This window comes from Amblyomma americanum, chromosome 1, assembly GCF_052857255.1.
Source record: "Amblyomma americanum isolate KBUSLIRL-KWMA chromosome 1, ASM5285725v1, whole genome shotgun sequence".
NCBI classification, from domain to species: domain Eukaryota; kingdom Metazoa; phylum Arthropoda; class Arachnida; order Ixodida; family Ixodidae; genus Amblyomma; species Amblyomma americanum.
The window spans coordinates 135825957-135886904 of NC_135497.1; the positions used below are offsets into that span (position 1 = coordinate 135825957).

The window sequence follows — 60948 nt, forward strand, 5'->3', positions numbered from 1 at the left end:
AGGAAAAACGCCAAGGCGCCCGTGCGCTGTGCGATGTCAGTGCACATTAAAGATCCCCAGGTGGGCGAAATTATTCCGGAGACCTCCACTACGGCACCTCTTCCTTCATTTCTTTCACTCCCTACTTTATCCCTTCCCTTATGGCGCGGTTCAGGTGTCCAACGTTATATTAGACAGATACTGCGCCATTTCCTTTCCCCAAAAACCAATTAAATTAAAAAAGAAAAAGATATGACGCCTGTCTCACATTGCGCCATTTGCTTTCCCCAAAAACCAATTTCTTTTTCAATTTGGCTTTCTGAAATTATCTGCAGGGTTTGCGCGTCGTTTTGCACTGGATTTGGTTCCATATCTACGCATACAACGAGCAATAATACAGTTGTAAATACCACCAAAGCTATATTTAATATATACTGTCTTGTGGGAGCACCTTCAATGTCGTTTCGATGAAAGCAAGATCTTTAACAAATAAAAAAATTCCCAGTACTGTGTGTGTGTCAGTATGGCTATGGAAACCGCCAGTCGCTCGACCACAAACGTAGCCAGGGAGATGCAGCTTTTCGCTTTCGAACAGGGTTAACCGGAGGTAAACCATTAGCAATTTTTTGGTGCGCCGGCGCTCCGCGTGTCTGACGTGTCGTGATGTCACTTTGTCACTTCAGCAAGCCGCCAATGGCGTAGGAGCGACGCGACGAAGCGGATGGGGCTGTATACTCATTTCACGTTTGGCGTGGCATCGCTCCGCGCCGCACCGTTACACCATTAATTCCCCTTGATTCACTATTAAATCACCATTAATTTACATTAATTAACCTTAATTAACGCTTCGAACTTTTCACTAATCATTAATTAATTGACTGGATTTCGATTAACTGCGCATTTTCCCTCATTTCATCTCAGTATTCATTTCGGCCGGGTATTCAAATTCGGCGCCACGCGTTGGCTCCGGCCACACTTCCGGCGTTTTCGAATTTGGCGCTACTTTCTCAGCCCACTTTTTGGACATTTTTGGCTCTAATTAATTAACTATTCATCCGATTTCGAAAATGATTGTTTTCGCAGCATCCTCACATCATCCTCTTTCGATTACAACCAGTTGCTCGACGCTACCTCTTCTGAGTTCCCTACAACTGCTGCGGTCACCTTTTTGCGGACACGACCTTGTCAGCATAAAATAAAGTAGGATACAAATAAAAAAAAACAGCAGTTATTCACACTCGGCCACGATCGGCGGCGTACTATATTACTCCGCTAGCAGTCACAAAAGTAAACGAAACCAGCTTTTTAATGTTTCACTTTATTAAACAAGTCAGGTATCGAAATTCTAAACCTCATAAACTTTTTCTCGTGATTAGCTTCTTGTTTAGGTGACAAGAGAAGTTTTAACAACGGACGAATTTTTTGTCGTGGAGGAATTCTGTGCGCCGGTCCTAAATGTGGGCGGTGCTTCACTGCAGACTTAACTTGTATCCGACTCGCTTTAATAAGCCGCTAAATATAATATAGGTGACGTTTCACCAGTTAGCGTGTGTTGAAAGTTTATAATTAGCCACATTCTACACATAGCAAATGAGTAAATGTACTATCAGCAAAAACTGAAATGTGAACAAAAACCAGTAAAAATAATACAGGTGACGTTTCACCAGTTAGCGTGTGTTGCGAGTTTTTAATTAGCCACAATCTACACATAGCAAATGAGTAAATGTACTGTCAGCAAAAAATGAAATGTGAACAAAGTGACCTGAAATGCCAACAAAAAAAAATTAACAGACAGAGGATAGTCGGTAATGCGACGTTTGAGCACAGCTCTTCACACGCCGCCTACCCGCTGGCAGGTGGCGTGTTAAGCTGCTGGCAACCCTTCGGACTCGCGTTACCTCAAATCATCTGATATGTCACAGCCATAGTCTGGCCGCTGAAACTGAATTAGTACAAGTTTGCCGTATGATAACCAGAGTATCATCCAGAAGATACGGCATGAAGGAAGGCGACACGCTAAAGCTGGTGAACAGCCTAGTCATCAGCAGAAAAACTTACTCACTTCCATATCACAGCATGCTGAAAAGTGAAGAAAATCAGGCAGATGTCCTAATCAAAGGAGCCTACAAGACAGCTTTGGGCTTACCCAGAAACATTTCGAACGACAAGCTGGCAGACCTGGAGCTGCACAACACGTTCGACGAGTTAAGCTGGGCACAAGTCATGTCACAGATACAAAGGCTAAGGAACTCGGCAACAGGGAGGGCCCTCCTAAGAAGGCTGAACTATAAGGGGGTCCTGGACATAGAGGATAGATCGGCGAACATCCCAGACGAAATACGTCGAACCTACCAGGTTAGCCCTATACCCAGAAATATTGATCTAAATCTACACGCAGCAAGAAGACAGGCAAGGGCTGAATATGTAGAGGCGAAATTAGCCACACAAGATCAGGTAGTCTACACTGACGCCACTCTGTACCCGTGGACTCGTAGCCAAAGCATCAAGAAAATGGTATCGGTTGTCACAACAAAGGAGGGTGGCCTCCTCAGCGGCGCATCCACGAGAGGTGGGACGATAACTGAGGCAGGGGAGATCGCCGTAGCTCTCGCGGCAGCCGAGGATTATCGTACCCACAAATCTCTCACAATCATAACAGATTCCCAAGAAGCGTGCAGACGCTACATGGTAGGAATAATCAATAAGAAAGCACTAAGAATTCTCTTGAAAACACAGCGAACCAACGAAAAGATCCAACATAGGATCTACTGGGTACCAGGACACGCCGGAGTCGAAGGCAATATGAAGGCGGACAAGCTAGCTCGCGAGCTTACTATCCGAGCTGGTGCGCCAAACGCCTCGGACGGCCCGGAGATAACGGTAGAGCTCACGCACGCAGCTATCCTCAACCTCATCAAACGCAGAAGACGCAAATATCCCCAGCCACATCCTCTGCTAACACAATATGAAGCGACATGTTGGAGAAGACTCCAAACAGGAGCCGTCCACAACCTTCACATTCTACATAAGATGTATCCGGAGCAGTATAGGGATACATTTCCGTGGTGCGGGGCAACCCCCACGCTGTATCATATCACATGGGAATGCATACACAATGTAGCTTTTCGAGGTAACAAAGAGCCAAATGCGGAGCAGTGGGAGGACAGGCTAACCAGAAGCCAGCTCAAGGTCCAAAGAGACCTAGTGAGCCACGCATGCCGGATGGCCAGGGACAGTGGTGCCTTGGACTAGGGGCGCCAACCACGCTCAGCCTGGAAGACATCGGCAATCTTCGGGCAAGCAGCAAGACTCCTTTATTAGAGCAATGAAGTTTATTCATTCACTCATAAGAAAAAATCAATTATTAATTACTTAGCTGGCATAGGTAAATTCGAAGTCATGACACATGTACATTATTGTCGCGTTTACGTAACAAGAAAAGTTTTAACAACAGACTACTTTTTTGTGGTGGAGAAATACCGTGCGGCGGTCCTGAATGTGGGCGGAGCTTCACTGCAGACCATTGTATCAGACTATACAAACTCTGGCTCAGTTGGGTGAGAGATACACGCATCAAGATGTGATGTTCATGTAACAGAACATTCAGACCAAAGGACTAACTGAAAATAAACTGATAAAGTAGCAGTCAATACAAGAGCCAAAACATTTCAGAGAACACATGTGGCAAACCAACTTTATTACACACAAAAAAGCGCCAAAAAGTAATATGACTGGGCACCTCCTTTAATGAGTACTCGCAGCATTGAGGGGCTCCCAGAACTTTGGCAGAGTCAGACGTCCGCATGACCTGGCTTGGACGGTGCAGCCCAATAGGCACAAGGGGGCACGCGCTTGACTGCGCGATGTCGCGTTGCCGGTGGTACCAACACCGCCTCATTCGGAACTGCAGGCCATGCATGGTGATGGCAACGTAAGCTTGAGGCTCTGGCTTCTGCGGCGGCGACGGCTTCCTTGGCGGTATCTCAAGGACGTCAAAAGAACCGGAGGGGCTTGGCAGCGTCTGCGGTGACGGCGTCTGCGGTGTCTGCGGTGGCGTTGTCTTCGGCGGTGCAAGCTCAGCTCTTCCACCTTCTGCTCCAGGCGGGAAACCTGGTCGCGCATACGCTGCAGCTCTCTGTCAAGGGTATCCAGGACCGGAGAAAGCGCCTGCGGCGCAACCAGCTCTTGCACCCTGTAGGCCAACTGCGCTTGGAGATTCAGGCCCAGGTCGCAGATCGCCGCATCCAAGATGCGACGCACGCCGTCCGGCAGCCGGCGCACGAAGGTATCGCGGAGAAGAGTTTCGTTACTGGCTTGCGGACAGTCAGATAGAAGATGACGCAGCTTATTCAGCAGGCTGCTTGGAGCGCGACCGCACTGACCCTCGAGGTTCAGGAGCTCCTGCTGGCGATGCTGCTCCACCGAAGGGGCCTGCCGAATAAGACGCAGCTTTAGAGCTTTCAGGGCCTGCTGCTTGCTGGCTGCAAGACGATATCACGAACCTCGGGCACCACGTCAAACGGTAGGCGTGTTAATACTTGTTGAAACATAATTTCGGGCGAAAAGCCCTTCAATGCTACAGCAAACCACAATTATGGATCTGCGCACCAAAATGGTGGCAACAACACCATTTTTAGACGCTACCCCGTTCTGGCAAGGGACGCGCTGAATCTTCTCGAGCGTCTGCCCTGTGCACGTCCATTATGGCGTCTGAAAGTGTTCCACGTCAGCGTGGCAGGCTCTAATGATGATGATACTTCCTGTGGAGCAGGCCTTCGGAACTCGTGAAATTGATGGCGCTGAACGAAATGCAAGCGCCATGGGCGATGAATGTACATATGAATTCAGACGCGCATTTTCTACCTTCCTATCAAGAATGCTAAATAGCTATCATTTCATTGTTGATTAGCGAAGTCGCGAATCTTGGCCGATCTCCTAGCGTGGGTGGGTACGTTCCAAATGATGACTGGCAACCTGCCGTGGTGGCTCAGTGGTTAGGGCGCTCGGCTACTTATCCGGTGTACCCGGGTTCGAAACCGACCGCGGCGGCCGCATTTCGATGGAGGCGAAACGCTAAGGCGCCCGAGTTCTGTGCGATGTCAGTGTACGTTAAAGATCCCCACGTGGTTGAAATTATTCCGGAACCCCCCACTATATGGCACCTCTTCCTTTCTTCTCTAATGGTGTCTTCTGCTGAGCCGCACTGCCTCCATGCCGGTGCTCATAGGAACTGGCGTCAAATACTACACGAGTGGCGCGTCCACTTGCACCTCAGCCGAACGTGCGAACCATTCGCAGAGTGCCGTTGCTCTTTCTGCCCTCTGTTCACCGTGGCCTCCGAGACCCCTAAAAATCTCAGAGGCCATTCTTACGAGCGGCTGACGCCAATGACTGCAGTCAGCAATTTGTATAGTTAGAAACAACCTCTTAAATAACAGCGCGCAGGACCGGCGATCATAGAAACTGTGCGAAATGCGGGAACCACGAGCATGCTCGTGAAATACTGCGATTGCGCTTGTGCAGGTTTGTCAGACACCACACCACGGCGTTACGCTTGCCGGTTTCGATGCATGCGCTTTAGAGCAGCTAGAGTAAAAATAATAATTGGTTTTGGGGGGGAAAGGAAATGGCGCAGTATCTGTCTCATATATCGTTGGACACCTGAACCGCGCCGTAAGGGAAGGGATAAAGGAGGGAGTGAAAGAAGAAAGGAAGAGAGAGGTGCCGTAGTGGAGGGGCTAAGATCAAAGTGTAGAGTAAAAATGAAAATTGGTTTTTGGGGAAAGGAAATGGCGCAGTATCTGTCTCACATCTCGGCGGACACCTGAACCGCGCCGTATAAGGCAAGGGATAAAGGAGGGACTGAGAGAAGAAAGAGGGGCCGTAGTGGAGGCCTCCGGAATAATTTCGACCACCTGGAGGATCTTTAATGTGCACTGACATAGCACATCACGGGCGCCTTGGAGTTTCGCCTCCATCGAAACGCGGCCGCCGCGGCCGGGTTCGAACCGAAAATATCTGCCGACGATTCTCTATCCAATTTCAGCTCCCCACATTGTCACTTTATTGATATATATTTTAACCTATGCTCCCGTTGACAAAAATTACTGTCATAAAGTGCACGCATGCCGAATGAACCGTACCCGCCATTCGCTGCACTAAAAACATTGACAAACTTTTAATTTTCTCATAAGGAAAAGGCACATGGCTCGCCTGCCGGTGTCTGCGTGATTTCAGCGCGAATAAATGCATTGCAGCCGCTACAATATTCAACATATCTTTAGAAATTTGGAGGACGCTTAAGCTTCGCCTTTAAAAGCAGTACGCGACAGCGTGTTGCAGCATTGCCAAGGAATCCACGGAACGCCATCGTCCTTCGGTGCGACCCCTTGCCCGGACAATTTAAGTAAAGTAAACATATCTTGGTGGATACCCGAATCGCGCCGTAAGGCAAGGAAAATGAAAATAAATTTTTTAAGGAAAGGAAATGACGCCTGTCTCACAATTCTCGCTGGACACCCGTACCCAGCCGTAAGGGAAGGAAAATCATCTCCCTTACGGGAGGCCGGGTAAGCGGACGCACTTCACATGCGCTCCGCAAACTTTGTCCTTTACGACCAGATTTACTCATCCCAGCCGTCTGAAGCTAGTGTCATCAGCCTCCGCTTCTTGTCAGGAACCTGCCGATACCAACCTTTCCCGATTTGGACCACCACATTAAGAGGCAAGTCCATATCTTTTCATCACCCCGCTGCGCTGAGGCTAAGCCTCGAGACGCAGCAGCCGCCGATACCGAACGGGTAACGAGGACGACTCCCTCGCCCGAGGTCTCACTTTCCGGGCCGGAGTTGGACCTCCTCCACCATCCCAGGAGCGTCTGCTTACGTTCAAAGGTATTCTTAACTACTACTGAGATACCCGGCGCGTTTACGCACCGCCGGCTCCCTCCCTAACCTTAACTCAGGCCTCCCACTGGCGCCGACTCCAGACCCGAACTGCTCCCTACCCTACTCTCCTTCATGCCCGCTACCCCGATCAATTCTTTTCTTCTTGTAAGCTCTGCGGGAAACCGGGAGTCTTCCTTCATGTCCTTCCCACACCCTCCATCCCCCACCACGGCGGAGTCATACTGGGAGACTCTCCTGGCCAGCTCCGCTGCTGCTGACCTGCGCCGGATAATTACCGACGCCCTGAAGCGGATAGCCCTCTAAAGAGCTTTGCCCTGTAAGGGCAGCACCCTAAGGGTTGCCTCGTGCCATGTTAAGGGGTTTTCCACCCTCTGCGAGTGTACCAACGAGAACATCCTTTTGAAGACGTTTTGCCATGATGCACCTTGAAGCGTAGTGCGGGATGAGGACATTTGTACCATTTGAGGACACCCTCAGGAGGCTGGGTGTTGTCTGCGCACCCCAACGCCGACCACATGAGGCGGGTGATTCGCTGTTCATAGCCAGAACCTCTGCATTGGCCAGAAGGCTTCACCAGCTTTTTTTGCCCTTCGAGCTCACCAACGTCGTCTCTTTGCTGTTTCGACAACAATCGATCACTTGCATTCATGCTAGCGACAATGTCGAAAGGGCGTACGTCAGCTTGACACCTTGGTGTTACATTCCAGACCGCCTTAAAGTTTTTATTAAAGGCCGATCATCCACGCCAACACGTAGCCGAACATGCGCGTGAAATCACCGCTCAGTCTATATCTCCACAAAATGCACGCGCCCACATGAATGTTTAACCTGGCCTTTCTCCCGCTCGTGCCCCGATGCGCGTGCTCTGTGCACGAGCGGTTGCCTGCTCCTGGCATTCCACGGAGGAGTACGTCGCTTTAGAAGCCAACTGCGTCAAATGTAACCTGCGATGAACGCGTCGAGCTGCTCGACAGGTCTTCCGTGCCGCCGGAGTAAAGCGCTCGTCATGCCAGTCTCCAGGCGCGTCATGTTTGGCGTAAAATACTGCAGTAGGGAAGTGGTCGAGCAACCCCGCATCCGACGTCGCCGCGGCTGCTGCTGCGGCGGCGACGGCGGCAATCGTCCTCTGCTAGGAGAGTCGCTGCCTCAGCCTCAGCAGACGTTAACCATGGAGGCAGTAAATTTGACGTACGTTGTCTCCGAGCATAAAGATTTACAGGTATTTCAGTATAATCACTGCTATTTCCTTTTCAGACGTAAAGTGGCCTGTGATCTCGCTAGCTTCGCAGTTTCTAAGTTAGGCGATTTGAGTTTCCGCAATCGCACTGGTTTCACTGATGTAATGTAAACATCGAGACTTTAGGGTCATGGGCTAAATAGCCGTCGTCAGTTCAAACCTCAGAGATAGCACTAGCTCACAAAATCAGCGATAACATAGCTGAAAACGCTGTGACAAATTAGAAGTCCGACAAGCCGTGCTACAAGTTGGCGAGCAGCTGTGATGTGCTGTCCTTTTTCCCCAGGCTACTGCGATGGCCCTGGACTCGGACGGGCAGTATGCGGTTTTAGCAGGGTGAGTAGCGGCCACTGTCATATTCAAACTCTGTATAAACGGCACTGTAGTATTTAAGCCACTCATCGGAATATTGTGTTAATACAGACGACGTTTTTCTCGCAACGGTATGCAACTGTCAAGTGGTTGAATTCTCCTAAGGTGAATTTCAGACAAAAGTATGATTACAATAAACAACCATAAGAGTGCAGCAGTACTACGGCCACAAAGGAAAGCTGCACAGCTCTCTCAAATCTTTGAGTTTAAAAATTCGACCTTGACTCGGATTCTCATTATCATTTGCTTCTTTGACTTGCTAATTGAGTAAAGGTCCACGTTTTTCTTCGTGCCGGAAATGAACGCATTGCGTAATCGTGCAGTTTGACCTTTAGGTAAGATATTTTTTCTCCTAATTATTTGTTGATACATAGGGGCGAGTGTCTTGTAGATATGAAGTATGAATCACATGGGCCATAAATAGGTGGCAACAAGGCTATGCTATGTGCATGCTGTTGCTACACACCGCGTACATGCGTACTTTAGTAAATACTTGAAGGAGTGCATTGCTCAAGGTGGCCTGTGCTCCTTGTAGGTAGTTGTGTGGTTTAAGCTTTTGAATGCTTTTTCTTTGGCATGTGTAGGCGCCGATATATTGCTCTTGTGAATTTGGACTCCCCTGACACTACCGTCAAGAAAAGTGTGCGCCAGAGCAAGTTTGAAGTGAGCACTGCAGAATGGAATCCACACCTCGCAGACACATTCCTGCTAGCTGTGAGTAGCTGTTCCAGTGCAAAGGCTTTTAGCTAGGTGACTGAAGCTTAGATGCACATGAGATAGAGAACGCCGGCTTGATCCTGTATTTTATATTGTCTTTGTTGTTGATTATGGCAGTTATGGGTATTGTCGGGTACAGAGGTCTAATTGCCCTGCTGATCATAACTTTGATCAAAACTGTGTATAATGGAACCTTGTTAATTCGAACTTCTCGTCTGTTCAAACTGACACTTTGTCCTCTCAGTGTCACATGCGTTAAAGGGGCTCTGAAACGGGCTCTCAATAAAGGTTCAGTATTCCTGGAATGTTAAAGGACACCGCTTCACGAATATCCCCCAGCAAGAATTTTTTAATGTGTTTTGTAGAAGCTGAGTTATCTGTAGTCAAAATGGAATTTCAGCGTCTTTGTGCCTTTCGCTCTCCTCTGGTCACTTTTTGCACGCTCAAAGGTCAACTCATCTCCACAGGCCCCACAGCCAACATGCATGGGAAATTCACAGGTGGTGGAGCTTCCTGACCCACCAAAGTAACGCTGCTGACTGGCCACGGCCACAGTAACTCCATGATACCTGAAAGAATCTAACCAATAGCCATCTCTGAACAGAATTACGCAGGTGCATGTGAAGAAAGCAGGGCATGAGCATGAAAACGTCACCGAAAGGACTCCCCAACTTTCGAGGACGATTGCGGTTCTCTCCTGCGTGTAGAAGTGTATTACTTAGCTCAGGTGTTCATGACAAGAGAATGTAATGATTGAGTGAGTTTATGTACTCTTCTCAGAAGGTATTTCAGAGCCCCTTTAAGGGAATTTAAACTGTGTTGAATTTGAACAAATTTTTGGTCTTCGAGTCTGAAGTACCAAAATTCACCTGTATTGCAATATAGATTGCATATTGCATTATGTCATGCGTTTATTTCAGTAAGGGTTTGCTAGGGCTAGAACTCAATCTTTATTATTACATACAGCCTTACAAAGATAATACAATGAATTTTCTTTCACTCTAAGCTTTTTAAATCCTTGACTAATATCTGCCTGCTGAGCCAAGCTGTACTCTAACACCATGGTGTCAAATCAGTATCATGTTGCAAGGTGACAACTTTTTGAGCTGGGCAGATAAGTTCACATATATATATATATATATAAGTTATGAAGACTGACCCTAAACTTTTATTTGGCCTGTTTTCTTAGTGCAGTCTGGGGTAAATGCCACCAAAAATGAGGATGCTACTAGTTACTGATAAATGGAACTCGCATATAATATTGAAGTGTTCAGCAGGCATTAGTTTATTATTGAGTGAAGTTATGAATGGGTAAAGTAGGCAAATGAGCCCTAATTTTACATTTTCTCCAGAGTGTTGTAATGCATGTCATATGTATGGCAACTCCAGTGCTTACGAGCCTTTATGAACACACACAGACCCTACTAACAAGCTGACAGCACCTGCTAACAAGCTACACATCGTGCTTCTCTTACAAAATTCTAACGTTTTGCTCTGCTTCTCAACTTCAATGTGCTTAGAAAACATTAGGGACAGTTGGTACAGTTGATTGGTTGGCACCATTCTGTGTCATCGATAAGGATGTATTATTGTTATTCACATATAGGTGGTTAAAGTAAACAATTGCAGGTCATTTCCATTATTTGCAACTGATATTAGGCTTACTTGTGTCTTATGATCTAAACAAGGCAGTGAAAGTAGAGACATTATTGTTACTGAAAGACATGAACAGTTTTTCTTTGTTTTTTTTTTTTGCTACTGAGAATAAAAATTCTTGTTCTATCTTTGCAGTGCAATCAAAATGTGGAGATTTTTACTTGGTGCAATGGTGAGCTTCTGTCAAAGCAAACCATCTCAAAAGCTCATACAAGAGCTATTAGGTAAGCATTCATTGTAGGTCTGGAATGAATACTTTCTTATTGTGCTTTCAGTTACTGATGCTGATGCTACACATGCATAAGCAGAGTATATAAACAGGAAAAGTATGTTAAGTGGGCTCAGTCCTTGCATGCTTTTGTGACCCCTTCAACTTTTGTCTCCCTTCAAGAAACCTTGGCACACGTTTGGCCCACAATTACTGAATTTCAAAGGATTCTTCAGGCTGTACCGGCATCAATGCAGGGATAAATATAGGATTTGGCTCATGCAGTTAAAAGTTATTATTTAAATTGAAGCAAGTGGTAACTGCATATTTTCAGCAGCATTCCCTTGATAATTTCCCTTGACCTGTGATAACACTGGCTGCAAACCAATCATTGCAACACTTCTTATTTACATAGCAGAATTTTGCTTGCCATGCTGGGGTTTGCCAGGGCAGCTTGCAGCAATACTTTCTGAACATGTTCTTTTGGCATAAGATGTACCATTGGAGTAGCGCATTAGGCACAAATCGGAGTGGGGTCCCCTGGTCTCGTTGTATTGTCCTCTGGGTGCACTAGAAGTTGGGAGCTGTTTCTCCCTCCCATTTCCCGTTTGGTTCATGATGTCTTTCAACTGATTTTCTCTGTTGTGTTCACACTCTCTGTAGTCACATTGAAATATAAAGATGATTTCTATGAAATGAGGTGCCAGAATAGCTTTGTAAGGTAATTCAAAGACTGGTAGTGTTTCAATTCAATTCAAGGTTTATTTGGTTCTTCGTACAGTACAAAAGGGCAAAAGAACTGTTTAGACCCTTAGCCAACGGCTAGTAAATGGGTCCATGTCAGACGTGTAATTAGACAGGCATCATATATATGTAAGGATACAAACCAAATATTCAAAATGTAAGAGGTAGAGGTACATAGGTATTCACAACGGATAATATTGCTTACATGAGTACAGTAAAGTATAGCACTATGTATACATGGGAAATACACCTTATAACAAAACACTTATCCAGGATGTTATAGTTTTTAAACATCAGAACTCAAGGAAATAAAATGTTTCCTCACTAGTGTGAAAAAATTGTGTGGAGTTTTCACTTCCAATGGTAAGCTATTCCATATTTTCCTCTATTTGAAGAGTCTCGCATAAGTAGGAAAGAATGAGCCAGGTTCGTGCACTTAGTTAACACAAGGTCTCACTGTGAAAGTTTGAAGCGAAGTGAAAGGCAATGCCTCGAGCATAATTTGTAGTTTAATTTTTTGCCCAGAACTTTCTTTTTAGCTTTCTAACTGAGGTTTATTATCAGTTGAAGTGTAAAAAAATTGGGTTCATTTGCAGTGTATGAAAGAATTGTGCACAAACTGCATACCCAACCAGTCATAGAAAATACCATGTTTACTGCCTTTTATGATAGAAAATTTTCATTGCATTTTGATAACATCAGTGTAAAACATGCATTACTGGCACAAAATAAAATATCAGGTGTTATAATTTCAATACTTTTGTGGGAAGTTAGGAATTGCCCAATCCTGCAGTCTGCAAACAAAGTATAAAAGAACAGTACATGCTCAGTCTTTATGTCAGGGCCACCATTCAGGTCATAACCACTATGTATTTTTTGCAGTGATATCAACTGGTCACCATTTGACGAGAGCCTTTTGGCATCCTCATCGTATGACACCTATGTCCACATCTGGGATAGCAGGTTGGGCAGAATTTCGTTTTAATTTTTCTTGCCTGATTGCCTGCAGCTTTATGAATCTCTTAATATGTGTGCAGGGACCTACGGAAGCCTTATTTGTCGCTATCAGCTGTCAGTGAGTTACCATTTTCTTTAGAGTTGCAGTCATTTAAATCGTGCTTGTTTTGCTCTTTGCTTTGTTTGATAAGCCATAAATTGTGGTTATATGCATGATATTTACTCATTTTTAGCTGGCGCCAGCCAGGTGAAGTGGAATAAAATTACACAGCATGTGCTGGCCACATCTCATGATGGTGATGTGAGAATATGGGACACACGGGTATGATCTTCTGTCCTTAATATTTCCCTTTAGCCTCTTATTTTAATGCAACCTTTCTTAGGTACATGTGCATGGCAAGTGCACATTTGTGCCATGTATGTGATTAAAGGGTTTATGTGCTGTTTTTCAAATCTACCTAATTTGTGATGCCTGTCCTGTTTTTCAGAAAAGTGGTAGCCCTGTACAATATATTGCTGCTCACTCGTCTAAAATTTATGGACTGGACTGGAGCCCTACCAGTGAGAACCAGCTAGCAACTTCTAGTCAAGATGGGACTGTTAAGGTTGGATTTATGAGTCATTTTGATGGTGCCCGCTTTTGTGTCCTTTGTTTGCTTAACATGTAAATAATATTGCAGGGTTGGTCCAGTGTATTTAGAGGAATTTCTCAAGGTGGGGTAGATTTCACTGAAAGGAGTAATTACTCATTAGAATCCACCTGAGTAGAGCTATATGGCTAGAATGGAGAACTAGTAACCTTTCTCAAAAGTTTTGCAGTCGAATAGAATTTTGTCCCAGCCCAAGGATCGAACCTGGGACTGCCGCCTGCCTGGGGCAATTGCTGTAACAACAAAGCTAATTTCCCTGCTATCTGTCAAAATTAATGTCATTTCCATCATATGACATTCGTTCAAAGTGACATTTGTTTGCTGCCACATGAGAAAATTTGACATTCGCTGACAATACATTAGGGATCAAATGAGCACTATCCAAAATAAAGTACAAAAGCGTCACAAGCATTTTAATACTATTTTGCCGATATAATTTTATAGTCATTCATTTATTCATATGAAACACACCAAATAGCATTGTAAAGAAGAAAAATAGCAGACAATTTAGCGTGGTTAGGCCAAATGAAAATTAGGTGCGCTAGCACTTCTGTTTTCACGTCAGTTTTGGTTCAAGGCTCAGTTTTCAAGTTTAGACAGGCTTCAGACATACATTGGCAAAATTGGACTTAAATTCTGCCTCAAGGGTATGATCCAACAGCATTAATGGGTTAATAACCATGTATGCGGAATTGGCCATTCTCTACTTTATATTCTTAGATGTCTGGGAGTCGTTGTACCACTCCTGACGCAGTGGTGCAGCAGTTAAGCGACGCGTCACTGCCTTGTGATGGCAGGTGCTGCCACCGGAGGGGTTTGTAAGACCCTGGTTGCTCTTCCCTAACAACCTCAAGGTCACGGAGAGAGCCTTCGGACAGACAACCATCAGCAAAATCTGAGATTGGGGTTTTAGTGCTCATGCACTAAAAGCTGCCACTCTCGCTACCAGCCAATCGAGTGGTCTGGTGGCCTTGTTTGTTTATGTGCTGCATGCTGCTTCCTGTGCATGCTTGTGCAGCGGCGGTGTCAGTGGTGATGAAGTTCACCTGTGTCATGTGTCGCAGTAGCTGTCTGTAAACAGGTCGTTGGAAATCAGCTTCATGCGATGTGCCGTCCATCGCAAGGCCCTCTAATACCTGCTGCTCGAGTGCTGACTTGACTTAAGCTTGACTTTGACTTGGCTCATGATGGCTAGCCATGTTCAGTAAGTTGATGCAGATATGTTTGCAAGCTGCTTACAAGGCATTCAAAAGTGCAGTAAAGGTTTTTACGCTGCTTTCTCTCAGCTGTCACAAATATTGAAGTGCGTACTAAATATTTTATCTATGCCACTTTTTGTCCACTGCAGTAGTAACTTTCAAATGTCATTAGTTCTGGCTGTTTAGAAGCACATTAAAAAAAATGGCATTATATTGAACCAACGTCTTTCAATGAAAATGGTATTAAATTTCCCGCGTGTCAGGGGAATAACCCACGATGTTTAGCAGTTGCCAAGGTGAGGCTGAGTTCGAAGCGGGCACGACGTTAGTCTGTCTATTTAGCTCCTTGGCATCTAACTGAGCAACAGCCATATGGCTACAGAGTTAAAGTGCACATATCTAAATATATATTTTATATATATTGAAAAAATTTATCCGGTCTAGGACAAATTCTTCATTTAGTCCAGTGTCCAAATTGCATGGGGCTAACATTGTTCCCATACCAAGTTGTCAGTCGATTTGGCATTGCCCTGCAACCTACTACACATCCTGGCCAGCGTATTCGACAGAGTGAATGCCATGGTGATCCCAGGTTCACTAAGTCTGACCAGGCTGCCAGGTGGACCGGGGCAAATTTTTTACAGCAACAGCTGTTAAGCGCCTGTTCCTTGGTTTCAAGTAGTAGTAGTAGTAGTAGTAGTCGTTGGCACAACCTGGTCACCGTGGTAGAGTGGAGGGTAGAGCAAGAGTGTACGAAGTCACAGCCGGTTGGTGGTTGCCACGGGAACCACCTACGGGTGGCTAACCTGAAAGGAAGAGGGTATGGTGAGAGCGTGGAAGATACAACTAGAGGGTGTTTGCCTTTGGAATTGTCCGGAAGGTAGTTACCGTGGAAGCAGGAGGGTGCAGGAGGAAGCAGGGGAGAGGGCAAAGTGGAGTAATCTCCAGCCGGAGAATGGTTACATTGGAAGGAGGAAAGTATAGCGAGAGCGTAGGACGTAAGCATATGTTGGTTGCCATGGGAACTCTTCGGAGGGTAGCTATCCCAGAAGGAGGAGGAGGAAGGCTACCCTGGAAGAAGGGTGAGGCAAGAGCGTAGGAATACGTAACCGGAGGCTGGTTACTACGGCAAGTATCCGGAATGTGGTTACCATGGAATGAGGAGTGAGTATGGCAAGAGCAGAGAAACGTAGAGTGGTCCATCTGTAGCAGCTGCTGTGAAATGTTCCGCCTGAGGATAGGTTCATCGGTGCCACAGCGTGTGCCCAGAGTGGCGGGCTGGAGAAAAGAGCTGGTTGTTGAAAAATGACCATGTGGAATGCTAAAAAAAGCACTCTAGAACTATACAAATATGAAGTTGCTCTCATATGCTTTGCCTCAACATATTTAAAAATATAAATACCATAGCAGATGCCGCTGAATCTCGCGATACACAGTGGTAACTGTCTTGTCAATTTTTTTTTTTTTCAGCTGTGGAGGCTTTCAGCAAGCTGCGTAGTGTTCTTGGATAGGGTTGCAGTGACCCTTACAGTAATTTCAGAGCCACTGATATATTTTTAATTGAATAAACAATAGAATGAGGTCTGTTTCACTTGGATACTGAGCTGGAATGTTGTATTCCATTTGCAAAATGGTCAGATATCCCTCACGGTGACAAGCATTTGAATGCTAAATTTTCATGGTTGTAACTGTATCAAATAGTTTGTATTAAGGGAGTAATTACTCATTGGCATCCAAGTGCAGCCTTATGGCTACAAAGGAAAACTATACAGCTTCCACAGAAACTTCGTAGTTAAAGAAAAATTCGTCCTGGTCCGAGGTTCGAACCCGGGAGCACCGCTTCACCGGAGCAGTCGCTCTACCAACTGAGCTAAGCAGGACGGCTAGCATATGGTAGGGCAAGAGCAAATTGATCAATAGCTCGAAGCCAAGTAGCTGTAAGGCTGTGCTTAGCTGGATGCCATTGAGTAATTACTTTCTTATTACGAATCTACTCCACCTTGGGGGGATTCCCCTAAACATTTGACCAACACTGTTCCCAATCCGAGTTATTGATCATTTCGCTCTCGCCAGTGCTGTGTTTCGTTCCCTTTTCTGTCCGTCCGTGTTTCGTGTGCACTGCAAATACCTACCATATGCTAGCCATCCGGGTTAGCCCTTTTGGAGCGACTGCTCTAGTGAAGCGATGGTCCTGGGTTCAAACCAGACCAGGACAAATTTTTCTTTAACAACGAAGTTTCTATGGAAACTGTATAGCTTTCCTTTGTAGCTGTAAGGCTGTGCTTGGATGGATGCCAATGAGTAATTACTCCTTATTACAAATCTAGTCCAACTTGGGGGATTCGCCAGACATTTGACCAACGCTGTATCAAATAGTTTACTTGTTCGGTAAAGGTGCGGATATCCTACGCCTTGAATTCCTGGTGCCAATATGCCAGCACATCATTTTTTTCGTCATTTAAAAATAGCATAATTCTGAAAGTTATCAAGCATTTTCATTGTTTACTGAATAACTATTACTATGACTGTAAATAGTTTCTTCTGGCAGATTATAGTGCTCTGTACTTTAACCATATCTTAATCATAGAATAAAAGAAAGAAGAGATAGTGCTAAATTTAGTGCAGACTTAGGCCAAATTTTGTACTGATCCATTTCCTTTCCATCTCATTTGGTCCTCTGCCATTGGTCACTGCTTCCATTGCCGTTGTGCGTTAAAGCAGATGTCACGCTGGTCATGACAGAAGCATGCCCATGACGTCACCTGCTTGCATAAAGACGCCTCGAGCCCATTATGCATTGGCCGACCAGCACCGATGCCCATGAGTGACAAAACGTGACAAAACGTTTGACACGCCTGACAATCTTTATTGCCGTTAATTCAATCCTGGCAGAGAAATTTGGCATCGTTTCTGCAATGAAATGGCTTAGCGTAGTCCGTGTGACTCTGCTGGACTAGATGCAGCGGCAGGAGGCTGGCTAGCGTGGTGCCGCGACTAAACTGGCTGTGTCTGAGATTAGCCATTTGCTTTCCTACCTACATTGGCGTCGCAGCCATATGAAAAGGATCATTACAGAATACGGCCCCTGGTGTGCAGAATGAAGCCATACCTGTGCTGCCAGTTAGTACTGAAAGCTGGTTATGAATTTAAACTGTGTTTACTGATTGCAAGGTCTCTACCTTGTTACAGTTCTGGGATGTGACCAACCCCAAGAGGGTTGAATTCATGCTTCAAGCTGGTGCACCTGTCTGGAGAGCAAGGTACCTGGTAAGGATGGTTCTTTGTCAAATATTTTGTTGTTTTGTTTATACTCTAAAGGCGCGTTTATACTCCGATGTAATGCGTGCGCGCGGCACGGCGACGTCACATTGTCCAAAGCGAGACCCTCTATGCTCCAGCAGCGCTTGACCGCCGACGCGTTTGGCGGCTTCGGCGCGCCCCGACTACACCGGTGGCAACTTGGAGCATGTGTCTGTTTCGCGCCGAGCTGTCGGCCTCCGCTGGCCCGGCTAGACCAGTTCCGCCTCTCAACGGGGCGGCGCTGCTTCGCAAATCTACGACAGATGGCGCTTCGAATGTTCTGCGCATCATCTGCGCATGCAGTCCTCCTGGCGCAGTCGCTGCGCCGTGTCGGAGTGGTCGGACTGTAGGAGGGCTGTTTCCGTGCCTGGCATGGCGCCGCCAGCCTGAAGTGACTAACCACCGCTGGCGCTCGCCCGCACGTCGAGGATGTCGGAGTACAAACGCGCCTTAAGCTGCGATGTGCAGTCTGCAAGAGCGTAACTAGTAAATCTTGTTCCAGCCTTTTGGAGATGGTCTGGTTACAGCCTTGGTTCCAAAGCTTCGGAAAGGAGACAAGAACTTGGTCATTTGGAGCAGCCTTCGTACGGGCATGCCAATCCGAACATTCCTTTCACACTCTGATGTGGTGCTTGAGTTTGGCTGGAGGCGGCCACGACAAGGTCAGTGATTATCTTTACAATTTTAAAACAATGTACAGTAAAAGCTTGTTAATTCGAACTCCGTGGCGATGACAATGCAGTTTGAATTAACCAAAGTTAGAACTAACGAAAGTGAGCAGAATATGGTGAACATTTAACCAGCCAAACTGGTTTATGGAACAATTCACAGTTCGCTTCAGTTGGTTCCGGCTGGAACCGAACCAACTTGGATTGTGGGGTTTTAGCACCCCAACGCAATTCAAGCTATGAGGAACACCTTAGTGGAGGGCTCCGGATTAATTTAGACCACCTGGGGTTCTTTAAAGTCTACTGGCATCACACAGAACATAGGCCTCTTTTGTATTTCGCCTCCGTCGAAATACGGCCGCCGCAGCCTGAATCGAACACTAGACTTTTGGGATCAGCAGCCGAACGCCGAAGCCACCGAGCCACCACAGCAGGTCCAACTGGGAATTGTTCTATAAACCAGTTTGACTGGTCAATATTGTCACTAGGTGATCGGGAAGTGGTTGTGTAGTGAGATCACTGCATCTTATTGCTCTAAAATATTCTGTCATCACCTTCTGCTTTTTCTCCCTTGAGACAATAGCCAACGCCTTCTGTTCTGAAGCCCGAACTTATAGAAGGCTGTTCTGAAGCCCGAACTTATAGAAGGCCTCTTCTTAACCTTCAAAACTGAAGAGGCGGACAGCATTCGGCGCATCTGAACTTGTGCTGTGGAGAGCTGCACATGAGCCGCAAAGGGCGTGCAACCATCTGTGAGCATGGTCGCAAGGCTGGAAAATAAAGCAGCGTGTCACTGTCCTGCGACTGCTGCTTTTTGACCAAAATGATGGTGCGACCTCCACGACTCGCAAATTGGCACTTGTGAGTCACGGAAGTTGCGCGACTGTTTAGGTCGAACAGCGAAAGTTGCTTAGATGACCGCACATATAGTCACAGACGGAAGAATATGGACCACACTTCGACTGTCAAAGTCTTCTGATGGGATACTTTGTGAAAACTAATCGATGTTTGATGCATATGCAAGTAGTATGTAGATTTTTGCCCTTGCACACAAAAGCAGCAGACATTTCTATTCCCGTTCTGCAACGTGGCAGAAAAGTTTGAACATAGAAGCGTGGTCCATTTATTATTCTGTCTGCGACTGTACGTTGCTTGATTTTCCATCCTTCCAACCCCAAGTCAGAAAAACCAATGAGCGTGCTTTTTGGCCATATTCTTGTTTCGGTAACGCACCAGCTTAAACTTCAAGCATGGTTTGTCATCTCTTGAAGTGTTTTGGCGCGATAATTACTGTAGACATGCGGATGACATTTCTAAATTGCTGCACTGTGGCACATCGCGTAGGTTCATCACTATGGCAGCAACCAGTCACACGGAATGCCTATTTATTGTATCTGAGAAAGCTTTGAGTTGCAGAAACTTTGAACAATTGGAAATAGGCAAGTTGTGCCTTTTGAAAGTCTGAAAAAAAGGGTAATATGTATAAAAGCAAACTCAGTTTGGCATTGTGTATTCCAAGAAAGACTTAGTCCTTACAAAAATGCAATAGCCTTATTCACATTTAATATAGGCTGGGATACAGCCTATGCGTGGTGGCACAGATAGTAATTTACATAATGAATTCTTGGTGGCATTAGACTTTGTCAAATGAATGGACGTCCATATTAGCTTTGACGAAGCTTTTGACTAGGTTTCGCATGTGAAATTAATGATAAAAACCTCTGTGTATCTGTACAAGAGGACAGATGCTATAATTTCACAATTACTACATATCGCATCACCTGCATCACCTGTGTTCTTAAATGGTTCGTTGCATGTGCATGTCCATTAATGTGCTCCTCAGTGATAGTTTCTGGCAATGCTTCTCTGATTTATTTAAGTGAACTGGCTTTTGATTAACAGCTGCTTTATGATGTTTTGCTGATGTCTGGATTGTATATTTGAATATTCTACTAGCTAAAGATTGATTGATTTGTTGTCACGATTGCTGTCACTCTTGGCGAGTGAGTCTAGAATGAGTCTTTATCATGTTGCAGAAAGAAACTAGGCCCTGATTGCTCAGCTCTTTGGAGCAGATGACATGGGGCCTCATTTCAGTAGGCATGTGCTCCGTTTACAGTTTTGACAACCAATGCCTGGCAACAGCCTTGTTGCTGTTTGTCGGCCACTGACAAATTGTGATATATTCTGATTGTGTTGCAATGTCTTATGATATTATGTCGACATAATGTCCTTTACTGAGCACTTCCACTATCTGGGAAAAATGGTACCACAGTGCTGGCACTCTAAATTTGTTGGATTAATCTCTAGCTGACTTACTTGCTGTTTGCAATCTTTTGCCATGCGAAAGTGCCTGTGCTGTTTCGCCACTCTTGGGCATGTTCCTGGATGGCATGTTGTATGTACTTATGCTAGGTGCCCACCAAAAGCGTGGGGGAAGAACTTGGAAGCTAACAAAAGGCTTCAAATCAAGTTGGTGACAAGACAGTAAGCAGTTGAAAGAAAAATGGGAAGGGGTAACATTAAAATATGGGAAGAGATGCAGCGTGGGTCAGGGAACAAATGCGAGTTACTGATATCCTAGCCGAAATCAAGAACAGGAAATGGACACGGGCAGGGCATGTAACTCAGAAACCGGAACTAATGGCCTTTCAGGGTTATGGAGTGGGTTCCAAGGGAACGTAAGCGTTGCAGGGGGTGGCAAAGAATTGGTTGGACAGATGAGATGAGGAAGTTTGCTAGGATAGGGTGGCCACTGCTGGCGCAGAGCAGGGCTATATGTATGGTGATGACAGCTGGTGATGAGTCATTTGAGAGTCTGATCTTTGGCCGCAATACTGCTGACATCATGTAATTAGTGTGTGACCGTCCTCATTGTCTGCTGGCCTTAAATGAGGCATAGGTGCTTTGGTTTAAATTGCTAAAGTGAGCACATGACTTGCAAAGGAAAGGTGTCATGCCTTGTGTGACCAGTACTAAAAGAAATATGCATGAATGTAATCAAACCTGTCAGATGCAAAAGGACCACAGGAGGAAAGCACATATTTCACCAGTGGTAGTATCCACTTTGGGCACCGCATGATGCTGGCATGCTGCTGGCTCTGAATGCTAGTGACACTGCTTGGCCACCAATTAAAGTGTAGAGTCCTCTCCCAAATACTTTTACCCTTTAATTAGATGCAAGGTACACTATCTGCAAATAATGTTTAACATGAACAACTTCACCAGACTGGGGTTTGACTCTGTCATGCAGTTTAACATAGCAGGGCAAATTTATTAAAGCAGTTTTGATGTTGTGGACACACACTAATGCACAACGTTTTGTTTTATATTGATTGCAGTGCACTTTTATGAGGAGCATAAAATTTGCCTTCCATGAAATTCATTGTAGGTGCCATGTATGACTGTCCATGATACAATAGTCTACTTTTTTGGATATCTTTTCAAAGTTGATCATTTTGCTTGTGAAACATGCACCCATATATTTACAATTTTCTAAGAGCTTCTTGTTTCTTTTAACAGTTTTTTGTACGGCTTGCTGTTATCATTGCTATTTTTCTGCGAATTAAAGTTACATGTGGTCTCTTTCTGGCTTTTTGTGCTTTGTTTTGCTTTATTATAGCATGGTTTCATGTATTTTTTCTTAGTGTAATATAAAAATGTAACCCTCCTGCATTTACTGGGTATTGAGCAAATAGGAATGAGTGAATGGGGGAATGAGTTGGCAAGTGAGTCAGTGAATGACTTCAATATGAATGACTTAACAATATCAGTAAAGTATCAGTCAAAAAATGTCAGTGCACGTTAAAGAACCCCAGGTGGACAAAATTTCTGGAGCACTTCACTGTGGCGTCCCTCATAGCCTGAGTCACTTTGGGACGTTAAACCCCCGTAAACCATAAAAACATCGCCTTTGGAATTAACCCTAAAGAACCTAGGCTTTGCCACATTTCTCGCTAGGCTACTTTGTGCACCTGGTGCTACCACTTCTACCTTGCGTGCTCTAGGTGAGTACAGCAGCCGAGTGAGCAATAAGGCAACCCCCAGGGAGTGCTTGGTAGCACCAGATGCAAACATCAGTCTAGTGAGCTCAGGTTGGAAAGGTCTATAAAACATCATCGCAAACTGGATAAATGGTATTTGCAGTGTGAAAATTTTGTCCCCAAAACCAGTGAGTGTGACATTACTGGCCAGCTTTCGTGCATTGAGCATGGGTTTTGACAGCTCTCTGGCTCCATAGTTAATGTTTTTTTTTTTGTTTGCTATATAGGAGAGCAGAATAAACAGAGCGATCTTGGAATACCAGCATTTTTTTCCGAGTGTCGTGACTACCAGCTGGTGACGTGGTCAAAGGATCAAAGTTTGCATCTGTGGCATGTGGATACAAAGCATCAAGTGGTAAGTATTACCTATTCTCTACATTTCTTTTTCCGTTGTGCTAGAAATGTTGCATTCGCGTGCAGTATTATTCCCCTAAGACCACTGATGGGGTGTGTTGCCAAGGCTTATTGGCCATTTTAGCATCTCTGCGCTCATTGACTGCACTCATCATTTTCATGGCAGCGAACAAACAGATCATGACTGGGATGTTGGCATTGGTCTCTCAGTTACCCTCAGCATAAGCTTTGATGCGCCGCCGACACGACACCTAGAGCATGTGAACAATCCCCATGTCGAGTGGCTGGTCTTTCGCGTCGCATTTCGTCACAGAAGAGCTTGATCATTGCAGTCATCATGTAGTGCTTGAAATGAACAAACTACTTGGTGATCAGTTCCACGTCATTCCTACCCGCCTTCTAAACTAATGCCTAGTGGTGCACTCATCGAAGAAACAAAACCTGCTTGTCATTTATGCCTTTTTGTCATGCCTGTAGCGTACAAGAGCGTAGTTCGCAAAGCACCTCAGCCTGCGAAACTTGCCGGTGACAAACGGCAGCCATTGCTCGCTGCCATCCTTGATCATGTACAGAAGGATGGTAACGCGAAGCTTGCTGTGCTTAATACCAGACGAAGTGTCGCCGCCTTCCAACTGTATTGACGGCCACATCACGTAAACAGTTTCTTCCGCATTATTTATGTCCTGCCTTTATTGGTACTTTCTCGAGTCGCCGCTTTCTTTCCAAAGATTGGAGGGGGGGGTTGCGTTTGCTGGCTCCGCGGGAAGCGCGAGGTTTTCGACTATGGGGCAGAGTCTGTGGCACCTCCTCGTTCGCTATAACTTAGTTGTGCGGCCATGCTTGTTTGTTGTATCTGGGATGCAATGCCACTGCCCTAATACGTATTTCGATGGTCGCACTGCCCTTGTTCATTATAAGCGAGTATTCGTTACAACAGCGGCGATTATAAGTTGGCTAGACTGTATATGTTACATGAAAACAGCGAACGAAATATCCTTTCAGAGAGTGAATAATTGAAAATAGAGCATTTATTTGCACTGTGCATGAAATCAGCTAAAGACTGAGAGCATGAAACAAGCTCACATTGTCCTACTTGAAAATAGCATTGGTCTAGTTTTCTTTTTTCACTGTCTCTTTTTTTCTCACTGTATCCCACAGTGGCTGTAATTTACGTGCGTGTGTGTGTTCCTGATTTTTGCTTTCCATCCTGCTCCAAGTGTTCCAAAGGTAGCCGCGGACCCCTTTCTTATCTCGCTCCTTCCTTAGCACAGCTGTTACCAATTCTACGAGCAGGTGTACCATGCACCTTTCCGCCCACTGTGGCAATGCACGCAGTGCATAGCGACAATATCTGGCCATCTCTGCGCCTTGGTAACGGTGTGTTGTGACGCCCCATCAGTTGATAATTTAAGGCCAAAGTCAACGAGCAAGAGCAGTGCACTTTGCGCATACGGGCTTTTTTTCTGTGGGAGGCAATGCGCGCCATGTGATGCGCACGTGATGCCGAGATCTGACCATTGCACCAACATAGGAGTGATGGTGCCCTGCCTTTTACGCATCGGCAATTTTAAAAAATTGCCTATGCAGAATTTCTGCAATTTTCCTAAATATATCTATGCTTGCATGATGCCAGAGTTATGCATTGTACTGTGATAGCTTATACATGAAAAGTCTATTTCTGATCCTTTTTTGTGTTCAACCCTAGTTACTGCCAGCTGTCCGCAAATATTAATGCAAAGCTTCTGAAACATGATTATTTACTGCATGACCAATTTATGCCACTATGTTATGAGAAAATTATCTTTTGTTGACCTTTGAACAAGACATTAAAGGACCATAGAATCATAGGCACTAATTTTCTTGCAGGTTTTCTTCTTTCGAATGATGTGTTAGCAATCAAGGTACATGGTTCACCACATGGTATGTATTCGTCTGCGACCACTAAATAATTTATAATTGAATTTCTGTGATGATGATTGTGATGTGTAGTTGGTGCTTAGGTCATGTGAGCCACGAAAAAAACTAAAATATAATCGCTGATACGTAGTTTTAATTCACTAGGACACTTAAGCCAGCGTGCTTGAAGAGCTGGAATGACAATAAACGATGTATCAGCAATTATATTGCCATTTTTTTCACGCCTCACGTGACTTAAACGACTACACGTGACAGCCATCATTCGGCTGATGAAAACGAAATCGAATCAGCATCAAGAGGAAATTCAGTTATAAATTTAGCAGTCATAGGTGAATGCCACGAGATGATCCATGTATACCAACATCTAACACATCGTTTGAAAGAAGAAAATGCATACGTAAAAATTTGGTGTCTATACTCCTTTAATACAAAAGAGTCAGTCTTCTATTTACCTTGAAAGGACATTTCCAGAAAAGATGCTACAGAAAGAGGGGAGTCTAGATCGGATTGAATAATGCAGTATATAACTGACAGTCTCCAGTTAACAGCCAATAATGGTTTTATTTTAAAATTTTAGGGCAGTGCAGAAGCCTTGTTCTGCACTTGTGGCATGTTTTAACAATGTCTCCTGTGCATGCTACGGCACATGTCTGAATGTGCATACTTGTGGTGTTTTCATGGCAACTGCATTCATTCTGAGGAGCTTTGTCAGCTAGAAAAAACTGCCTCTTTTAAGCCATATGGCACAAGAAGAAAGCAGATGATAAAAACTAAAGCTGCAAAAAACCACAGGCAGAGCCTGCAAAGCTGCATTGTGTTGAATGGAGTCCGGTGTGTAATGCTGTGCGGTGCTGGTGGCACCTTGCAGCATAGTTTCGTTTTCGTGTTGTGAGTGTTCGTTTCGCTGCAGCAATATAACTCGATTAACAACCGCCTGCCCTTGAAGCACTGGAGCATTTTCCATAACATTTTTTAAACTGAAGCTGTTTGCTGCTCTTGTGAAAGTATGCGTCGAACGCCCTTGGTTTCAACCGCCAGTTTGTGGGTGATTCAAAGCAGCATGAAAATTTACAAATCGAACCAGCTGGGTGTTCCTCATATGTTAATAAACTGCTGCCAAAGAAATCGCAGCACCAGCTCTTGTTGAAGTATGATAATCATAGCATATATGGCCTTACCTTGGAGTTCACATTATGGTGAAACTGAGGTGCGGGAGCTGAGCATGCAGAGTCAGTACTACACCCTCTGGGGTGGTGTACCGTAGCCTGCACTTTAGGCCCATTTAATTCGCTTGCAGTGCATGAACTGGTTTTAGTGGTGCAGCACTTCGTCATTCATATCAGCGGTGCAACATAGCGCTCTCTGCACGTCGTCATTTGTTTCAATAACGCGTATGTCTAGCTCAAGAAAAGTTCAGGAAAACTGTGCACCTCCTCAGTGGTCAGTGCTGAAATCGTGCAGGTAGTGCAGATGTGGCCACCATGGAAGCAGGTGATGGCTTGCGCTATGATGGCTTGCGGGTCGTGATAAACGCGGCGAAGAAACTGAAGTTTTTATAGTCGTCGCGGTGCCCCGCTCGGGCCCGACTCATACGGAGCATCACTGGGGCCCTGTTAATCAGGCCTGCAACTACTTGCAGCGATTTGTATGCAGTAAACCACACGCGTGTCCAGCCATCCCATGCGCGTGGTGGCAAACACTATGTGTATGTGTGTAACTGCTTTTGTACTGGTATGCCCGAGCGCTGCGAACTATTCCTTGTGAACAGACACGCATGGACAGTGCGAAAGTGCCTGCCCGCCACCCATCTTAACCTGTTTCAGGAAAATCGCAGCGGGCATGCACCACTATTTACTGTACATTTTTTATCACTCCTACAATCCCTGTCCTTTCTCACAGTACTTTCCTTTCTTTTATTTTCCCCTCCTTGCCCACTAGCCCAACCACATGCTGTATGATGCTGCGCCAAGTATAAACCAATGTTGGTGATATTCTAGTCATCTCCCCTTTCATCACTGTCCGCAGCTCAGTTAGGTTCTTCTGTATAGTTCGATAGCAGATGCCGCGGCAGGCGAAAATCTTTTCCTTCCTTTCGTATTTATATTTTTGCAAAAACTAAATTACTGCTAATAATAATTAGGACTTCACCCAAGAAGGCGGCGATGGAAGGAGACATAAGGTGGCCTTTGCTGGTGCCTCGCACGTCTCGACAGTCCTGTCACCGGCTTCTTTTATAACAAGTTATAACAGCATTCGACTCCTGATATGTTAACTAAAAAGCAAACGCGTACCTGCAGCACAATGCAAGTTGTTGTAAAAACCATGTAACATATCACTTGGTACTCGCACACCTCAGTCGTGTTCAGTAAAAGAACATACGTGCGTTTCGCGCCAGCTGCTGCACAATGCTCATGCATTGAGGCTGGTTCTTCATGGGAAGACTTTGCTGCGATGTGCTGTTTGAAAATTCTTCTTGCGGTTCGGGATGTTGGCGTCTGTTGTGGTGGGCGGGACACAGCTGGCTGCAATTTGCTGGCGACGCCAAAGCAGACGACGAGGCCTGCACTCAAGCCTGCAGGGCCAAGCTGCACTTGAACTGCCGGAACTGGTGCTGCAAGCTCAGGCCACCGCTGCAGAACTTTACATAACTTGTGCAGCGAGTGCAGATGAAGTGAATGGACCTTGAAAGAACATTGTAACTAGAGTAGCAGCCCTTCGTTTCACTAGCTGCCTTGTTTGGTTTCAGCTGCAATTTGCTGTAATGCATGCTTTTGGTAGCAACTGGCCTCTAATGTCACTTTTCCTGCAAAAAATACTTGGCAATACCACCCACTATGTGTCTAGCAAGAACGTCTTTTCGTGTCAGATGGAATTTTGTTGAACGGAAGAACTCTCTAATTTCAGAACATGTTGCTTTTTTTTCTTCACAACAAGTTTCGGTTGGTTCACTTGTCATGTACTCATCATATAAAGCTCTAATATTAGACCTCTAACTGAGACAGTTATGTAAAAGCATGAATAAAACATTTGTCGTGCAGTTAACCTGCTTTTTGTGGCTGTGTTTTGCAAAAAAAGCCATTTCATTTGTAATATATGCTAATAGTATTTATGCTTTATAATAGTTGATTTTATTTATTCACAATATTTAATAATCCTATTCACTTTGCAGCCAGATATTTAATATTAACTGTGGTCTAAAAAATGCTGTAATGCATTCTAGACTATCTTGGGCTAAATGAGACTAAATCTTGATAGTTAGGAATATTACTGCTGTCGTAGTGTCTTTGTAATTGCTTGTGTAATCAAGTATTTAAGCCTTCTGGTTAGAGCTAAGCAGCCATTGCATGGCAACTAATCTTGTTTTTTTTTGTGTGTGTGTGTGTTACTGGAAACAGTGTGGTCAAGATGTGTCTGAGGATGACTCAGTTTCCCTGACGGCCTCAATGGTGGCTGAAGTGCCAACTACGCCCATTTCTTCAGAGTTTCCCAAGTTCATAGGCACTGTCTCAAGCAAAGGAGAGACTCCGTTGCCTCAACACCCACCACCTGACCTTGAGAGGGAGTTCTCGCTTCTCAACATAAACATCCCAAAAGTCATCATCCAAGAGGTAAAAGCTGTAGCCAGGTCTTTTTGAAAGGAGTAGAGGCACCACAATTTTCGTTGTACTTTTTTTTTTTTTAAGAATGGTGTGTCAGCCAGTAGTAAACATGGCTGCTCACATGGAATTCGGCAGCATCTGGTAAATATTTAATACTTGAATTTTTTCTTGTGTAGTTTTAGCTTCAGTTGCAGAACTGTAGCTATGCAGCCACAGCTGGTGTAGATGTCGCATGAGGCATACAAAAACTAAGGTATGATTACTACTTTAGTGCTTTAATTCATTCCTGTTCTTACTCCAATGTGCCCCAATGTCTGGAATGGCATTGTGAAAGTAAACAGGAATTAAGTCGTAATTTTTGTGTGCCTTACATGAGACCTTTACTGCAGCTGTGAGGCCACAGCTACAGCATGGCTGTTTAAACCAAAACCAAAACTCCATAGGAGAGTGAGTGAGTGAAGGAACGTTTATTGAATGGGATGGTGGCTGGAGCGCATGTGGGTGGGCCCTCAGTTCAGGGCTCCGGAGGCTTCTGCCGACCTTCTGGCGATGAGAAGGAGCGCTGCCTGGTCGTCGAGGCGTGCACTGGTCATCTTCATCTCCACACCTCCAGGGCTGCATTACGCGGCTTTAGATGGTGCGGTTTTTGGGGACACGTCCGTGTGATATGTGTTAGGGTTGGGGTGTCGCCGTACCATGGACATTTGTCGTCGTAAAGTGTTGGGGGTAGGCGATGTAAACAGTGTAGGTTGGGATACGTGTTTGTTTGAAAACACTGTAAAAGGCAGGAGTTTTCAGGGGAGAGGGAGGGAGATGGTAGAGGCGTTTATTAAGGCGTTGGATTTGGAGCTGGGCGGCGAAGTGGGAGGGTAGGGGGTATAGGGCAGGAGGGGATGGCCCCGCTGAGTGAGTATGTTCTCGAGCTAAGGTGTCCGCCCTGACGTTGCCATCAAGGCCTTCGTGGCCGGGGGCCCAGGTGATGACGTGGTCTTGATGGAGAGTGTGCCCCAGGATGCATAGCACCTTTCATGGGACACGGCCACTTGTATACAGTTCGCAGGCAGCTTGAGAGTCTGTGAATATGTAAGCACTGTTGGAGTGGGTGTCACTCATTTTTATGGCAAGGGCAATGGCGATCGCTTCAGAGGCAGTTGGGTCTGGGGATCGGACAGAGGCTGCCAGAAGTGGAATGTTGGTGCTGTCTGCGGCAACACAGGCGAATGTCTGTAGGCGGGCATAGGAGGCGATGTAAATGTAGACAGCGGTGGAATCGTGCTCGTACTACCTTCGCAAACGCTGGAGTCGGGCTTGTCTCCTGGTCTTTTGGAGTTCATGGTGAATGTGTCTAAGGTTAGGGCTTAGGTAAAGGTGGGTGCGGATGGTGGGGGGTAGTATTCCTGTGAGGGCGAGTGTTTGGGTTGCTTGGGGATACCCGATGTGTTGGAGGGTGGCCCGTCCCGCGGAGGTAGTAAGTAAGCGCGTGCGTTGGCAGGAAAGGACCGCATCTTGGATTTCATCGAAGGAGTTGTGGATGCACAGAGTCTCTAGTCGAGATGTTGATATGCACATGTGGAGTGGGAGAAAAAATATTCAATCATAAGTCATTTGCTGCACACAGGTGAATTTCATGTGGTGATCTGTGTTTACAAATGTCTCATGCATTCCGAGAGTCTGATGCCATAAACTTACATGGGTATTGGCAGGGACCAAGCTGGCAGTTCGATTTATCTGGATTTCGAATTAACGGGTGTCAAATTACCGAGTTACAAATTACTGTGTTTTATCTAACTTTATATTTCAGCCTAATCCGAGCACTTAATCATGATAGAAGTCCAATGCAGCGTTGCAAGAAGCATCAACTGCTTGCAGGGAGGTTGACACTGCCATAAAAAAGAAAACGCTCAGCTTTTCATTCCAATATCTGGCTCCTCACATGCTTTGTAGAGTAATACTGCTTGACTGAGGTGGTAATGGACATGTGCTATGGGTACTGTGCTTATTTTTCCATAAATTGTTGTTTGTGCTATGACAACACCATTCATAGTGGAAGCATGCATAAAAAGATTTCCAGTTTGGCTTGGAGTGAGCTGATTGGGTATAGTGGCGGCTTTTAGGTGAAGTACCTAGTTTACAGGATACACCGACTGATTATTTTTAATCTTTACATCTTTATAAAAAAAAATGACAGTGATATTTGCATGGCTACCGCCTTTATTAGGTATGCGTTTAGGTTGGCGGACCAAAAAAACCAAGATAGCAGTTACGGTTATGCAACTAATTAGCTGAAGTTTAATTAACTTTTTAATTATTCACTTCATGCTGCATGTTGTAGTCACAGGCTTCAAGAGTGTGTTGATTCGAGACTAATTAAATTTACAGAACTTGCCAAAGTGCGGTAGGTCTTGAGATATGCAGCAAACAATTCCATGCTTTCTCGTACCTCATTCCAAAACCGGGCGCGCAACTTGCGCCAGAACTAGCCACTTTCATCCTCTGGTTTGTTCTTAAATGCACATATTTCTTTTGTTTTCAGCTGGATGCCGAGAAACGTGTCTGCTGTGTTGCAATAACCGTGGGAATGCATGTGCTGAGGCTAAGGCTTCAGTTTCCACAACTTTATCCATACAATGCCAGCCCAACATTCCAGTTTCTCAAAGGAACCACAGTAGACAGCAGCATGGAAAACAGACTTGCAAAGGTTTGATCATTGTGTGAATTCTTGCTGACTGGGGCTAGATGCAATAATTTAAGAATGTTACTCTTTTGCAGTACTCAGAAGCACTTGTTTGTTCAGTTGTGGAACATTCAAATTGGCTAATACAGTAGCTTTTTTTAAGTTGAATGTGACATCACTTTAGAAATTTCCGCTTATCAGAAGTTCAGCTAACAAAATCAGCCCAACTTATTGACCTCTGTGAACACGTAGACATGCTAGTGAATTAGGGATGACAAAGACCTAAGAGGAGGAGTTCACGAAGGAAAGTTATTGAGCAGTGCCAACGAAGAATATTTTAAAGAACCCCACACACTGCTTGCAGTCACCTACTTGTTGTAGGTTATAGCCTTTTTTGCAACACTGCTCATTTGTCACATAGGAGAACATGTACTTGACGTTTAATAAAGAGTAACCGGAACCCTTGTGCTACTGAAAATTCTGTAACAAGCTTTTCGAAGACCTGGATATGTCTAATCGCAAGCGAACTGCTATTCACCACTGCTTTGCCTTGCTGCAAGAACATGTGTATGTACTTGCAAAAACTTGTTAATTATGCTCTTTGCACCATGCAAAAATTCGTGTTGACCAGTGTACACAAGTTGAGTGGTTTGTATAAGCCTGTCTTTTTTTTTTAACTTTGTCTATGCAAAAATGAAAAAAAAACAACAGCATGCAAACTGTTCAGCTCAGCAGAGTTGAGAAGCATTTGGAATTAAAAAAAATAAAAAGATCTTTGCACTCGCGTTGCTCAGAAGCTATGATGCGTGATGTGAAAAAGCAGCTACCAAATTGCTTGCTTATGCATCCAAGTTGTGACGCAGTCACAAAGAACTTTTTGTGCCGTTATATTAATGACAATTGGACTTGAAAAAAATATATTTATATTGTTGTCTTTCATTCTAGGTTTTGAGAATGACATCTGAACAACATGTCAAAAGAAATCGCAACTGCTTAGAACCCTGCTTACGACAGCTGGTAGCAACACTTGAAAGCTGTGTTGTAAGTAGCTCACACTTGCTACTCTGGGTCAGCTGGTCATGTAATCTGTGAAAAAATTGTAACCATGTTATGTTTTCACTGTCTTCTAGGAGTCTGCTGAGGTTGAGGATTCAGATAGTGGTTATCTTGCAGAACGTCTCAAACACCCTTATGCTGCCTATGGTTCCTTTCAAGATTCTAGTGTACCATTTCCGAGGACATCAGGAGCAAGATTTTGTGGAGCAGGTAGGTAGTACCTTATATTTAGCCTGAATAACCAGCCTAAACCAGCATTTTAGAACTAATGTGGCAACACTGGCTCTGCTATATCTTGTGCCTAAATCATTGAACTAAGACAATAAAACTTTTCAGTTTTATTTATTTTTTTAAGGTAGTCAAAAACGTCGGTGAAGGTGCTGAATAGGCAAGTAAAGTGAAGTGCCACTGCACTGTACTGACGGTTGAGGTAGTGGTACTACTTTATAGTAATTGCTATAAAGTAGGGAAGAAAAAATGTGAACGAGCGGTAGGAAGATGATATATAGAGTGCAGAAATAGGGGAGGAGAACTACTGGTGGAATTTGTGAGAACACTTGACAATTATGTATACCCACTTTTGCAAATGCAAGAAGTGGTTGTAGGGATACCTGAACAGGGAAACCAGAAATGAAATACATGGTGTTATGCATGCATCGTGGTATTGTGCAGGATGGAAAGATATTGGGAAAAGTAATTGTAGACACTACAAGGTTGAGAGGTCTTGAAATAGTTTAGATTTGGAAAGAGTTTAGGCAGAAGCGACGCAACTGGTTGGCAGCAAAGAAAAATGGGTGGCAGTTCAGGATCTTGCTTGAGAACAGGTATTTTGCTGTAGCCTACGAAGGGAAGGGTAGCAAAGACAGTGAACGGGTACCTTATCAGTGGGGCAAGTTGATGTAACGCACTTATTAAGAGCACAAACCAGACAGCTGATGAGAAAAAGACAAGTAAGACATACAGGTGCTGACTACTATTAGCCACAATCCAAGAAGGCTATACATCAAAGGTCGCAGGACCAAATCCTGACCGTGGCAGTCGCATTTTTGTGGCAGCAAAATGAAGAAAATGCCTGTGTATTGTGCAATGTAAGTTCTATATAGTCCAGAGTTTGATGGAATACCGTCTGGCAAGGGGCGAACATTGTAGAAATAAACATACTCTCGCCAAAAGTTTCGACGAAAAGAAAACACGACGTTTCAGGGCCCGTACAGGTCCCTTGATCACATAGAGCGCCGCATGGAAGGGCAGTGCATTAAAGATAACCAAGTGGTCAAAATTTATCTGGAGCCCTCCACTACAGTGTCCCTCACAGCCCACATGCAGCTTCAGAATGTTAGACCTCTCATACCTTACCATAGCAGGTCAGCATTCCCAGCGCAAAAAGAAAAGTGGGGACAAGAAGCCAAAGTAGCAAAAAGACTATCGCAACTAGAATGATGTCAGCTGAGGTCAGCATAATCACATAGGCAGGAACAAATGGTTTTTACACCCAATGGGAAAGCAAACTCAACAAAAAACCAACAAGATAGCAAACTTTGTTATTATTCGGAACAAAAGCTGTATCATGGAATTGTAGCAAAAACAGAGTAAAAAAATTTGGTGAAGCAATGGCAGAGTCAGTTCCTTAAAAATGTTAAAAATACAACAAAAAGTAAACGCTAGCTATATATCCTGTTCTGTCACTCACTCGTGATAGTATTTGCTGACATAACTGTGAAGATAAAACCTATGTTTCTAAACTTACTGTTGTTTCTTATGGACTAGAACATGTGCTGCTTGGATTGTATTGATATTAGCCATTTGCAACAGTTGCTGTACTTCTTTTTTTTGACAACTTGACTGACTCCTCGCTCGCACAGTTTTCACCAGCCTGGATAATCCACGCTGCTTCTACAATCTCACTTGTGTGCATATTCATGCTGCAGAACACAACAAAGCATTCCTCAGATATAGGCTTCCAATGGCACTGTTTGTAATTCTGAGCTGGGTGAATTTGTAGACCTTGTGACAGGTTGTAAGCATGCTTCCTTAATTGTTCATTTAGGCAGCGGGCAGTTTGGCCAATATACTGTTAGCCGCATGTCCATGAGAATGCGTACACAACACTTTTTCTGCACCCCACAAATTATTTTTTTGTTTAAAGGCAAGCGGGTTTCGAATCAGAAAAATAAAAAAAGCAAAGTTTTAGAAACACCAGATTTCATATCTGTGATGACTTTCTAATTATGTCCCAAAAGATTTTCCCCGAAAACAGCCCAGAAGTGACTTCAAAAAATGTTTTTTGTGACCATAAGTAGCAAGAGACTGGCTGAGAGCTCCGTGAAAATTCCAGTTTTCTCAAGTGTTTTTTGGCCCAACTTCCCTGCTTGCAGAAAATGCAGCATGACAATGGCTTCATGAATTTTCATGCAGTTTGTTTCATTGTGTTTCTTGAAAAAATTTTTATGCAATGATGCTCCTACTTTTTTGAATAACTTTCTTATCTATTTACTCTGAAACTACTGATGAGTTGCAGAGTAAAAGATGGTGATGAGTGCATTATGCAAGCATCAATATAATGTTCTGTGTAGAAAAAGCTCAGGTTTATAAATATATTTGGAGAATGTCAAAGCATGGACCATTCCATTGGCTAAAATTTAAGAGCGATTCTAGGCTCCTACCTTGTTTTGTTGTCATGGTAGGCTTTCTACAATTTTGGTATATTAATGAACCACATAAAAATTTGTCAAAACTACTGAAGATATGTGAGTGAAAAGTTATATTTATTCATTTAGTGCACTGCCCAATAAGCATGCCAAATTTCACCTCCAAAACCTGCATCCCCCCGTAATTGGACAGGCATGGTTGCCAGTATCGAAAGAACTGCTGGTTCTGGCTAATAAGGCTATCCTACAGGATGCTGAAAATGCCACATTCACACCCATTTTTTGTCCTATTTTATTTAGGCGATGCAAAACAATCAAAGTTGGGTATCACGTACAGCCACTTTCTCTTATCAGCCTGATTCTTTTGTGCACATCCCGTTTCTGTATTTGTGGTCCCATTCCTTTGTTTGGGCACCAGGATCTAAAGGGCTCAAAGGTGCCCTGATGACACCTGCTGCTGGTGCTGGACAATCTGACGAAGTAGCTGAGCAGCGCTAAAGCTGTGCGGTCGATGTGTTAAGATAAGTGCTGCAACCAGCTTGGGGCACTTTTTTATTGAAACACAAGTTTAGTTATTACAATATGACTCTGTGTCTCTGTGCTGCACAAATAGGGCCTCACCGTGCATAGCTATTCCCTTGTTGTTTTAAGAATACTTATTGCTTAATTTTTTGTCTGAGCATTTTGTGTTCTATTGCAGTGTATCCTTCACTGAATTTGCACGACCTTCTCTTGTTTTGTCAGATTACCTTGTGTGCTTCACACGGCCATCCCACCTTCAGAAGATGAATGCCCCCACAGAGGTGACGCCACGTTCATTGAGCGCATTGGGTGCGTATCTGGCTTCACAGCACAAAGCGAGCAGGCCTCCATCTACTTCATCTCTGGTCAGCCTTTACGCACCGCACAGCCCAGGTACAGCGACTGTACAGCCACAAGATGTCTCCATCTCCTCCTTCTATTACAAAGAAAGGGTAAACACCTCTTTTCATGTCTCCCAGCAGTCTGAAAAATATGTGTTGCCTAGTGCATAATCACAGTTTCAAGATGCTTTCAAAAGCCACAAATTTAGTGCACGAACAAGTAAAGAAAGCCTATGGTTGACCATCATGGAGCTGTTAGATTGCAGATGAAATTTGGACATTGGCGCTTGCTTGGTACGAGCCACAACTTGTGTTAGTGGCCAACTCAGTTCTGATAGATAAGTTAGTCTGTTGCTACTGAAGTTCCCAACACTAACACTAGATGTAGTTCCAATAGGCACGCACAGCTAGCCCTACTTCCAGCTCTCTAGATTTCTGCTTGGTCTGCTTTCCATGGGTGATAGCCTATGCTCTGATTCCGGATTATTGTGAGATCAGATATTTCATAAAGCATTAAGCTGTCATGTTTTCAGGAAAGTTGGGCATAATTTAGCACAATGCAGCTATATTTAAATGTGTTTTTAGAACGAACTTCATGACACAGAATGTAGCAAGGTGAAGTTTGGCTTCCTGTTTTGTCATATTCTTGGTGACCATTTTATCCACAATACATTTAACTAAATGCTACCTTGTCTGCTGGATAGCGGTAGGTGCATTAGCTGTCACCTAATAAATTATTGAAGTCCTAGAATTGGCAACGCTCTCCTGACTGCTGATGGTCTCAGAGTTGATTGGCTCTGGCTCAACTTGTGCAATGAGGTGCCTTAAGTAATGGGAGTACGCATCAGACAAAGCTTTCATGCAGCCTTAATATAGAAATTGCATGAAATATGTCAAGAAAAGAAGAATATTATTCATATTATCATGTTGGTGTCCTGTATTTCGAGTTGTAGTCAATCTTTTTAGCACTGTTCCTTCATTTTTGATTGGGCTCTATTTGCTCTCTGTCACTCCTGGCTTTGACGCTTACTGTCAGCTTTTCTTTTTTGTGCCTTTAGTCGCCAATTTTTTTGTTATTGGTGGGACCTCAAAAATGGTCTGAATAATCAAAGAGTTCGAAAATATGTAAACCTTAAATTATAGCTTACTGAGATAAAATCAAATTAAAAACATCACTACTTTTGCCCGGTGGCATGTTACACCAACAAGTGATAATATTAACTTATATTTGGCAGTCATGTTTTTGTCATGTCGACACCGCATGTGTCTACTCCACACTGCATATCACCAATGAAAAATGAAAATTACAGTGGGAGAAAGGCTGGGACTAAAAGACAGGATGCTGACTGCTGTTTTTTTTTTTATTTCAGAAGGCATGTAGTTTATAGACGAAACATATCACTAGCAGTCAACATCATATATGGCCTTATGGGCTATAAAAGCGATCAGAGAGGAACACTGGGCCTGAAAGTTCTAAAGATGAAGTGGCAATCTGTAAAGTAGCAGCAAGCACGTTGAAAAATAATCAAATATAAAAGAAGCATGAAAACAAAAATAGCAGGAGATTAAAAGCAACACCATCCAGTTTCTCACCGCGCTTTGCAAGTCAGTGGTTAGATATACTTTGTGCAGAAATTCTGGGCTAGTAACCTCGTTCCTTCCTGCTATGCCTGACTTTGTGTTACCATTTCACTTTCACTGCACCTGAGACAGCATAGGACTTGAAAGTGGCCATGGGCAGTATGACAGCTGCTCCATCCTGTTGGTGAGGGAGTTGGTAATCTGTAAATTGTCTCATTACCCCTGCTTCTTGGGCTTGCTCCAACTAAAATGCCCTTTTATTCATTTGGCACTCTTGAGATGCTGGAGGCAAGGCATTGAACTAATGACGGAACAGAAAATATCGTGGGTGCACGTAGAATTCATCACCATGTTCCAGGGCTTCAATCCTAGTGCGAAAAAAAATAGATGATTATTTGCTATATTTGTCAACTCGATGCATAACTGAACTAATATAACTATCAAACTATGCCCATATGGGTGTGCCACTAGTGCTGAGTGAAGCTCTTGTATCTTTTTGTTCGTGTATGTGGGAAAAAAGTATCTTATTTTCTATTTCCATTTTCCTTGTTCCTGTGGGTCTGGCAGTTTCCCAGTGCCAACGTTTGCCAGTGTGACCCACATGATGAGATGAGTGGGACCCCTTTGGCTTTGGCTTTTGTTACTCTACATCTATAGTCATACTTGATTAAACCAAACACTGTCATTGTCCCTGCAGTGGTAGCTATATATACCAAATGTGTGACAATTGTGTGCCTTGGCAGCTCATATTAGTCACACCAAAGGGCTTATGATACCTAACAGATGTTCATTTAGGATCTGTCTGTCTGAAGCTGAATTCAAGCATTTACAGGAAGAACGAAACACGTGTGGGAATAGACATCGAAATCGGGACATCCGCAGTACTTACAAGGGATCTTGAAATGCGATCAAAAATGAAGTATTGATGTAAAAATCACTTTGCCTGGTGGCAGTGAGCTGGTAGATACTTGGTCACTGGGGATGAGGAAGGTCAAAGACAGAGTACAATACATCCATTATACAGTGTGTAACTTTTAGTAATATTGAATGCTAAATTTAGACATCTATGCTAATATCTGAATTAGCATGTATCGGTATCATTTGTTTTATATTCTAAGAGTTAGTTTATCATTCAAACATATATCCTGTTTATAAATTCTTATACAGGCTAGAAGAAGTAAGGCCACTTGCACCCCAGAGGTGGATTTAAGTGGGGGTGGAATTCAAAAAATGTTTGTGTAAACAGAACCCCCTCCCCAAACCTCGCACTCGCCCCTGCCCCTTATTCACATAGCATTGGAATAGTATGGGGGTTAAATATGTTCCCTCTGCTGATTAGCTCAGTGGAAGCTGTAACTTCTGCAGTGTTGGCTAGGAGTAATAAGATGAAAAATAAGTGTTAACAAAATTGTGAATGTCTTCTTTTGTGACCTCTGTCTTACGCTGTTCTGAACTTTCATTCAGGCTAGAAGTGTCTTGACACTTTCCAAATTCTTCCCAGGCATAAGTGCATGCTCAGACTGCACTGGCAGACACAAGCATAAAAGTGAATTCCAAGTTAAGAAAGTGAAATAAAAATTTTGGCCTGATATCTGTTGCTATATGCTCACTTCTGCTTTCATTGCTGATCTTCCATGGAAGGTCTGTTGTGTTATGCAGAATTGCAATAGCAAATCTTTAGATTTCAATGGGAAAATACTGAGTTTTCTTTCTTTAATATAGTCCAAAGAATGAAAAGCTTGTGCTAAAAAAGTGAGGCCATAGTATTTTTTTGTTGTTTGTTTTGCAGAAGGGAAGGGGCAGAACGCAAAGGAGAACAGGACGTCAGACATCATCGCAGCAGCACCCCATGCCAAGTGCTGCTGTACTCATCTACAACATGTCGGGCATCATGCCAATCAACCAGTCCCTGGCTCAGAACTACATGTAAGCCTTGTCCATTTAGTTCCATTGCAATTGTGGCCACATTGAATATGAAAAGATTTAAAAGGGCAGAGGGACAAAAAAATTTTTTTTGCTTTCAAATGATGCGCAAGACATTTGTAAACATGAATCACCACGTGAAATTCACCTACATTCAGTACCTAACTTACAGTTGAATTTATTCTTCCATGCAGTTTCGGTTTCAGCAGTCGAAAGACGGTTGCAACGTCACCCGTGAGCACCAGATCACGTGAAGCATACAAAAAGTGCAATGTACAGTTAAACCTGGATTTAACGAACCTCGTATAGCAAATTCCTCGATATTACGAAGTTTCTCAATTCCCCAACGCTGCCCCCATTGAAGTGCGTGTATTTGAGACCTCCATGTAACGAAGGTGTTGCAGTGGCTGACCTTGATATAAAGAACTGGCTATGGCATCTATCTGTTAGCTAGTGCTGAGTTATTTGAAATTTGGCAGAACCACGCGAAAGTCTCATGAAGATAAAGCACGAACTGACACGAGAGGAACACCGATTGCAGCGAGCGACTGCAGTTGACATAACACGCCGTGCTCCAGCGCCGTTGGCGCATCTCCGGCGCTTTCTCTTTTGGAACATCATACGAACTCATACCACATGGCATTACAACAGTTCATGCTTAAAAACTGCAAAATATAATGGGGCATAGGAAAAAAAAAAATGACTTCAAAGGAAATGACACCGCTCCACCTTCAAGCCAGCCGTTTCAAACGCCAGACAGAGACTTCTTCGTTGTTTCTCGTTAGTTTTTTACACCTTTGAGCAAGGAGACTGTTTGACTCACGCGAAGTCACTTCCATCGACAAACAAGTGCGAGTTTATCGTGAAATTTCGAAATAATCACGGTTCCACATAGGCTGACCTCTGGAGCAATCCTCCATAATGCCGCCTTATTGAATCAACTGAGGTCCCCCTTTAAATCATGAAAATCTGCTGCTGCTGCTGCTGCTGCTGCTGATGATGATGATGATGAACAAGTGACCACAGGTGAAATTTAGAAGGTGCCAGAGGCCCTCCGATCATGTAGTCAGCATTATGATGGAAGCAAGGGAAGTGCTGCTCAACTATCACGTGGAATCCAGAACATGAGACTTCATTGTCACGCTTGTGCATGGTTTCGAGCATGGTTAAAAACTTTGGCAGTGTCCCTGCATGTCATTCAGAGGCTCCTTAGTCTACTAGAGGCTCTGGTATGAAGATGACAGTTTGTGAGCAGAAGCCACTACTCTGGTAGACAAAACTTGACGAGGTAGTGGTGTGTCTCAGTCTGCACCTGCCATTTGGCTAAAGTAGTAAAGCAGTGCCTCAAAACATGCATCTGCACTGCCTAATCCAATGATCCCATTGTCTCACTGCGTACCTGGTTTGCGCACTCTGTTAGTTTAATCCTCTCTTGTTAGTGATTGAAACTTGTACTCTAGGACCAGCAGGTTGTGGTGTGCACCTCAAGGACACTGACCTTTTTCAATTAAAACCAAATTTCAGAAAATGAATTCGACATATGTTTATTGGTTTAAACCGGAAACTCCAACCCCTAACTACATATATTCTTAGCATTGCCCCGAAACCATAACACTCAAATGGTTTTTGAGGATGATGATTGTGATTTCTTTTATGGCGCAAGAACGTCTGGGGCTAAACAGCGCCATGGCACAAGGTATTTTCCTTCTTCTCAAAGACCCATACCTTGGTTCATACATTGTTTCCAGATATATAACGTGATATGTTCTGAAGGACTATATGATGTTTCCCATGGAACTTCATAGATTCTTTGTTCTCAATTTGCAGAACTTAAAATTTTCTCCCACAGAAATTTACGGACCATATGAATGCCAACTATGCAGTAAAATCTTGATGATATGATCACCGCTGATACAAATCCATAAGCTTCTCTGGCTAAAGTGTACCGTATAGTGTGTGGAATTTCGGGTCTTCTGGACACATTCCTGCATAACTATGGATGGTACAAACATGGTAGCCACAATCACTGGCAGTAACTTGGTGATGAGTCAACAACAGATTTCGAATTTTAGCAGCAGTAGTATGGCAAGCTCAGAACAATGCAGTTGACGAATGGGGACGGTAGGGAGGGTGAGGTGAGAGTGGGATGTTGCATGCTCTACGCATGATTGCAACTGCGCTGGTGGCACGCCATCAGTGCTGCAGTCACCAGTCACGTCGTACTGTGCCTGCACAACCAAGCGCTGCCCTCACATTGGCCATTGGCCAAACGATTGTTAATCACTTAGTATGCATTGCGAGCACTGAGTGGTGAGAGCATTCTCGCTGTTGCACCAGCCTGAACGATTGCAGACATGCTAATTGGTTCAGCTTTGCAAGCATTGGAGATCTTGGGGAATTTATATCAGCCCACTATTACAGCTTCCCCTTCAGCTGTAAATAGATTTGCATGCTCACCATATGGATATTGTTCCTTTTTTTTATGTCGGGCGATAAATATTTCTCGCCACTCGGTGATAGAGATTTACTATACAAGTTACATACCCTTCATCATGTAAGTAGCACTGAAAAGTATTGTAATAGTGAACAGTCTTCAATTTTTCAAATGAGGGCCTGTGCTATGACTTTGATTACACAAAAAGCATTCTGCCACAGTGCTGTCTAGTTTGCTATGGCAGTAGAAACAGTTCTGGCAGTTCTGTTAGGACTATACATATCAGTGGAATAATTGTCAATGACAGCAGTGAGTTTGACACTTCCATTTTTCTGGTTGTTTTTGGCCTCCATGGTTATGGCATAACCAAAAGTTTGAAGAGATTGTGTAGACACACTGCAATCTCTGAAAAATCCAGAAGCAGGTGGAAAGCTATCTTTTCTTGCTTGTTCTCTTCAGGACCTCTGTCCTGGAGTTTGTGTTATTTTTAAGGCGTAAGCCTTACTTGCCCCATTGAGTGAAAACCCTCTCTCTCTCTCTGTGCATGCGTGCGTGCATGCATGAGTGAGATCACACTCGATGGTACCCATAAAAGATGGCGTCCTCATGCAACCTAGCAGGTGGCGGTTAAATTAATTATTGGTCACGCGAGGTTGCGAGGTACAACCGGGATCGCAGAAGTCTCACCGGTGGCAGCATCTGCCATCCCAGGGCAGTGGTGCACCACTTGACCACTGCACCACTGGAGTGGTATGAGCACTTCCAGGGATCTATGAATGTTAAGTAGAGAAAGACCAATTCTGCATATATGGGCCATTAGCTATTGTGTCGTACCCTTAAAGGAGTATAGGCACCTAATTTTGATGGCTTGTTTTCTGCTCTACATTGATGCGGAAGACAATACTATGTATGAATCACCATGTGGTATTTACCTACGAATGGTAAATAACTTATAATCACATTTTTCTTGTCATGCTGTTTTGGTTTCGGTTGCAACAGCCGAATGATGGCTATGGCGTCAGAGTCGTGGCCTAGTCGTCTGGGCGTCCGCTTTGGCTGCGGGAGGTGGTTGGTTCGAAACCCACCACCGGACACCAACTGGTAAAAATGGGTACAAACCACACCCGGCCCGCCACCCGGCTTCTTCAGGGGTGTGTGCTTGGAGGAGGCTCCGCAAACCTGCTGCGCCCCTTAAGGGGGAAAACCCAGTTTCAAACAACTCAGCCTGCAAAGGTGGTTCGTGTTTCACTCCCAAGTGAACAATTCGACTCAAGGCTCGTACGCTGTAACCAGCTCTAAGGTCCTTCGTCAGAAGCGATTCAGAGTACCACTGCGGTCCTGGGCAAGTCCGGTTTTTCCGGCTGTCCGAATTTGTGCTGCTTCATCGTTTTAATTCAGCATAGTGCTGAAGACAACCTTCCCCAAGAGCCAGAATGATAATGAATGTGGAAGCAGCAATTATATTGCAGTTTTTTCATGCCTCACATGACAAAACCACTCTTTGACGTCACAGTCCTCATTCGGCTGTTGAAACCAAAACCGGAACAGCACGAGAAAGAAATTAAATTATATATTATTTAGTGCTGATAGAATACCAGGTGGTAATCAACATATAATAATGGCTTATGCATAATTACAAAAAAAATAAAACACCAAAAAATTAGGTGTCTATACTCCTTTAAGGTGGAGTGCAGGCCACGGTGCGGCACCGACTGCCTTCACGAAGTTAGCGCGCAGATTAGAAGAGGTGCGGTGGCGTCATGGCGGCGGCTACATAGAGCCATGCAGAGGTAGAATTGCCAGATGCGTGGCATCAAGTTACATCAACTGCATTCACAAAGTGTGCAGGCAGGCTTACGCCTTCTTACACATAAGCAGTTTTAAGTGTCTCTGCTGACTTTTTTTGTGAAAAGCAGTCATTTTCTTCAGTAAGGCACGTTGGCTGATTTTACTTCGCCTTTTTTTTTTTTAGTGAGAAAGAATATTTCCTTTACTGTGTGCAGGAACTGTGCGTTGAATTGGGCATTTTATATTAAAGCAGATTCAGCACACTTGAACATTTGCTTGCACTGTTTAAGCCAGTGAGTGTGTACTGAAGGAGAATATTCCTCTGGACTCAAAGGAAGAGTATAGGTCCAATTCTTGCATGGAAAAATTTTATTCATCTCTTTTTCTAGACGAAACTGACAACTTGCAAATTGTGAATGACCAGCATTTTAGGTGCTGCGCTGCACGCCACTTAGATTGTTTAAGTACTGGTGATAAATTCCTGTGCAGACTGTTTTGGGAAAAAATAAGGTATGGACAGCACTTCTATAATGGTTGAGCTTAAAGGTTTTTATATATTCATAGCATAATGTATGTTTGTATTCAGTGACCAGTGCACTAGAAAATATTACACAGTGAAGTGGCGAACTGGAAAGATGTCTTGTAAAAATGTGCAACTCTTTTGTCTTGAAACACTTACAGGTTGGACTGGGGGGATCCTGTTGCTGCTTGCAACCACAACGCAACATGTGCTGCAAATGTTGGCCGGAAAGACTTGGCTCAGGTTTTCCAATCTTCTTGCAATAGAATTCACACTTTTTTTAAAGTGTGAGACAACGCCATGACGCTCTGATGTGTGTATACTTTCATTGGTAGGTGTGGTCCCTAGCAGCACTTATTGCAAGTCCACAACTTTCTCAAGACAAACAAGGTCCTGATGCTGCAGTCCCATGGGCACAGCACTCCTTCGGTCGGCGAATGCTGGAATCAATGTGTGTGATTTATTACACATATTTGCTATTTGTTGGATTTCTCGGCTCTGTTGCGTCATCTGGCAGCATAAGCATTAGATATTTTCCGTCATTGTGCAGTCAGTTTTGCCGTTTCGCTGCAGACCTATTACTAATAGTGACTGTGGGTGTCTTGAAATGAGGCCAAAGTGCTGGGCATACTATCGCACTCAATATGAGCTGCAATGCACTTGGAGTATACCAACTGAGGTTTCCACTCTATGGCAAAGCAAGGCGCCATCACAAAGAGCACCCAGCTTGCACAAACTTTCAGGGCATTCTGTTCCTTGCATTGCATTAGCCACTGAATGCATCAATTTCCACCACCACTGGGACTGCACTGCTTTCAGAACTGAGCTCCTGCCACACTTTGCACATTGCAGCTCATATTGAGTGCAATAGTATATGCTAGAGCTGGGAAGTTAGACATAATGACATCATAGGTACTGTATTGACATGTTTCACCTTTGCGATGTGTGTGAGACTCACAAGTTTGCTGCTTTAAAAATTACTTGTGCTACCGTTGTACAACCATGCAGAGAGGCTGGAATTATCATAAAAGAAGGGCCCATTATACTTTATAGGTGGGATTCTCAATCTTTTTAGCCTTGGGGAACATCACCAGCTTCCAGAAGGTGCCAAGGAGCCTCATATGTACTGGCTTCCATCCCTTCATACGTAACAGGCTTACAAAAAAAAAAAGAGCATGCAAATGCATGGCCCTTCAAAAATGCCTTAATTCAGTAAATAATGATTGGCTGTATCGTAAAGCAGTCTGCTATGAGCAACTGCAGTCTAATTAGTCCCAAAATAAAGTGACTTAAAAAAGGGGGTTATGGGTTGCATAGAGGCTTGCATGGATTGAGACATGAACGGATTCAGAGGCTCTGAAGCCCAAAAAACACTTTCAAGGAGCCCAGTCTGAGAACGCCTGATTTATAGCAATGAGGGAACTAACATACTTATATTTACTGAGTTAACTGAAAAAAAAAATGGTCGTAATGTTTTTTTTTCTTTCTTTGATTATGTGGTTCCTGCTGCAGAACTTTGGAGCATGGCATTAGTTTTGTTGTTCAGTTAATGAATCTAGTTTTTTCAGTGCTTTTTGCTGCTACTTGCAGCCACATGTCTGAAAGCAAGGAAGTGAAGACTATTTTTAGGATATCGTGCTCTGTTATTGCAATATGGAAGTAAACACAGTACAAGAAACGAAGATTATATTGGCAAGAATTTTCAGGCACAGTATACCACATTTAATAGATGCTAGCCTCCCTGTCAAGAGTTCATAGTGTGAAGACTTTTCGGTTTCCCTTTGGATGTCCATAGCATTTTTTAAATATTCATCCAGTGAAAGGTAATCACTGTTGCTTCAGTTTAGTTCACTTCTCTGCAGCTGTACAAGGCATAGCATTGATTTGAGCTAGCCAGCTCTCTGTTTGAGAAGCACATTGGAAGTTCAAAAACATCTCCACATGGAGATAGAGTGGCTGAAAGTAGCTGTAAGCAGTCATAACATTCGAAACTTTCTGTGCTGCCTCAGTGGCTGTGGCATTCTGATGTTGAGAATGTGTTCTATCCTGCTCAAGATGGTTGCGGTGCATTTAAGTACAGCTGAAATGCAAAAAGCACTGGTGTACTGAGGTTTTAGTGCATGTTAAAAAAAAAACCCTTTGGTTGCCAAAACTAATATAGATCCCTCCACTACGGCATGTCTCTTTGGCATGTAAGAACTCACTAACCGTTAACCAGTCATAATTTATGGGCACAGCCAGGTTCACTGCATTGAGTTTGGGCTGTCATGATACTTGTGTCGCTTGTGGTATCCAAGATGGCATGCACTGTTAGTGCAGTTGTGCACACATCATATAGTACCACATGCACTTCGTCTGTGTGTGTGTGCTCATTGAAATCGGGGCAGAAATTAGTGTAAAACTAGAACGCCAAGAGTAATGATACATTATTCAGTCAGTCTCAACGTGCATAAAGAGCAACTACTTTACTGCTTAAGGCGCGAAAATTCACAGAATGCATATTTGTTTCAGCACTTAATGAGCAAACAGCTAGTGCTGCCTTGAGGAACATGCAGTTTGGGCCTGGTGCATTGTCGTAAATGCTGTCCTAATGACACGCACTGGCTGCACCTAGACAGCCATGGCTGTTTAATTCCTTCGAAAAAACATGCTATATGCTACCAACAGAATGATATATGAGTTTTCTTTTTTCAAAATGGGCCAACTCAAGAAACCAAAACTAAGTTGAATTATGCTGTAATAGCAAACTATTCCGTGCTTCTTTCTTTAGCAAAACTTATCAAAAACAAAAGGAACCATATAACTCCTGCGTGCAAAGCTCATTTCAAATAAAAATTGAGCCAGATCCTGCGGATGTGCGAATCAGAATGAGCCAAATCCGCTTATAAGAGCCTTCTAAGCTTGGACCTCGTAGCGCAGACTGTACCGAGTGTGGTTTCATTTCTTCCTTCTCCGCCCCTATTTTCTTGTTGACTACGAATGATATGAAGATATCAGCGGAACATCTGAAGACAATGATAGAAGTGATCATTACCGTGTCCACAAAGAAGCAAGGATATGCTTCTGCTGCATGGAATGCTAAAGTGTTTAGTTGAGCTAGTTGCTACTGGCTTCCTAAATTAGTATACTAGCAGAAGGGCAGACACAGATAGGACACGACAACGCTAGCAGTTGTCCTCTCACCTTGTGGCCTGTCTGCATTACCCGATTTGCTAGTAATCATGAATGTAGCATGCTACAGTGAACTAAATTTTATCATAGTTCCCACATTTCAGCTAGTTCACTTTACCACTGCCAAAATGTGACGAGAAAATGCGGTTGTCGTCCTGACGTTTCTGACACAATCCTGCTTTCCTCATTTAATTGCTTGTGTAGGTGAAGCACAGCAGTGCCATTGACTGCATACATTTAGTGATCTACTAGTCTTTCTGCTGAGTTCAGTGGAGAACTTTTTTTAAACATTGTTTTTAAGAACAGCGCTTAAATTGCCACTGTAGAAATGAAGTTGTCGGAACAAAACTTCGTCATATCAAGATACTGGCCAAATTGTCAGCATAATTTTTTGTTACTTGTTGGTGTACAGTTGCTGTAACTAGCATGTAAAACATGTCACATTAAAACTGGGATAGGGCTACAGTTTATGCAGATAACAAAGCTTTGCATTTTTCTCCTTTTCTGTTAAGATGGATTTGGCCCATTTTTAAAGAAAAAAAAACTCATTTGATGCCCACTAAAAATCTATTTAAAGTTGAAAAAATGTGTCTGTAAACTCTGTTGTTGCATGTGTTGTTGCATGTCTGTAAACTCTGTTGTTGTAGTATGACAGAATGATTTGCTCAAAGCATTGTTTAACATGCCCGTGGTGGTTTCTTTGTGCAGCAAACTATGACGATTATACTGTGCAAAACTGCTGTCTCCACTGCTCATGTCTAAATACATGGCATGACAGAAACGTTCATTAGCACATGAGTTGATATAATTGAGTGCCGTGTGTGTTATGCAAGGAATGAGAGCCTGATTAAGTTGTGTTGTGCCTGGAAGACTGCCAGATTTTGGCGCAAGTTATCTTAAACGGCCTCAGAACGAAGCTTGAACATAGCAAATAAACTGATGGTGTTGCTAAGGCATGTGCTGATGGTCGTCTTGGCCAGTAATGCCTTGAGGAGAGATACTTGGGCAAATTTACGCTTCATGGGTGGCGTAGAGTGCCAACAAATGAGCAAGGACAAAGGAAGCATTGGACAGTAGTGCCATGTTCATCAGATGCTTGTTTTGTCCTTGTTCATTTTTTGTGGTGCACAGGCGCGGCCAGAATAATACAGAGCACGCGACAGGCGACGCATCAAGAAGAAACTGCATCTAAGCGCCAGCTATCAACGACAGAAAGAAACAGTTGGCACTCCGCGCACAGCGAGAGTACCCACCACTGAGCCCCATTCAACCCTGGCGTTATCTTTGCTCGAAAGATGCTGAGCTGTTCCGAGCAATTCTGCCAGGTGATGCCTCCCTCCAAGCGGGCTGAGTTTATCGTCGATGTCGCGCGCCGAGCGCCAAGCTGTGTTGCGCTACGAAGCGCGCAGCCTTTCTTTTGCTGCAGGCATGCTGACTATACTTAAGCAGTGATGCCGACAGGCCTGCGGCAAAAAAGTGGGTCCGTGCCCCAGCGCCTCTCTGCACGTGCCGACACCCACAGTTCCCAATGCTCATGCTAGGTAGCAAGCATAAGCAGTTCTCCACAGCTCTGCGACCATTCCTGTACTCGGTATTATTCTGGCTGCGCCTGTACACCACAAAATAACTGTGAGGAATTCACAGAAGCAAAAAATAGCACTCACTTCCTCATGGAGATGCATATGTCCTCTTGTGATTGCACATTGCTGTTGGTTGAGTACTGGCTGCAAGGTATGAATGCTTCATCCTGAAGGCACACATTGTCAATTGGCGTAAGAAGCTTCAAGGGGAACGGGATGAGTTATACTGCTTGCCAGTAGCTGTGATGTATATGAGTGTTCGTTTAGATATTTATCCATGTACTTGCATCATGGCTGTGTATTACCTTGAAGTGCTTGCAGGTGCCAGTTTCTGCACAGATAGGAATGAGCATCAAGGGAAGGAGGATTTTAGTGAATGGAAACAATGTTCAGTCACCTGTAACTTCACTGGTTTGGCACCTTTATAAAAATATTAAATAAGGTCCTTGTGGCACAACATATCATGATATACATGGACACAGTGGATCATACCCTCTACCCTGCTATGATAGTGCTGGTGGCAGATGTGAAGGGCACCCCCCTCACTACCTCAGTAGCTGCACACTGCATGCAATCGACACAGAGGTGGCCAAGGAGACAGCCATAATGCTGGCCCTCTCCACCACCACCGCCACCTCCATTATAAGTGACTCCAAACGGGCCGTCCAAAACTACGTCCATGGCTGGATCTCTGCCCCTGCACAGTGCAGCCTAATGCACAAACTTCCCATTCTGTCAGTCTTGTATGGGCTTCGGCTCACTTCCTCCTGCCCAGCAACACTTCTACCCATAACACCACTCACAAATTAGCCTACCAGGAAGAGGAAGGAGGGCATGCCGAGGGTGCCCACAAGGGTATGCTCGCCAGCTACCAGAAATAACACAAGCCTACCGACTGGCCTGCCGCACGTACCAGGTGGGACGCAAGACACTGTCCAAGGCCCAAGAGCATGCCTGGTGCCACCTGCTGGCCAGCAAATATCCACACACTATTCTGTACCCCCACAGCTACCCCGACCGCTACACCTATGTGTGTGAGCTTTGCAACTAACCCGCAAACCTAACCCACATTCTGTGGGCATGTCTGCAAATATCGACTCCACGCAGTAATACCTAATACCCATACCATGGAGCAGTGGGTGGCACTGATATGCAGCTCTAGCTCTGCCTTTCAAGCGGCTGTAGTGGCCTCGCCAGCGGAGGCCGCCGGGGCTCTAGGGCTCCTGGCTGTCCCATTCACCAACCTCCCTACATTAAGGGGGGACGCGGCTTTCAATCACAAAAGTCTAGAAAAAAAATATAATTTTTAGAAAACACCAGATTTCGGATATACTAGGTCTTTCTAATTATATCCCGAAAGGTCTTCCCTGAAAATAGCCCAAAAGTGATTTTAAAAAAAGTTTTTTGTTGCCATAGATTACAAAAAACTGGCTAAAATCTCCATGAAAATGCCAGTTTTCTCTAAAATGTTTTTTGACCTGACTGCCCTGCTTGCAGAAAGCATAGCATGACAATGGCTTCATGGATTTTCACGCTTTGTTCACGTTTGTTGCGTTGTGTTCCTTGATAAATTCTTTATGCTGTGACGTTCGTATATTTCTGAATTACATTCTCATTTTTTCACTCTGTCACTAATTTGACGTGACGGTGATGAGTGCATTATGCAAGCATGGATATAATGTTCTGTGTAGAAAAAGCTCAGGTTCATAACAATATTGGGAGAATGTCACTGCATGAGCCAGGTTTTCTGCAAGTTTGGTATGACAGTGAAGTGCACAAAAACTTATGTCAAAACCACGTAAGAAATATGAGTGAAAATTTGTGCTTATTCATTTAGTGCACTTCCCAATAAGCGTGTCAATTTTCATCGCTCTATGACAAAAAATAAAAAATTTCACCTCCAAAACCCGCGTCCCCCCTAATTGCTATCAATAAGGCCTTCATCAATCAATAAATCAACATATTTTGGTTGGGGTTAAAAAAGTTGACGAAATGGTAGAGAACTTTGTATGTATTTAAGATTATTGGTCTTGCGCCTATTTAAGTTTATTGGTCTTGCGCCCTCTGCTCGTTTTATTTTTGGGTCTTTCAAATGCATTTTTTATTGTATTATGCACTCCTTGCAGCATCAGCCACTACCTAAACCATTATGACATACAAACTGTGGCCATGCTGTGCTGTATCTTCAGTGGTGAAAATGCAAATGGAAACTGTGGAAAGAAATTTGCCTTTGATCAGGCCTGCAATAGTGTAAGTTGCGTTGGATGTTACATAACCTGTACTGCAACAGAGTTAACTTCTACTATTTTATCGAGAATAGTGCTCAGCTGTGTTTAACTGCAGTTTTGTGGCCTCATTGATTGGAGTCATCATACCTTGGCTATGGCTATTATAGTCATTTTTGATTCACACACAAATGGAAACATTAATTGCTTAGCAGTTGCTGCTGTATTTATATGACTGATTTGTACTACAAGAGGTTAAATTCTCTCATAGTTCCTGTTTCTCTCATCTGTTTTAACTGCGATGGAAAGTAGGTAGGATGTGTATTTTTTTTTTTTGCAGCCATTTTTTCAAGTTCAAAGAGTTCATTTTAGCAACATGAAATGGATTTAATGAGTTAAATATGCAACACACCTAAATAATTTATGCTGCAGTATTACTAAGCATACACTAATCATTATGGTTTCATGTATTTGATTCAGGATCAGCAAAGGGATGGATGTTTATGCTGATTGAGCATAGTCTGAATGATTAAAATAAATGGGGTTATTACCATTGCCCGAAGTATGGCACACTGGTAGCAAGCATATGTGAGGCGTCTAATCTTATTACGACAGAAAAAAAAGTGAAATGAGAGCACAACTGCAGCAATGTGCAGTGATTAGAAAAACTTTGGTGGCCCTCTCATGGAGGCATGAGTACTGGCATTTTATATCTTGATTAACACTCAGTGGTTCTAGTACGGAAAAGTTATTATTCTGGAAGTTTTCCCATGCTTCTGAAGGAGATCACAAAATGCTAAAGAGCAGGGAAGTCATGCCTAATCCACACATGTTGTGCAACTAACTGGTGGAGTTTCAGGGCACCAATACAGCAGCAGTAGGCTGTGCTAAGTAAAGCCCCTGAGCAAACAAACAAAAAGCTAAAGTAGCAAATTCTTGTCTCTGTTGTCCTCCTCTCTCGTGTGCCCTGTGGAGGTATATTTTCTCTTGTGATTTCAAGTGCTTGTGCGTGTATGCATATTGGAGCTAGAACAAAAATGCTAGCATTTCATGTCTTAAAGCCATGTCCTAAATGGCAGACTATCATTAACATGCATGGCTTAGACAGTTAACTTCATAACTCTTGCAGCCCTGTTACAGAGGCAAGCATTCCTTTTACTGTAATAAATATGTTTGCCTTCTCTCTATAAGCTGAAGTGTAGTAAGAAGTATTGTCTGTGTTTCTGTTGCATTTTAAGTGCACTCTTCCACCTTGTCAATAATCAAGCCAACTACAAAGTTGAAGTTTCTCTCTATAGAGCCCAAGAATCTGCTGCAGTGTGTGCAGATTGAGAAACCTTTCCTTCGCAAAAATAGCAGTTCAAAGCTGATGGTTTCTTAGCATTGCGTGGAGTGGTTGTGAATCTGTGCATTGTTGCCCTCAAGTATGAAAGAATATTTAAACCAGAAGTTGTTGAACAGTCCCTGCCACATTTGTGTTAAATTATGGCCAACAGCCGTATACTTTTTCTGATGAATTTTGCTGTTTACATTTCCTCACTTTGGCATTAAAAGCATATGAATGCAGTGCTCTTGTACAAGCCTGCCCCTCCAACATTGTTACGTGCAAAAATGTGTCTATTTGCTTATTCTTCTTGACATTCACTCTTAGTTACCTTCTTTGTTTTATCTTCTGTATGTTAAGTGTGATTCTAATAACCAGAAAAAGAAATACTCACTTGTGCATGCTCACTTGCATGAGTTTTGTGCATGTCTTATGTTCGCCTTTAATCATCGTCACTGTGGTGACATGTTGCTAAACTTTTGTTAAGTGAAAACGCACTGACAGCACGCATTCACAGCCTGCACATTTTGCAATGTGGTCCTTTGCTCTGGCTGCTTGCTAGCTTTCTTTGGCAGCCATCTAAATGCATATAGAGTCATTCCTCACTATAATCAATATAATTCATCATATATGCAGACTTGAAATTGATCCCTCCTGAAGACAGATCCATACTCTCGTTTTTAAAGTTGCCTGCAACAGTAGTTCATGTCAGCAACCTGCTCGTTCTTGTTTTGATCAAGATGCCTTCCAGGCTTTTCAGACCATGACAGCTGTTGCCAATGGGCATGAATTGAGCCTACGCTCAGCTGGCTGTTGCTTCTAAAATAAGTGTGTTTGTTTACCATTAAAAGAAGAAGCACGCTATCTAAGGCTGCGGTTATTCGAACAAATAACTGGAGCTCGTCCGCAATGGAGAACCAGAAATTCACAGCATACTGCCTGCATCTTTTTGAATCTGGAAATTGTCTGTGAAAGTTTCGTGGCAGTTAGGTGGAAACCATGGAGGAGATTTTCTGAAGAAAAAACTGTGTAGTTTAATTGTCACATCATTCCAAAAAAGCACAACTGTATTATGAAAAAATGTATATAGTTCACTCTTCTCAGATTTTCTGCTTTTACAGAAGTGAAGACGTGTATTAAAGGGCCCTGTTGTGTATGTATAGAGGGCGCTACCCATTATTCATCTCATCTCTATATAAGTGATAGCCATCGGAATAAAGGGGCGTTCCCGATACCCCGTCAATGTAGCCTCGTCTGGTCCCTCGGCACTTCGCGCCACCACATACTGGCGCAGTCGACAGGATTCGAGCCTCTACAGGCCCCATGTTAAAAATTAGGCTTCAAATACCTAATTCATTGGAAAAACCTGAGGGCATCAAGAATGACTACTTGGTATTAATGCATTCGATGCAAGCATCCATAGTGAAATGTAGAAGTTTAGTGGCATTACTCTTTTTTTTTAATTTTAGGTTTCAAGCTGCAATGTATGCGTCGTGCCTGTGATATGCAAGCACAAGCAAATAGTGTAGGTAGAACAGGTGCACTGCCGTTGGCAACTTTCTGCCACACAGTTTCAAAACCTTTAAGCACTCTTTGCAACTTGGCTTAACAAGTTATAGTGCTATTTTCAGAAAAAAAAAAAAATTATTTTCATGCATTTTCATTTGCTGAGCTATGCATGCCAAGCATGGGGTTGGTGGATAGGTTTTCCTATTTCACATGCTGTAGGCAGTGGGGCTTGCTTGTGCTTGATGCTAGTGCTTCGGCAAGTTTTAGCTGGTCTGCAGCCTTCTGTCATTACCATTTGCCTGTTCCTTGAGCCATGTTTCTTTATCTTTTTACATTCTTCTCTTCAGCAACTTACTGGAAGCTGGTGGCAGAAGGTATGTGCCTTAATTTCAAACCTGCTCTGCTTTCATTGCGATTTGGTATGGGATCTTCCTCTGCAGCTTGTGCCTTTTTCCTCTGTTGCACTTGCCTTCTTCCCTTTCTGCACAGAAACTGAAAGGAGGCATAATGCCTCATGAGAAGCTTCTGAAGGATATGTTCAACTGTGATTTGTCTACCTAAAGTGCATTTTCTGCAAGCAATGCAGATTTACCTACTAAAAGTGAACGGTGCACAGCTGGAGTGTGCTCAAAGTATTGCTGTAGACCCTAGGTTACTGGCTGCAAGATATAGCTTTGTTTTATTAAGTGTATTATAGAGTTACCAGTGGATAACACTTTGGACACTAGATGTTATGAAAGCCTGTCCAATTATGTGTCTTTTTCTCTCCGTTCAAGAGACTTACTACTTTCTTTCATGGCATAAATCAGTTTTATTCATGAGGCAAACTACAAGTACCGTTGCACAGTTGTGCTAACATTATGGAGGATGCAGTTGTACTAACATTGTGGAGGAGGAGATGGTGGTTATGAGAAGGGGAAATGCACAGAAAGTGTCGGGCAAAGTTCTCCGCCTCTCCTTGCTTAGTTGCAGTTAGCATTGTGTGGAGGAGGAGGTTATGGAGAGAGGAAAAGTGAAGCCCCTCCACCTCTTCTCGTGGGGTCATGCTTAGCATTGTTAGCAGTGTGAGGGAAGGTGTGTTAACTGTCATGTGACTTGCAGATGCGCATTCTGGTGGTTGTGCCTGGTCGTACTTAGCTTTGCGAGCAGGAGGAGGCTATGAGAGGACAGATGCTTGCATTCCTGCAGCAGCTTTGTCCAGCTGTGCAAAATATGCTCCTGAGTGTTAAATCTGGAACCCATACTAAACACACCTTATGAACACCATATCAAAACACATTATCCCGGCTGTTGCCAGTACATTCATGTATAATTAGGGCAAGGATTTCTGTGAGTGAAAAAAAAAGTCTTTAAAAGCAAATGTGAATTAGCGCACATGCAAAACTACACTATATAGTTACTGAAACTTAAACAAGTTTGCTTGTTCTTCATTTTTTGCTTTTCAGTGCAAATGTAGCCTATGCAATCAGTGCTGAGTATGCTGCTTGTTCTAGTCTAATATTTTAAGGGGCACAGAAAGGGGTATTTGAGCTTGGCTTTAAAATGCTTGCACAATGTAGAGTACAGGCCACTGAGTGCCCATGCCGCGTACGAGACCTCAAAAGCGAACGGGAAATTTACAATACGTTTTAAAAAATTTCCCTCTTTTGCACCTCGCAGCGACGTGCGGTGGCGGGCTTTCGCGTGAAAACCTTGCAGACGACGTCACGTCTTGCAAATGACATCAGTAGCCGGGGGTTATCATTGGTTCACAGTGCCAAATTTTTTCAGACGTCACGCGGTACCGCGGCCGCAGCCACTCCGCACGCGCCACAGCCGGCGGAGGTAGGGGAGGGGCCGAGTGAGTGGGGCTGGTGAAGGAGCGCCGCCATTTCGGCATGCGAGAGGAAAGGGAAAGGCGCAAAGACGCGCAAGTTCAAATTTTGTCTGCATATAACTCAGCTTCCACAAAACGCATTAAAATAATTCTTGCTTGGGGATAATTATGAACCGTCGTCTTTTAACATCCCAGACATATCTCACCTTTATTGAGACCCCCTTTCTGGCTCCATTTAAGGGGGGAGCATGCTCTTGACAAAAAAATAATGAAGTCACACTTAAGAAACCTTCAGGGAACATGTATTTTTTTTGTGCTGATTCTAAATATGTCATTTGATTTCATGTAAAACAATTCCTTGAGCACTTATGTATTTATGCGTGTATCTTATGAAGAGTTTTGAAAAAAATTGCTGCAGAAAACTTGCTGATATGTATGCCATTGGGTTCTCTTGATACTAAGGAACGCAATAAGAGTAAAATTGTCTTCCTGCCTATCATAGAACTTAAGTTATAGGGTTTTAAAGTTGTCGCTTCAGAAATGCGAATAAAAGTGTGTATTCTCGTTTCTGAAGTGGCAGCTTCAATACCCTATAACTCAAGTTTTATGATAGCCAGGATGATAATTTTACCCTTATTGCATTCCTTGGTATCAAGACAACGCAATGGCATACATTTCAGTGATTTCCCTGCAGAAAATTTTCTTCCAAGCTCTTCGCAAAATAATTGCATAAAATTACATAAGTGCTAAAAAAATTGTTTTACATGAAATTAAATTAGATATTTATTTAGCTGCCGCGGTGGCTGAGTGGGTATGGCGCTCGGCTGCTGGCCTGAAAGATGCGGGTTCAATCCCGGCCGCGGCGGTCGAATTTCGATGGAGGCGAAATTCTAGAGGCCCGTGTACTGTGCGATGTCAGTGCAAGTTAAAGAACCCCAGGTAGTCGAAATTTCCGGAGCCCTTCACTACGGCGTCTCTCATAGCCTCAGTCTCTTTGGGACGTTAAACCCTCACAAACCAAACCAAACCAAATTAGATATTTAGAATCAGCACGCAAAAATACATGTTCCCTGAAGATGTCATAATTATTACTACATTAATAAAATTTTGTTTTCAAGACCAGGCTCCCCACTTAACGAGCAGTTGGGCAGTTCGATTAGGTTTGTAGTATCCTCATATTTTGAAGTAGCTCTATAGACCTTTTCGCGACCCTCGTAGCAACTGGTTTTTTGGATTTTTTGGGCTGTGGGGAGAACATGGGGGAGCTTAATCCTCAACTCTTTAATCTGCTATGAGCACAGCCCAGTGTCCAATACGACAGCGCTTATCAACCTCTTTTTGAAAAGGTCTATAGCTTATGTCCACGTGCAGTTTTGGACCATTGTTTTTCCACTCAACATCATCACTGTATTAATGCTGCACTACCGCAATAATAAGGGTGCACATAAAGTATAGAAAATCACGTTTGGCTGTGGATGCACTGTCATGACCCCAATGGTGAGGAATGGGCACTTAAACGGGAAAGGTGGTTTGCTGGCAGATTAATGCTGCATTTTAAACACCAATTTTTCACGTTATGGTAATTTTAATTGATGCATAAAGACATTGCCTTTGCAACCTGCGAAAAAAAAAAAATATTCCTGAATTCTGTTTATAATCATTCAGGCTAAAATTACTGGCTTGGCTTGAGCTTTGACAAAATCACCTTGTATTGTTTCATGAGGTGCTTTTGCATGGCATGACAAGGTTTTGTTAAAAGTGGAAGTTTTATGTTTTCCATCATTTAGTAGGGTTCTGAAAAAAAAAAACAATTTTGGCAAAGACAGTTTTCTTTTTAGAATGCTAATTGACACTTTCTTTTAATAGGTTGGTGGCTCTCCGTACCACACGGTCACTGGGCCTTCAGACGCAGTCTTTAGTGGACTGTACGTAGGTACTGTTTCAAATGGTTTTTACTACTTTTGTGATCTTCACTGCTCAGGCAAAAAATTTTCTCAGAAACTAGAAGTGTTATTAACTTTCATGAAATCGAGAATTTATACAACAATCCTAATTTTTATGACCGCAAAAAAAAAAAAAAACAACTTGTTTCAGAATCACTGAAGCGGAACCGTTCAAACAGCTGGTCAGACTCGATAGACGACATTCGTTTCATGGACAGCAGTCCTGATCCACGAGAAGTGGAACGCACCAACCACCGAGCGAACTGCAAGTGAGCATCGGGCGCATTTTGCAGTTTCTGGAATTCATTGTTGCATGCACGCAAATACTACTGGGTGTCTGACAGGGAGTTCAAGAAAGCTTGTGAATGCTGTATGTGCATATTGTACATTAGGCAATGGCATTACACATGCACCTTACTGTAGCACATATCGCATTAGTAATACATGTCTGTCATATGGCCATTTATGCTGATTCCTTGCTAGCAGTGATGCAGAAGCAAGGATGCAACAACATGGTTATCATTTTGAAATATGGAGCCTGAGGAGAGCCCTGAATTTTCTGCGGTAAAGTCGAGTATGAAAAGACAAATACATTATGTGGCGCATGTGGAGAGGAGGAGGAAACGGCGGAACACTTGATACTTTTCTGTAAAGCATTTCACCGTGCAGTTGAAGGCAATGGGAATGATTTATTCAAAGGACAGGGGAAAAAAAAAAAACTTTAAACGGTCAAAAATAGCCTAGCAGACGTTACCTGATTAGCGGCTAAGCTGAAGGCAAGAGTGAAATTTCGTCTGTGCTCTGAAGGAGTTTGTGGATTGGCTCATGCTACAAGCAAAGAAGAGCGTTCCTCCTCTTCAGTTTAGGTACAAAATATATTACGAGTCATGGCTAGGTGGTGTGAGCCGTCGCCCGATTTGAACTGTTCAGCCTCATGTTTGTCCATCCATACACGCCAGCCTGTGAAGAATGCCCCCCCCCCCCCCCCCCCCTGCACCTCCTTCCCTGCGCATTCCCGTGACGTTCAACTCTCCCATTGGCCGAAAGCCGTCACGTTTTTGTGCACTTTTTGATAAGCTGATGATAAGATCTTACATGGTATTGTCTCAAGTCCTTTAGCTCGTCCTACTCGATTTAACTATTTTCTGGAGGCTTAACCTCCTTCCTGCATAATATTCGTGGAAATATGGTGAATTAATCACTATGCCATTGAATTGTGTCGCTCCTACTCATGTCCACAACAAAAATAACATAAGAAGAATATGGCTATTAACACCAGTTATGCAAAAAATGATCAAATCTGCAGGGCACCCATTTAAAAGGTAGTATCATAATTTTGTTACCACTGCTAGCATTTGAGAAATTGGCATGTCGTCAGTTAGCAACAATTAGCATTTGGTCCATTTCATGCAGCTAGTCCGAATTGTGTGAAAGACAGAATCGAAGACCCCAAGCTAACTCAAAGGCTCATGGACTGTATAAACAATTCAATTTCTTACTGTTTTCCCCACAAAACTTGTCAGAACATCAGTGATGAGGAATTGTTGGACGCTAGCGGGAGTGGCACATTCGCACCCCCTTTTTCTTCACACAGCTTTATCAGAGAGACGCCATACATTGCTTGCTGCTGAGTTCACATTGATGAGGTCACGTTGACATCGAACATTGCATCCAAGCACTATTTAGGGCATGGAAATTTGATGTTGCAAATTTGCAAGACTGGGTGGTAAAGGCTCAATGTCTTATTTTGTACTGAAACATGAATTTCTTTCCAAAGGTTGCTTGATCCCACCAAATCTGCTCATTATGATGAATTTAAGAAGAAGTATGCAGAGATACTATACAAATGGAAGTTGTATGAACAGAGAGCATGTGTCCTGAAGTGCCTCTCAACCAGTCCACCTAAGGTGAAAGCAGTTGGTGAGTGCTGCTTTGTTAACTGTGTGGTAAGCCTTGCTAATCTTTGTGCCTGTGCTGTGTTGCAGACTTCATTACAGTATGCCATTACTGCAAGAGTGACGTTCGCAGTGTTCAGTGTGATGAGTGCAAGAAACTTACTTTGCACTGCATTGTCTGCCATCTGGCAGTACGTGGTAAGCATTTCAATTGGTTTGCTGCTGTTTAGAGGACAAGTCTTGATTACTACTACTGCCTGACCGATTTGAATTCCTTGCGCAAAGCACCAGAAGGAAATTTTATCGTGCTATGTTGAATAGAAGGTAAGGTACCCATAAAGTACCCACATAGTGTGCTTCACTGCATGTTCAGCAAACTCTTGAGGTACCCCCTTTTAGTTTGGCTTTGTTTCATGCATAAATTTTTGTGCTAAACATTCACAGTTTGATGCATGTCAAATTTTTTGAGGGCCAGGGTATATGGGAGGGCCTTAAAAGGGTTGGAGGAGGTAAGGAGAATATATGCTGCTTATTGTTCTAATGGAGGTAGGTTGCTGACCACATTTCCACATTTTAGCTTTGGAGAAGGGGCCTGTCTTGCATTATTGAAGGTTTCTGTGTAGAATACACTTGATGTAAAACATAATTTTTGGCTTACTTTTTATTGCTTGGTTGTGTTTGTGCAGGCCAGCTTCACTTCTGCGTTTCTTGTGGACATGGAGGCCATGTTGAGCACCTGCTGGACTGGTTCAGAACTCAGTCACAGTGCCCATCCGGCTGTGGTTGCCGCTGTTTAGCAGAGGGAGAAGTGTTTGCTTGACCACACCAGCCAGCGATGTGAACACCTATGTGGTTTTGAATGATGTGTCCTTTGTAATATGCTCAGATTGTTGAACAGCGAGGGTAACTGGGAAGTCTGCTCACATCAGTGCCTTTTATAAGAGAGGTTTTGCAATTTAATTTTTGTACTAAACAGCCTGAATATGAATAATTTATTAGTCACAAATGTTTGCTTGTTTGTTCATATGTAAAAAGTGTAAAATATGCTGTAAATAAACTGTTCATTTCTCAGTTTTCCACTTGCGGCTTTTTTCCAGAGTGCTTGGGTAAAAGCATCAAACACGAGGACCAGCTATTCCGTTCTGATCTGCACCCTAAATGTTTTCTAAAAATTTTATGAAGTTTATAAATGTGTCAGATTATAATTCCTAGCCCTCCATTATAGTGCCCTTTGTAACCCATGTGCAGCTTCGGAAAGTTGAACCCAACATGACAAGATCTTAGAACCCTCCTTCCCCACAGCATGGAACTGCTTTTTTTTAAAGTTATATTCGGTTCTGTTCCTGTGTGATCCCAGAAGGCATTCTAAATGTACAACATGCTCAGCAGAAATGAAGCATTGAAACATGCATTCAACCTCAAAAGAATGGTATTCCATTACTACAGTGCGATGAATGGGACGTAAAAGAAAGGAACGCGGAGGGGGACAA

General features: G+C 43.6%; 1 protein-coding gene across 2 annotated transcripts; it reads left to right on the forward strand.

Annotated features, from left to right (window-relative positions):
• The first annotated feature begins 7821 nt into the window (after window positions 1-7821).
• Wdr59 (WD repeat domain 59) lies at window positions 7822-60535 on the forward strand. 2 transcript variants are annotated; one of them, XM_077646993.1, is made up of 26 exons: window positions 7822-8106; window positions 8411-8460; window positions 9081-9210; window positions 11005-11093; window positions 12704-12784; window positions 12859-12896; window positions 13012-13100; window positions 13267-13383; window positions 17817-17894; window positions 18430-18589; window positions 22866-22993; window positions 28305-28517; window positions 31042-31206; window positions 32128-32223; window positions 32313-32448; window positions 35631-35860; window positions 39120-39256; window positions 44157-44238; window positions 44331-44446; window positions 50873-50996; window positions 54152-54178; window positions 57487-57553; window positions 57715-57832; window positions 59341-59483; window positions 59549-59656; window positions 60145-60535. In XM_077646993.1, the coding sequence occupies exons 1-26, from the start codon at window positions 7837-7839 to the stop codon at window positions 60276-60278; spliced, it is 3126 nt and encodes a 1041-aa protein (XP_077503119.1). In that variant the 5' UTR covers window positions 7822-7836; the 3' UTR covers window positions 60279-60535. The 2 variants fall into 2 exon arrangements, with proteins under 2 accessions (XP_077503119.1, XP_077503120.1); XM_077646994.1 differs by lacking the exon at window positions 54152-54178.
• The last annotated feature ends 413 nt before the right edge of the window (window positions 60536-60948 follow it).

Bases quoted from the DNA above. Each gene is read 5' to 3' on its own strand.
- Wdr59 (XM_077646993.1), top strand. From the start codon at position 7,837: ATGAACGCGTCGAGCTGCTCGACAGGTCTTCCGTGCCGCCGGAGTAAA. The intron at 13,101-13,266 runs GTATGATCTTCT...CCTGTTTTTCAG, and splicing joins TGAGAATATGGGACACACGG to AAAAGTGGTAGCCCTGTACA. The intron at 18,590-22,865 runs GTCAGTGATTAT...TTTGCTATATAG, and splicing joins CTGGAGGCGGCCACGACAAG to GAGAGCAGAATAAACAGAGC.